General features: G+C 38.7%; 1 long non-coding RNA gene across 1 annotated transcript in view; it reads left to right on the top strand.

The window, feature by feature from the left end:
- LOC111773380 (uncharacterized) overlaps nucleotides 1-425 on the top strand; it is a 5,203-nt gene extending 4,778 nt beyond the window's left edge. Inside the window, exon 3 of the long non-coding RNA XR_002807748.2 lies at nucleotides 26-425. This is a non-coding gene — a long non-coding RNA (uncharacterized lncRNA). The remainder of the gene's footprint in view (nucleotides 1-25) is intronic.
- Nucleotides 426-72,089: the final 71,664 nt, after the last annotated feature.

Raw genomic sequence — 72,089 nt, forward strand, 5'->3', positions numbered from 1 at the left:
CCACTTCTCTCTTTATGTTTTTTAGTTTTGGCTCCTGATCTATAGTGGGCGACTGTGAAGACGAGAACACACATGTACTACAAGGAACTTCTGCATGCACACGAAGTCCTCCGACTTCTAGAATATGAAAATCCCCCACCTCCGTCAGCTTGCAATAAGCTAGAAATGAAGAGAACTGTAGCCTCCCAAGCACAACTGTAAAATTCTAATTAAAAAATTGATTGATGAAGAAACAAAGATAGTGTCATTTAACACTGGCCAGCTGTTTGCCAAACCCATTTACTTTTCCTCCTGGGCATGTGGTTAAAGGACGTTTTCCAGTCTGCAATAAACTGATGTCTTGACAGTCTTTTAACCAGTGGAATCTGAGTGGAAATGACGTATACTACCTCAATGCCTGGCAATAAACATTTTTGGTGCCTCAATCTCCATGATTTTTCCCTTGCATAGCTTGATGCAGATGTACATAGTCACTTGGAAGCCACATGTTGATGACAGAGCCATAAGACCAAAGGATCCTGGGTCCTTGAATCACTACTTGCAGAAGAACTGGCGAGTGCTTAAGAACACCTCTTTTAGACTTTATATGGTAAATTTCTATCACTTTGGGGGTTATAGAAGCTTATGTCATCTGAAATAAAAAGAGGAGTAGTCAAGGGAGGTGTTAAGAAATAGAAGGGTGGAATAAATGGTGTAAAGATTATAATACAAGGTGATATATATTCAATCTTATTCTGCATTAGTTGACATAGTTGGAGTAGCTGCTGATGCTAGGTTCTTCCAGAAAGCAAGACAGCTTACTGGTAATGAAGTGTAAGTTGATTTTTTATTAATTGGTTTTAGGCTTAGTCGCTCATGGCCAGCAATGTGAGAAAGACAATTCAACAACAAAAACATTCATGAGTCTAAGACTAAGCTGTGTAATCTAAATAATTACCTAGGAAATAAATATCCCTCTAAAGGAAACAATTTCCAGAAATACATTGTTGTCTGCACTAATTCCAACCTTTTTCATTATTGTCAAAAGAATTTTAACTCCTTCAGAGTCACGTTGACTCAGACATATCCATTCCAGGAAAGGTATTTGCTTAAGTAAATCTTTTTTTGGAAAGTTATCCTAGGTCAAAGGGATGCACTGCCTCAAACTTTATCTCAATTTTCCACTTTCCAAGAGGTGGAAAAATGCTTACAACTTTTAGACAGTAGATTTTTCCATACTCTATGCAGAAAGGATTCCAAAACATTTATGGTTGGATCTGAGTTGCGTACAGTACCCAGCATTCTTTTAGGCTAATTTTTCCTCCAAAGTGATGAGATTTAATTTTGGACATGACACTCATCCAAGTTGTCATTATTCTCTTCACAAAGATATCTAGACTTCACTATTGCAAAAAATTGGCAGAGAGATATTCTGGTTGCACCAGAATATGTGAAATAAAAGTGGGAAATTCACAAAGTATTTTGAGATGAATTCTACTGAAATCAATATCAACCATGAAATAAAATGTAAAAATCATTATGGATTGTTATTGGCCAAGGTTTTTGGTCTTGCCTTTTGGAACAATAGGTGCAATTGCTGAGTTATGTTGAGTAGCCTGGCGTGTACAATATTGGTTTATAAACCTTCCAATATCAGAAACAGTTCCAGGCCACTGGACAAAGCTACGTGCCAGGGCTTTCATGTGAGCAATCCCCAAGTGTGCTGTGTGTGGCATGGCCAAGAAAATGTGGTGACCACTTTCTGGAGGGTCAGCAAAATTTCTCCATCAAAGGCCTTCTTTATGATAAAATAACTCATAGTGATGAGTTTTGAGCAGCTTGAATTTATTTACTAACTTCCTTCTATATACCTAATTGAAGATATGGGCCAATCTGGTAACAAGTCTAGAGTTGTGCCAAGACATGTAATGATAAAGAAAAGAAGGACACTGACATGTGCCCACAAAGTACCGGGTGCCATTCTCAGTGTTTACCCTTTGTATTAATTAATTTAAACACTAAAAAATATCCCAGAATTATGTACATAATGATTTAGGGGTTTTGCTTAGGCTTAGAAAGAATGCTTAAACAGGGAGTTTGATATTCTTATTCCTCACCATGACAGCCAAGATTTCTGTAGAAATGTGGAAAATTTGGTGCCGTAAAAGATCTGTTCCTGGAATAAACTGTAGTTAGTGCTTCATGATCACCTGGAATTAGGTGACTAAGTACGGCTTCAATATTATTATTATTATTATTATCATTATCATTATCATTTACTTTTACTCAGTGCTTTCTATGACCAGGCACTGGACTAAGTATAATACTTTCTTACTTCACTTATCTCTTTCAGTAACCCTTTGGGATAGATATGATTTTTGTTCCCATATTAAGTTACTTGTCCAAGATTACATAACTTCTAAGTAGAATGTCTTAAATTTCAACCTGGGCAGTCTTGGGATATCAACATAGAGTGAGATTCAGTGACTTTTTGATATTCTAGAAAGTATCTTCTACTGGTAAATTCAAAGCTTCAGAAATTCTTTTAACAGTGGGAAATATAATGGCTTAGCTATGTCTGCTTGACTTTTATGAAAAATAATATAGTTAGAAACAAGCAATATGGGGAAGTTTGATGCTTTTGCTTTTTTAATAATAAACACAAAATGGAATTGATGCATGGTTCTCTTTTCTTAACTTAAAATATAGGTTTTTAAAATATTGAATAATAAATTTACAGTTCTAGTAAGTTGATAGATTATATAATCTGTAAACCCATCTATACAAAAATTTAGAAATGCTAGATAAAATATAGCAAATATTCTTTTGAGGTCATAGCTGAGAATGGACAATTCACAGATGCGAGAATCACAGGGGAGAGTGAAAACCAATGATGAAGGGAAAAATGATAGATTGTGTTTGTATGGAGTGTGTCTCTAATTAAACTAGGGACATAGTTTCTATTGGCCTTACAGACATAGTTGATGATGCCTTGGGATCATGTAAGGCAGGGAGTTAAAACAAAGACCAGATATACAGATCCAAGATCTCAAATAGTTGCATCTTTAACTGAAAAATGGACTGGGGAAAAAAGATCTACTATAGATACACAGACATGTCAAGCAAGCTTGTATGTCACTATCTGGGCTTTTGGAGGAGAACAGAGTCTCTCCTGATAATATATAATTACGGTACTTTCGCTGGCAGGTGTTTGAGATTTGAAATCGCATGACCTACTTGATCTAGAAAACCCTAAGCCTAGAAAATAATAGTAAAATGAACCCATGGCTGGTGATATTCCTGAGACACTTGGCAAATACAAACATAAAACTACTCTGGAATTCCATCCATATGTACGAAAGATTCTCATAGGAAAAAAAAACTACCCCATTTAAAGATACATTCTCATTAAAAGTTACAAAACATTCAAAGAAACAATCTGCCATAACCAAAGTTAGCAATATGACAAACAACAAACTTGGAATCTCTGAGAACTTGAGATAATTGGATAATAATATGAATTATAAAAGGATTATGCTAAAAGCATACAGAAATAAATAAAAGTCAAATAAATGAATAAGACATTATGAAAACAAACTGATGTATTTGAAAAAATATGGTGCATTTCAAAAAATATTTTTAAAAATTGTGAAAATTAAATGCTCAGCAAGCAGTTTAAACAGTAGATAAGAAGTATCTGAAGAGAAATTGGTAAACGTAAGAAATAAGAATATTTCTGAAATGTAACACAGATTGATAATTCATGAGACAAAAACCATATGAAAAAGAATTCAAGAGATATGGAAGACAGAATGAGAAGGCCCGGCTAGAAGTAACAAATAAGAGAATGGTGGAGAGAAAATATACAAGAGATAGCATTTCAAAATTTTCCAGAATTAATAAATAAAATGAATCCTCATATGTACATTTCGCAATAACTTTCAACAGATAAATAAAAATTAATCACACTTGTACATACTGTAGCGAATTTAAAGAATACTCAAGACAAAGATCAAATCTTTGAAGGAACCAGATAGAAAAGACAGATTACCTACAAAGCAATAGCCAATGAGGTGGGAAAAAACTATTCAATAGCACCAATAGAGGTCAAAAGAAAAGGCAATAATATTTTTAAAGTGCTGATGGAAAATAACTGCTTGTAACAATAGCTCCAAAATTCCAGTGGCTTTAAAACGATAATGGTTTATGTCTTGGTCATGTTACATATCCACTGTGCGTCAGCAGGGAGTGCTCCTCATTGTTATTACACAGAGATCCAGGCTGACGGAGCACCCACACATTGACCATTGCCAAGAGCCATGCCAGAGAGAGAGAAAACTCTGGAGGTTCACACTGGCAGTTAAATGCTCTAACAGAGAGATGACCCACATCACTCTTATTCACAATTCATTTGGCAGAACTAGTTGATGGCTCCACCCAGTCCCAAGGAGGGCAGGAAATTCAATTTTCCATGTGCCCAGAAAGAAGGGGGAACTGGATGTCAGTAAGTAGCTCTACTGACTATGGCACCAACAAAGATTTGTATGCACGATATGTAAATAGCTAATATAGATTAAAAAGGAAAAGATAAAAATTGAACAGAAAAATGAGCAAAAGTTATGAAAAAACACTTCCCAAGAGGAAGAAACTCAAATGGCCATTAAACCTATAAAAAATGCTCAACCTGAGTGGAAATCAGGGAAATTCCAATTACAAATAAATATATAATATTTAATGTTCATTAGAATGGCAACATTGAAGGTCTGGTAACACCAAATGATGTTGAAGATGTGGGAAAATGTGAACTCCAGCACATTCCGTGGGACTCCACTTTGGCACAGCTACTTTGTGGAGTAATTGCAACATTTATTTAGGTTAAACGTGTCAACACTCAGAAAGCCTACTTCTTGAAGTCTATGCCAGAGAAGCTCTCACACACACAGGCAAGGAGACATGCTCAGGGATTATTGTTTTAGCTAGGTTTGCATAATCAACAAAGTGAACACAGCCTAACTGCTCCACGTTAGGGAAATGTGAGCTATGAAACTCACCTATGATACTTAACTTAAAACTCAAGTCACAATGAGTTTTAATTTTTATAGAGTAACTTGTTCATGCAAAATTTTAAACATGAAACACTAGAAACAGTAGGATATGTTTGTTAAACATACACAGACATATGTGTTTACATATAGGAATGCTTGTTACATACATGGATCTTAAATATACATGTCAAGTGTAAAACAGTGGTTACCTTTGGGAGAAAAGGGGAAAAGGACGAGAGGATTTCAGCATCATCTGAAATGGTTTACATTTTAAAAAATAAGAAAAGGGGGCCAGCCTCATGGCTGAGTGGTTAAGTTTGTGCGCTCTGCTTTTGAGGCCCGGATCTTGAGCTCCTTGGGTTCGGATCCTAACTGCAGACCTAGCACCACTCATCAGGCCATGCTGAGGCGGCGTCCCACATGCCACCACTAGAAGGACCCACAACTAAAATACACAACTATGTACTTGGGGGCTTTGGGGAGAAGAAGGAAAAATAAATAAATAAATAGATAAAATCTTTAAAAAAAAATAAAGTAAAAAAATTAAAAAAGGATCTGAGGCAAATATGGCAAAAAAATTCAGATCTGTTTTATCTCAGTGGCGACACACAGGTGAATATAATATTTTCTGAACCTTTATGTATTTCTTAAATGTCTCATTATTAGAAACTAAAATCAAAAGAAGAAAAAAATAATAGATGCACTTCTAATCAAAGTGGAACTTCACTTTAAACTTCTCCTCTGCTACAAAGACACAGCAATGGTAGATTTGCGTGTGTGCATTTACAAGCACAGCCATGCTTAAAACAATAAAACAGTGTTAAATATATTTGCTCATCTGATAGGTGATAAGAAGCGAAGCAACAATCAAGGGAAGCAGACAAGGACCTGCCAGACTCTGGGACTAGAAACAGGCCAAAAGAAACTTGAGTCCTATGAGCTAACGAGGTAAAGTGTCCCACACGCGGCAACGTATGAGAGCCAGGCCCACTCTGAGAAATAAGCAGCTTATTTCCATCTAAGATGAACTTAAAAACAAAATTCTGAAGCACATTATGAAACTAATGTTTAGCAGTCAACATATTCAGTAGTCACGTGATAAATTCTCTCCACTAAATGAATATAATAGAGCAATCTAAAAATGACTTTTAATAATATATTTAAGATTCTCAGACAGCAAAAGTAGTAATAAACTTGTAAGACAGAGTAATTAATCATGAAATAAAGACCAACAGATACGACTCAAGGGCAGATGGACATAAAAAAGCTAAAAGTTGAGTTTTTGGAATTAAAAATAAAATAATTAGAACAAATATCAAAACACTGAGTGAATAACATAGGGTATAAAAGAAAATCAGTGAAATGGAAGATAGTACTAAGGAAATCCTCCAAATATGGCACAAGAATATCGTGAGACAAAATTTGAAAGAGAAGTTAGGAGAAATAAAGGATAGATTTATATGCCTTGTTGATGACACTTCCAAGAGTAGAGAATAGAGGAAATATGGAGAAACAACATTCAAAGTGATATTTGTAGAGAACTTTCCAGCTTTAAAGAAAACATGAGTCCCCAGATTTAAAGTGAACACCAAATGCTAGATAAGATAAATAGGAATAAATTCATTCCTAGACATACTGTAGTAAAACTTCAGACCATCAGAACTTAAGAAAAAAATCTAACAGAGAGAAAAGGCAATTTATCCACAGAGATATGAAAGAAAATCTAATAAGTTTCTCATTTGCAACAATAGATGCAGAAGGCAAAAGAGTACTAGCTTTGAAGTACTGCATTAAAATAACCATCATCTTCCAAATTATGTACTTATCTAAATTTTATTCTTGAATGAAGAGGAAAATAAAGATGTTTGGACGTGTAAAGATAAAACCTGTTTGACCACTCACAGATCCTTACTGAAAGAACTTTAAAGTGTAAACCTCGGTAAAAAGAAAAGTAAAACAAAGAGGGAAAAAGAAAAATGCAAGAAAGAGCAATGAGAAGCAACATCAATGAAATGTTGGTGAAAGTTAATACATGCTTATCACAGAAAACTTGGAAAATAGAGAAAAGTAGAAGAAAATAAGTATCTGTTAGTCTTAACATCCCAAGACATTCACATTTCGTTATATTTCCTTTCACTTTTTAAAATCTATCATTAGTTTTTATATTCTTGTATACAATTATAGTAATATTGCATATTACATATTGCTTTTTTCACCCAGCACTATAACAATCATTTTTCTCTATTATACCATCCTTGTAAACATAATTTTTGAAGCATTCATAATCTTTCCAATTGTTTTTTGAACACTAACTTTCAAATAACTTTTTATTTTTATATAATTTCAAACAGAAAACTTAAAGACTAGTAAAAGGAACCCCCATAAATATAACCTGCCCTTAATCACTAAAGTATATTTGTTCAATCTGTAGGCACTCAAACGTGTTCAGTAGCTAATCTTAAGAAAACACCAGTATACTTAAAGTAAAAATCCAAAATAAAGATTAATCTTTGCCAAAAGTCCTAAAGATGAAGGGAAAATAAAGTAAGTCTAATATTTTCTGCACAATTCTTGCTCATTTCTGTACTTGTCTTTCCTGAGGTTTACTTGCAACAATAAATGAATAAAAACCCAGAACTTAGAGAAATCTTAGCGACATTTTAGTGCATCTCCCCAGTTCGTCTGACAAATGGGTAAACCGTTCTGAAAGAGAGGCGGACTCAGTGAGGTCCGCTGCTTCAGGGAGGTGCGATCTTCCTCCAGGAAAGCAACCACGGCCGCTGACAGCCAGTGGCTTTGGAACCGTATCCTCTGAGATCAGAGCCCAACTCTATCTCTTGCGAGCTGTGTGAGCTTGGACAGGGGCCCTAATTTCACAGAACCTCAGTTTTCTTGTCTATAAATGAAATGAATAAAACGCAATTAATGAGGTTATTGAGAGAATTAAATGACATAAGATGTGTAAAGAACTTTGTCATCTAGTAAAGATCCAATAAATATTTCTTTTCTCTACTTTCTCAAATGGCTTTTCCATACTTCAAATTATTTCTTTAGGATGGAGTACCAAAAGTAGAATTATTAGGTCAACTGGTATGAATATTTTCACAGCCCTTGATATATATTTCCAAATTGCTTTTAAAAAGGGTGCCAGTTTAACTGACATCAGCTGCATATGAGATTGCCAATTTCACCACACCCTTGCCAGCACAGGGTGTTAGAATTCAAACTTTCTGCTTGATTATTAAAAAGGAAAAGTGCTTTAGTGCTGCTTTAAGTTATATCTCTTTGATTAACAGTAATGGTGAACTTACGTATGTTTCTTATTTTCTGACTTAGTAGTTCACGACTTTTGTCTGTTTAAATTGGTGCTTTGGCATTTTTTCCTATCAATATGTGTGAATTATTATTTTTCTTTTTTTCTTCTCCTGCAGAGGCCATGTCATATTTATTTTTGCACCCCTAACATTGTGACTTGCTCAGAGCAGAGTATCCTCAATAAATTTTTTTTCAGTTCAGTGGTTTTTAGTATATTCACAAAGATGTGCAATTACCACTGCAATCTCATTTTGGAATATATTCTACACTCTCACTCCCTTCCTCCACTACAGCCCCAGCAACCACTAATCTATTTTCTGTCTCTATGAATTTGGCTATTCTGAATATTTTTCATAAATGTATCCAAGCAATATGTGGTCTTTTCTAATTGGCTTCTTTCTCTTAGTGTAGTGTTTTCAAGGTTCATCAATGTTGTAGCACGTATTAGTATTTCACTTGTTTTTATTGATGAATAATGGTATGGATATATATGTCTATATATTCATATTATTCATATGGATATTAATAATGGTATGGTATGGATACGCCACAATCTGTTTATTCACCAGGCGATGGACATTTATGTTGTTTCCATTCTTTGGCTAGCATAAGTCATACTGCTGTAAACATTCATGTACAAGTTTTTGTATGTACATAAGTTTTATTTCTCTTGGGTATATACCTAGGAGAGAAAGTGCTGGATCAAGTGGTAACTCTCTGTTTAGCATTTTGAGGAACTACAAACTATTTTCCAAAGTGACTGCACCATTTTACATTCCTACCAGCAATGCATGAAGATCCTAATATTTGCACATCCTCACCAATGATTGTGATTGCTGCTATAATAAATGGCATTGTCTTATTAATTTCGTTTTCAGATTGTTCATAGTGTATAGAAATAAAAGTGATTTTTGTATATTAATCTTGTATTCTGCCACATTCCTGAACTGATTTATTTGCTCAAAGTTTCTTTTGTGGAATCCTTATTATTTTCTACATACAAGATCATGTCATTTGCAAATATAGTTTTACTTTTTTCCTTTCCAATCAAGAAATCTTTTATTTCTTTTTCTTGCCTAATTGCCTTGGCTAGAACCTCTATTATAATGTTGAGTAGAAGTGTTGAGAGAGATATTCTCCGCATGTTCCTGATCTTATGGGGAAAGCATTGTCTTTTACCATTAAGTATGATATTAGCTATGGGTTCTTTGTAGACACCCCTTACCAGTTGAAAAAGTTCTCATCTATTCCTAGTTTGTTGAATGTTTTTATCATGAAACTTTCTTGGATTTTGTCAAATACATTTTCTGCATCCAATGAAATGGTGATGAAATGTTTATTCTTTATTATTACAGTATATTACATTGATTTCAGTTGTTAAACCAACCTTGTATTCTTGGCATGGATATTTACTTTAAAAATTTAAATAATGCTATTATAATTATCTTTGTGCATATAGCTTTTTCTGTATTGGGGATTATATCCTTAAGAAAGAGATTCTCAAGTAGAATTACTGAATTATAATCAATTTATAAACATTTTAAAGTTCTTAATGAATAGATGTTCTTAATGAATATATATTTTCCTGGGGATAAATAGCAGTAATATTTATGTTGTTGCCAAAGGAGATAGCATAATTTCCCCCTTTTTCACATGGGTACTCAAATATATTTAAAAATATAGGAATTCTTAAAGTTTTTTCAAGTACGTGCTTTGCTGACCTATGATCATTGACATATTTTACCATACCTCTGATGCTACCAAGCAGGATTCTAATGTAATAACGGGAAATTCTAGAGATCAGAAGCTCACACTGAAAGAAATTAGCTTAGAGAATTGGGCAGGCAGTAGCATGCTTTGGAAGCAGACAGAACTATCTTCAAGCAGGAATTTTATGACTTATCAGGCATGAGACATTAGTCAATTCCTGTAGCTTCACTAAACCTTGGTTTTATCACTTTTATAATGGGAATCATAACATCTACTTCACAGGGTCGTTTTAAATGCATATAAAGCATCTAATATAGTTTCAAACACATAAAAATTGTATAATACATGGTACTAATCTTCATTATTTCTTATGGTAGCAGCTACATTTGGCTTATTACAATTGAAAAATATCATTACCCTATGAAGAATAATAGGATAATGATCATGTTTAAATCTTATTTCCCTGAGCACAAAAGGCACCACCCAACACTCAAGAGACTCAGTGCAAAGACTTATTGAAGATGTAAAGACCTTGTCTTCCCTGTTCTATGACAAACCCTTGAGAAATTTGATGGCAAGCTTGCAAGTCTTGCTGTTCTAACAATGTACATATTTTGGGCATGAATTCACATTAGTGGGCATCGATTTCTTTAAAACTTACAGAAACTCTGAGGAGTTAGTGAAAACAAGCACAGGAATAATAAGATAGCACTATTTACTTATTGAATGTTTACTATATGTCAGTTCCCTTATTAAATGTCATATATATAAGATATATATATATATATAACACTATGTGTAATGAAATATATACACAATTTCACTTACTCTTCCCAAGAACCCTGTGAAACATTATTAAGATCTTCATTTACAGATGAGGAAAATGAATTCCAGGAAAACTGAAGAACTTGCCCAATGTCACAGAACAATTAAGAAGTAGTGCTGGGCTTTGATATCAGACTTCTCTGACTTCAGAGCCACTGGACCATGATATCAGTATGTAATAATACCTCCCTGAAAACACATGTTTCTTAGTTTTCTGGAAAGAACCAGAAGGAAACCATTCTCTAGGAATAAAGACTTCTAGATGACAGCTTAAATGAAGAAAAACAAGAAAACAAAATGATTAGCAAAAGTTATTATAATGTAAACTTTTTAAACATTAATCTATTTTAAGACATTGGATAAAATTTTTAAACAAAAGTGGACAACAAACTTGAACATTTTAAAAATCATCTTTGATGAATGAATTTAATGATTAACACTTACAGTTAAAGGTAAGAATTTCCTGCTTCATGACATCCCATAACAAAGTGTGTGGGGTTGTGCTGAGACTTTGAGGGGACCGTCCAAAGTACTGTCCATTTAGTGTCATTAATATTTTGGAGTTTTGTCCCCGTGTGTCAATATCACCCTTCTATAGTGTTTATTCTACAGTATGTCTTAAAAGACCTTCAAAATGGCTAGAATATAGTTTATATTGTAGATTAAATAATAAAACAAGCACTTTTTGAGCGCTTACTCTATGACAGATACTGTGTCAAATGCTTTACTTATGTTATCTCATTAAATCTTCACAACATTCTTAGAAGTAGGTACTACTATCATGTACATTTTACATATAAGGCAGAGGGAGGGAGATAGCTTACCAGGGAGCATTAACTAAAAGTGATAGAATTTGGAGTTGAATCCAAATTTAGTTTGACTCCAAGACCATGTATATATATATTTGAGGAAGATTAGCCCTGAGCTAACATCCACTGCCAATTCTCCTCTTTTTGCTGAGGAAGAGTGGCTCTGAGCTAACATCTGTGCCCATTTTCCTCTATTTTATACGTAGGATGCCTGTCACAGCATGGCTTGATAAGCGGTGCAGACCAGGATCTGAACCACTGAACCCAGGCCGCCGAAGCAGAGCACATGAACTTAACCACTGTGCCACTGGGCCGGCCCCTCCAAAGCCATATTTTTAACCACTAGTCAATACTGCTTCCAATCTGATGAACACAGAACTTGACCTCAAGATACATAAGACCTAATTGTTGTTTTCTTTGTATTTCTTTCAAAAGCAAAACTTGGGTAGGTGAACTTAGAGTCTTTGAGGGGCTCTGTCTCTGCCAGAAACCTGAACCATTGAGAAATAAGACAAAATGGCAGGTCAACTGGGAGTCAAACTATCACCTTTATTAATGATGAAATCAACATTAAAGTAGTAACTTGTAATGATGGGCAAAGGAACTTCCTACTAGTCAGACCTAGACAAGGCTGGTTTCATGGATACGCAATCAGTACAGTGCTACTGGGTCTTATGCTAAGAAGAGCCCCACACTTGGGACTTTGTTCTGTGGTCACTTTCCTGAAATTCTTAACAATTTTATCTTTGAATGTGGGTTTGCGAGTAAAGTGTGATGTGACAATGAACCATAGACCAGGGACTTGGAGCCTTGGCTCATGCGCAGCCCTGACTCCTGCCTCCTCCCCAGAATGAGTTCTCAGCTGACTACTCTCTCCGCTTTGGCCCCCTGACCATACCTGGCTTCTCCTTCTCTACTCTGTGACCACTGCTACCCTCTTCCCAGGCAGAGGCCTAGTTGTGGGCTTGAGAAAAGTCAGGAATGAGCACATCCATCCATGGCATTTCTGGGAGAAGCCTCACAGTGGCTGTCCTTCTCTGGGCTGGCAGTGGCATGGTGTGTATGGTGGGTGACTGGCAGGAGGCCACATCTTGGCTGGATCAAGCCTCTTACCCTTCTCCTTCCATCAATCAAAGTACTGAACATGACCTAGTATGGAGTTTTAAAGATCTTTAGGGGTCACCTGTCTGTTGTCGATTGGGGCAGTAAAATCATGGGAAGGGGAGGTGCCTGGATCAATTTCCTCAGACCCCACCTGGAATCTGGGACCCAATGCATCAGTCCAGCAGTTGGTAGGAAGGGAAAACATTAGGCTCAAGTGATTGTGCAAGAGCCCCTTGTTTTTCCATTTACTTAGATCTTCTTTAATGTCTTTCAACAACGTTTTATAGTTTTCAGTATGTAGGGTACAAGTCTCCTATTTTTTTTGTTAAATTTATTCTTAAACATTTTATTCTTTTTTATGCTATTATAAATAGAGTTGTTTTGTTAATTTCATTTTCAGTTTGCTCATTGCTCCTATATGGAAATACAATTGATTTCTGTGTTTTAATCATGTATCTTGCAACCTTGCTGAACTCATTTATCAATTCTGATTGTTTTTTGGTGAATTTCTTAGGATTTTCTCTGTACCAAATCATGTCATCTGCAAATAGAGATATTTTACTTCTTCCTTTCCAATCTATATACTTTTTCTTTTTTTCTTGCCTAATTGCCTTGGCTAGAACCCCCATTACAATTTTGAATAGAAGTGGAGAGAGCAGACATTCTTTTCTTGTTCCTGATCTTAGGGGAAAAGTATTCAGTTTATCACCATTAAGAATGATCTTAGCTGGGAGCTTTTCACTGATGGCTTTTATCAGGTTGAGAAGCATTCTCTACTGCTAGTTATTGAGTGTTTATCTCTTCTGGCCAGCTTGAGGTACCCTCCAAGAACAAGCCACAGTATACAAGTTGAGAATTCTGGTGATTTTGTGCAGGAGTTAAATGCTCTAATATTTGCATTTAAAACTGTCCTTGCACAATATAAAGATGAGTGGCAAAATTTATACTAATAATTTAAATTTTGTTTACTTAAAATGACATTAAATATCAAACAAAAAGCACAGTGACAAGCTGAGAAAGGGCAGAAGAAAGAAAAAAGATTTATGTGTACCTTTAACATCACTTTTTTTCAGCTTTCTAAACAAAAAGATCCACATTTTCACATTTCAATGGGCCCTGTCCATTAAATAGCTGTCCCTGAGCCTGGAGGAAGAGGCAGGGCTAAGATTCTATAATTCTCTTCAAGACCGCCAATCAAATGAGTCACTACTTCCTGCCACCCTCCCCACCTTGCCCCCAGGAGTGAACAAGGGGATGAAGAGAGGCCAGAAGTGTTGCATTAATGAATACTTCTCACATGGGAAGATATCAGGAAAGGAGAATATGCATTTCCCCATAGTAGTCCGGGGAATTCTCATGGATGATTCAATTAAAATGGGCCACGAATAAATTATATTGCATTAAATAGAACCTCTAAAATGAACCGCCCTTTGTTTAGCTGACCTTGGTGAAACTAGCAAAAAAGATTCAGAGCCAAATTAAGATATATAAATTGATATATGAAATAAATTTATCATTATTTCATTCATATTCAGTTCACCCACCAAAATAATAAATAAATATTTAAAATCTATTTAGGAAACCTGAATTTCATTTTTCTATTCAGTTCTCCTTAGCAGCATTGAAATCATAGAACATAACTTGCTTCAAGCTAGGAAGGAAACTAAATTTATCATTCAGTTTTTGCAAAATATCATGTTATAAAAGGCAAAGTCATCACCAAATCTGTATGAGTCAAGCTATTATCAACACAACTTTTCTAAAAGGAGGTGGAGTGGATAATTCCTTGATTAGATGTTTTTGTCTCTGCCTGAAACCCTCAGGGTGGAAATGAAGAAGATTCCTGAAGTATTTCCTTGACCTGAGATTTCACCTTTGCTACAATGTTTGACCTGATGCCTTTAAACTTGAAGTGGTCATTATTTTTCATCTATTTAAGGCATAAAATGCTAGTTGGTTCTCGTGCAATGTCTCACTTGAATTTGTGGCAATAAAATGCTTTTCAGAGATAGTCATAATGCTTGTGTTTTACATGTGGGCTATTTTTTTAAAATGAGTATTTTCCTAATGAAAAAGTATTTTCATTTTTAGTGAGTTACATCCAAAGGGTAAAAGAAAAATCCTGTGATAAAAACAAACTGCACTTAAAGAATGAAAAGTTATCTAAATGAGTAGTAATTGATAAAACAGAAACTAACGAATTCTTTCCTACCCTTACTCTCCCGTTCACCTCGGCACACGCTTGCCAAAACCATACCCAAAAGAAGCTTGAGCCCAGGTATCAAGTTCTCAAGCCTCAGGAATTCATACCTTAAACTGAAAAATCCAGGTCCCTCAGGGGCCTCAGACCTTCAGGCCTGAGTCATCAGGGGAATGGAGAATGGAGGTCTGATCTGTAAAGACAACATGGACTGGGGCAGAATGAGCTGGAATCCTGATCTACTGACTCAGGGAAAACACTCGATCCCTCTTAGAATAGTAAGAGAATCACTTACCTTGTAGGATTCCAGTTATGATTAAATGACATAATTTAAAGGGCTCAATATTATATTTAGCAGATATCCAGCACTCACTGAATAATAGCTATATTTATCCTCCCTGGAAAAGAAGTAGAGGAAATTAAAGAGGCAGAAAAAGAGGAAAAACAATGAAGATGAAGAGCGAAACGAAAAGCAAAGGAAAGGTGAGCGCTCAGGTGGCAGCTGTTCACTTTAGTGACAGAGGCTTGACATGACCCTTCTCTTCTACAGAGTGCATCATCTCCCACTGGTCTCCTGCCCTGCTTCACACCTGAAGGCCACAATATTGAGTGACGAAAAAGTCAGCGGATATAAAGAGTGAAAGATATGAGTCAGCGAACTTGGGAAAATATGAAGCAAGAGGAAGAAAGAGAAGACAAGTAGAAAAGCGTAGAGAAAAATGAAGGACAATAAAAAAAATAAAGACAAAGTTAAATATCTTGGTAGTAATACAGACCAGCAGGCAAAGACCACCAACCGTCTTTCTTAACTTAAAAAACAAGCACATCTTAGTCCTGTTAGTTTTGACCTTTAAGTTTTGGGGGGTTTTTTTTAGGTTTATGAGTAGGCTGAATCATGACAAATGTCTAATTTAAAATTGATTTAGCTGCCAATCGCCTCTCCTGTGAGAATCAGCTGCCAACTCAGCTCTAAAACAAATAAAAACACTTGGAATAATCCATTCAGCAACAGAAAAACATCTCTCTCTCTTTCTGGTACACTGGAGACAAAATAAATTAGCTCTGTTAAGGAGAGCGAGCCATATAAAGAAAGAAACCCTGTAAGGGGATGACTGCACTGGGGTCTCCACTATCACAGGCATAGAGGGAACTCAAAGCAGCAATTCTTGATTGAAAAGATGGTTCAAGCATTGGGCCAAGTGGGTTTTTTAAAGGTCACATGTCTTGGACACTGTCCCACGTTAAACATTTTATTTCCAGGACATAACAACTGGAAAGGTCTCTCATTCCGACTAACGTAAAAATAAAACACGGCATACTCCTCCCCTAATCCCACAGCCAGCAGCCCTCCTGGGAACAACTTACAAGATAAGACATCTTTGCAACAAAACACTGATAACTTTCTCCTTTTGGTCACTTCATTCTTCTCACTTCAGTATGGCTCTTCACAGGAGTGCAAATGCCCTATTTATTAGGAAAGACCTTGATCCTGTCCGTGCACAGCAAATACAAACAGCAAAGTTATCCTAACAAACTACATAAGTCAGTGTTTTCCTCTTCAATCTACTTTCTTTGTGCCTAATCATTGGCAGACTAGCAAAGCTTAGAGTCTGTGGCTTAGGAAGAAAGAGGTGTAGGAAGACTATGGGTTTTTGCTATCTGGGAGGGATTTCTGGACAGAGAAAGGAGGATTCTTGGCTCCAAAAGATTTGAGTCCCCTGGCTGCTTTGGGAAAGTGTCCTGTTTGTGTTGGGGATATCCCAGGGCAGGCTTTCATTACAGAAATTGAGAGAGATTGCCTTAGGCTTCAGTGCCTTTCCCAGGCTCGTTAAGTGTTGTTCACTCATTCCTTCATTCACTAGGTATTTATGAAACACTCCTGACTCAGAGCTGCGGAAACTGTGGGTTAAAGGCAGGCAACATCCTAGGAGATGTCACAGGAGATGAAAAGGTCACTGACTCTGACCTTGAATAGGCAGAATTGTGCTACAGAGGTTAATAACACAGATATTAATTGGAGTGAGGAAGTTTTGGGTCCATGTCTCAGATCCTCCATTTTCTAATATGACCTTGGGCACATTATTAATTTCTCTAAGTTTCAGATGAAGATAATAGTACTTACTCATAGGGTTATTATGAGCTTTAAATAAGATAATGCTTTACCTGGCATATTATTGCTTGACACATTGTAACTGTTAGTAGTATTTTAATAGTCTAATATTAAGGCATGTCTCTTTCTTTCTTTAGATCCCTAAATTAAAATAAGGAAGCACAGCTATTATTGCAGGGGATAGTTCTATATATAATCAATACCTCCAGAGACCCTTCTAGGTGGTGGAGTAAAGCCCGAGGCATCCTTCCCAAAAGGTCTCAATCTTTGAGTACTTGAAAATGACTTGATTATTAAAAACTCTTTTGTTCCTGTTGGATAGCCAAGTGCTTTGTGAATATGAACTGATCATAAGAGACTCTGATGCCCATTGTCTCTGAGAGGAGCCCTCTGTCTCCATCTAGCCCATCCTGCCAAATCCAAGACCTTTCCAGGCCAGCTGAGAGTTGAGCATTGCTGAACCTCCGAGTTGAAAGGAGAGTTAGAGGTCATCAATCTTAGCCCTGCTCTGTTGCATGTGCCAAACCATGTAGGTAAGTAAGACACTTAGGGCAGCCGATAATATTTCCTCTCAAAGCCTTATATGTGTTTTTTCTTCTTTTTCAGGGTTTCAGGTCCCCAGACTTTTACGGAATAGGCCAAGTGACTTTTGAAGGGCCACCTGTGAGTTATCATTTAGTAAAGTGAAAAAATAACGGCTCCATTTGTGGGCTCCCCGCTGTTGGAGGTGGCTGAGCATCTCTGAATTGGCTCTGGGTTGGTAGGAAAGTGTCAAGAACCCCATTGCTTTTACCATCTGTGCCGAATTAAGATGTATGCCCTTGCTTTGTGTGTACTCTTTGGAAATACATTTTTATACATAAGTTCATGCAGAGTGGTAGCAAAAATAGCCACAAAAAGGTTCCAATAAAGGGTGGCCAGAAGGCAAGGAGAGAGGCCTCCAGAGCATCTTAAAGCCGAGATGTAGGAGGAGGATGAAGTGCCTTTTCAAACAATAATAGTAATAATAGAAGTACCCATAACCAGCTACACCAAGAAGTAAAGGGTTAAGCGGTGTTGTTCATTGTCACATGATGCTGGGAAAGAGCTGGGCAGGAACCTCAGGGATGGGGAGGAGGCACATCTTGCCTGCACATGTGGCCTCTACCACAAACACTTCAAAGTGCCTCCTCAGACCGACATAACATTCTGACGCCGACTGTAAATGCCCTTGACACGCAGAGTGGAAAATATCAAACACTCCACCAGTCCCCAAAATGTAGTGTTTCTGCACTGGGAAAGGCCTTAATGAGCCTGCACTGAAGGGGGAAGTTGGGGGGAGGACTCAGGGCCAGGGAGAGGGGAGGGGGTGGAATAGGTGGTTCTGATTTAAGGCTCGTACTGATACACACAGAGCATGCAACTGCGCTCAGACCGCTGTGAATCTAAATGCCCCAGGTCCTTGCAGAACAGTCCCAAACATCAATTCCAGGCCTTGCTGAGTCAAGACCCTACTGAGACTATTTCCCCTTGCACATTCCAGGGCATGACTCTTGAGTGGAAGAATTTCCCAGCCCGCAGAGCTGTGATTTTTCTGCAAAGGAATCTCTGTGCCCTGTTTTCTCCCACACGGTTCCCCTCCGTTCTCACTGAGGATAACTTGTGATGCTGACCTCTCTTTGGTTTTCCATGATGGAAAAAGTTGGCAACCTGGAAGGTCTCTTTTGTCCTGGCAAGGGTCACCTGCATTTCTGGGAACAGAGGGTGTTTCCCTGGGGATCTGTTATCTGTTCCCAGTAAACGCTCTACAAAATAACTCAGCCAGTAGAATAGTCCAGACAATGTGGAGGAAAAGGGTGTGTCCCTCCTTAATCTTCCAACTTCTCTTGGATCTATCATTGGACCTTTGTGTTGAGTTGGTTCAGCCATTCATTCTTTAATTCATTCGCCATTTTTTTTTTTTTTTGAGGAAGATAGGCCCTGAGCTGACATCCACAGCCAATCCTCCTCCTTTGCTGAGGAAGATTGGCCCTGAGCTAACATCTGTGCCCATCTTCCTCTATTTTATATGTGGGATGCCTGCCAAAGCATGCCTTGATAAGCGGTGTGTAGGTCCAAGCCGGGGATCCGAACTGGGGAAGCCCGGGCCGCTGAAGAAGAGCGTGTTTAGAACTTAACCACTCTGCCACTGGCCAGCCCCAATTCATTCACTATTTTTGAAACACTAGGTTACGTAAGATTTACAAAACATGTTTCTTACCCTTTGAAAATATCCCTATACAGTCATGTGTCACTTAACAACAGAGATACATTCTGAGAAATGTGTTGTTAGGTGATTTCATTGTTGTGTGAACATCATAAAGTGTACTCACACAAACCTAGACAGTATAGCCTGCTACACACCTAGGCCATATGGTACTAATCTTATGGGACCACTGTGGTATATGTGGCCCCTTGTTGACCGAAATGTCATTATGTGACATGAGACTGTACAATAAGGGACAGGAATATTCAGTGAAGTAATTACAAATGAGTGCATCCAGTGCTATAAAAGAGACCTGTTACAAAATGCCCAGGAACCCAGGGGAGAAAGTGGCCACGTCAGCTTTAGCCTTCCCTGAGGAGACCATATTTAAGCTGGGCTTTGAGAAATGGGTGGGATTTTACCAGGAAAAAGAAACAGGCAGCGCAAAGACATGGGAGAAAGCAAATCACAGTGAATATGGGGAAGTCGATGTTCAGTGTGGGTGAAGTACAGGGCATGAGGAGCAGCAGTGGTCGACGAGGCTGGGAAGGCACAATGTTAAGGGCTCGTGTGCCAGGCTAATGCTTTTGTTACAACGTCTAAAGGATGTTCTACGGAGCTCTGATCTGATCACAGCTGTGTTTAGAAGGCCAAATGTGGTGGTGGAGTGAAAGATGAACTGAAAAGGTTTCCCCTAGCCTGGAGTCTTCCCTGTGGGTGTGGCATGCTCTGTTGGTCTGAAAAACCGCACTTGCTGATCAGAACAGAGCTAATTTCTATTTCTTTGCAGGTCTGCTAAACTTTCTTGGTTCTGCTACTCCCGACTCCTTAGAAACTTAGCACTAAAGACACCAGCGCTCTCAAGGCCTTCTTCTCCTGTTGCCCCTTGCTTCAGTCTCTTCAGATCATGTGTTCTAGGAGCAAGAACTTCAGGAAGTCATCAAAATCACTGGTCCGTTATAGAACTACACCCTAGAGGAAACAGGGAGGACGAAGTCTGGTCCCTGGGAGAGAGCAAACACATTCTTATATAAACACGGAGCAAATGTGAAATTTTAGCCAGAAAAATAGACTCACTTAAAATACATTCTGTTACTAAGCTTATACCAAACAGGCCCAAAGGGACTTGTCAGGACTTTTCTTGCAAATTACATTTACATGGTTTTAGATGGTGTTTGGGTGGTTAAAATTCCTCTAGTATAATAACATGGGAACATAAGATAAGTGAATAATAAAAAAGGTAACTGAATCTCCTGTGTTAAATCCTAAAGTTTTTACAGGTATAATCTTCAGGGAATAAGGAAGAATTACCCCACGAACAAGAAGGGTTCTGGAAAGATAGCAGCAGTGGTCACTGGTTTCTTGCAAAGATTTAATTGTTACTGCTGGATTCAAGCCCCCAGAACGAATGAACTTATTTGCCTGATGAGAACATCAGATTTTATGCATTTTAAAAGCAATTAGTGGGAAACTGCTGTAAAAATAATTATGTCTTGTTTCTCCCTTCACAGAACGACTGGAGATGGCCAAAGTCATTGCTTTGTTTGGAACATTGGCTCTGATTAAAAGTTTTTGGTTAAGACTCAGCTACTTATTGTTGGAAACTTGTATGGCCTGGCCTGGATGCACTGACCGTATTGAATGTGCACTTTTGATGGATCCATCTGTCTCACCAGCTGCACCGTGGAGAGCCTGCCCTACCAGCTACAGAATACCAAGTAGTGTGCTGCGACTTTTCTATGCCTCGTGTTACGTTATTCAATCTTACAACAACCCTAGGAGATAAGTCCTACTCCTAGCCCCATTTTACATGTGAGGAAACTGAAGGCTCAGAGGGAACAAGTTTACCTGGAGCGTCCAAGGGTCAGAAGTGAGGTTCCAACCCAGATGTGACTCACTCTACTACACAGCACGCCAGTAGGGCTAAAGGACACCAAAAGCTGCTACCTGAGCACGGGGTTGGGGAAAGGGGAGTGGATAGGGTTTAGCATAATCAAGTAGCCAGGACGAGGGGCAGAATCACAGAGGTACCAAAACATTTCTCTCCCTTCTCTCTGGTGTGGGCTCCACTTTTGACCCTCTCAGGTGCTAGAGGAAGTGGGCACCATCACCCCCGGGCCTGCGCTTGTGTCTCAATGAACAGTTCAAGCGGCAGAGCCAAACAGATCACCAGCTCAGCAGACTCAAGGTCTGAAAGCAATTATGTTGGGCCTAAAACTAAATGGGCTGCAAGTAAAACAGAATTTAATAATATGTATTTAATTTCTAAATGCCCCCTGCTTTGACAAAATACCTAGTGGATACAAACATAAAATTTGTGTTTTAGTGATGAAGGCACATTACCAGAATTTTATTTCTCAGAGAAGCTGCTCCTGTCAGACAACTCCTCTGTGAGGTAGTCACACAGGCAGGCTGTCCTTGAGCACTTGGCACCTCTCTCGTCTGTTACTTTAAATGGTCCACAGGGGCACACGGGGCTCCTTACGGCCCAGCTGGCTCCCCACCACTGAAGCTGAGGAAGATCCCGCCCTGCTTCCTACTCTCTCGCCTTCTATTCCTTGAAAAGAGCAGAAGAAAAATGAAAGCATATACTTGGCTTTGATGAGCATCTTTACATGACAGCCAGCCTTGAAAGGAGCCCAAGCAAATGTCCTGCTGCCTCTCGTGCATTAGCTAAGAAGTCTCAAAGCCAGCAAGAAATAAGACCCAGTTTGCAAGAAAAGAGTGAAGCGGCAAGTGATCTTGTTCCCCATGTTGTTCCAACAGAAATACTGAATCCCCGCAGGTCCCTTGAAATGGCACGACATCGGTGTTTTAGATTGGAATAGAAAATTGGGACCCAAGAGGACATGATTACCTGGATGTCCTCAAGGCACCTCATCTTTCCCCTGCAAATGTACTCTCTTGCCCATATGTCCTCACTCAGCGAATGGTCCCACCATACACCAAGGCACACACGTTGGAATCCTAGATTCTTCCTCCTACCTTATCCCTCAGTAAGTCCTACTGTCTCCTCTGAATATCTCTTTTCTCTTCTCTTCACAACCATTGCCAACTGTCCAAATCCTCTTTATTAACCTTGTCCCCCTCTGCCCATCCTCCACACTGCTGCCAGGGTGATGCTTGTAATCAAGGATTAATGATAATCATCATTGTAGTTAGCATTTTAATACATGGTGCCAGGCACTGTGCTAAGAGCTTTGCCTCTATCCTTTTATTTGCTTTGATAACATCTTGCCCTTCTCTGAGGTTTTTAATGATTCCCGTTACCAACAGGACGAAGGTGCAGCTCTTTTATACAGTGTCAAGATCAGGACCCCTCCTTACCACTATTCACCTCCTGCTGCTGTTAGCCTGTCACTTGCCCCACATCACCATGCAGCCCTCACAGCTCCCTCCGCGCTCTCCTATCTTCTTGCTTTCAGAAATGCTGCCCCTTTCCTCCACATGCACCCCACACACTTTTAACATCTTGTACCTCATTAACTAGATCACTCTCTTAGATGAGATAGTTTCACTGCAGTCTTCCTTCCCCCATCCCTAAACACATGTGCACCTTGGAGAATAGTGAGATAATTATTCTACTATGTGCTGACATATGCTGGCAAGATTACTATTGTCACAAATTCTCAGTGCCGTCAACAGACTAGACTCTATATTTAAACAATCTATGTCAAAAGGAATGCTTCAGATCAACCATTCCAAAATCCAAATGACAATTTTTGTCAACAAACATCAATAATGAACTAGCCAACCCTAAGAATTCCATATAAAAGATAACACAGTCCCTCTTATGACACATTTTGCAACCAGCTTCTCTTAAGAGAAAGGATCTTTGCATGTTTTGTCCCATGTTTCCTTCCTAGTCTCTAGGACAGAACCTGGCATATTTTAGGTACTTAAATAATTGTTGAAAAATTTTATTGATACAAAGAGACAATTTTATGGCTATAGTTAAACATTTGGATATGCACATTTAATTTTTTCCCTGTGTTATATTTTTCATTTTCTATGACAACGAGAGTATAAACTTTTCTGAAGAGCCATTTAACAACATATGAAGAGCTCTGAACAATTCATACTCTTTGTGGCAGAGACTGCAAACTGACTACCCAACATCCATTTTCCTTGTCTTCTTTACTAACAGAAATCTTTTATGATTGAGTTGGAAATGTGTCCAGCTGCACCTCTACCTATCCCAGCCTTCTTTGAAACTCCGTGTGACCACGTCACTAAGTTTTTATGACTAATGAGATATAAGTCAAATTTTTTTGTGAGGGATTTCCAGGAAGTCTTCTTGGAATTGGGGCAGAACACTGATGAAATCTCTCTTGCTTCCCCCTCCTTCCTGAAGCCTAAAACCAAGATTAGATGGCTGCATCTCCGGCAGCCACCCGGACTCATTCAATCAGAAAGGATTTGTTACAGGGTATTGGAAGCTTACAGAGTTTGTAAGAGGGCCGAAGAACCAAGCTTGAGGGCACTATCTAAGGACAGTGGATCCAGGAGAAATGATGGCATACCTCTCTGCCACTGCCTTACTGCTCAGCACTCGACACCCGTGACAGTAAAATGTAGCTCACCCCAAAGAATACATGGCTTCTCCCACCGTGCTTTCCAGAAGAGATTTTCTTTCTCGCTTGCGCCCCACTTCCCCTTGCTCATTCTGCCTCCAAGTCTTGCAGTAGTGTGTCTGCTACTTGGAACTCAGGTCACCTTAGAAACTGTAGCTAAAGGGAGGTCTGGAAAATATCATTCTATTTTCCAATTTTCCAGCCTCTGAAGTACAGGAAGACACATGAGAAGGGGACTGGAGTGGGTGTTGAGAGAACCAGAATGAAATATTTTCTACTCTGCCAACTCAGTCTTACCTGTGGTTCTTTGTGTTCAGAATGATGGGAGACACGCAGCAGTGGGAGTATACAGTGGAGTATGTTTCATGCGCATGGTGCCGAGGGAGGAAAATTTATAGAGCATGGGAAAGAGATGTTACTGAACAATCATTAGCACTTAGAGGATCTCAAAAATAACAGCAAATACCAGCTAGTCACAGTCAATTCAAGGACTGGGTAATCACACAGCTGCCAGACTGGCCTCCTGCCACTACCCCTGTCCCCTTCAGTCTCGTCTCTCCACGATGATCAGAGTGACCCTGTTATAACTGAAGGCACATCAAGGTGCTCTTCTGCTCAATACTCTCTAATAACATCCCTTTTCCCTCAGAGAAAAGCCACAATCCCCCTCTCAGTCACTCTGCCCATTTGTTCCTCCAATGTTCCAGGTACGGTTCACCACAGGCTTTGCCCTGCTGCTCTCTTTCCGTGGAATACTCTTTCCCCAGGTACCTGTGTGGCCTCTTCCCAAATGTCGTCTTCTCAGGGAGGCTCTCACTGGCTACCCTATCCCAAATTGCATGCCCCCTTCCTGTCAACTTCCTATCTTGCTTCCTCTTTATCTTCTCCTTAGCACTCTTTTCCAATGGACCAAATTTTCAACAAATTTATCTTGTTTATAGGTTGTCACTTCCCACCCCCTACAATGTAAGCTCAGTGCAGGTAGAGGTTGTCATCACCTTGCTTCACTGCTGTCTCCACAGAAACCAGAGCAGTGCCTGGAGCATGATGGGTGATTCGTAAATATTTGTTGAATGAATGAATAAATGAACGAAATGGTTGTGTTAAAGAGCTATTGGATGGATGAAAAAATGAAAGAGCTTTTCCTACAGAGGGATAGAATGTAACGAGATTTCTCAGGAGACAGAAAAGGAAACTTTCTACAGCACCTTTCCTTCAGGGGTTCCCTTGGGGGCAGGACTGTCGAGGCGCTCTCTGTCAGCCAACCCTCCATGGGGAAACCTTGGGCCTGACCGTGTTGTGGCTGGGAAGCAGCCCTGGCCTGGGAGCAGCAGCAGCAGGCCCCAGCTCTGCCTTGCTGCCTCAAGTTATGTGAGTTTGGGGAAGCCCTTTCCACTCGATTGGACCCTGATTTTACCGGTGGAGAAACTTAGGCTTCTGCAGACTCGGACTTTCTTCCATGATGGATTGGCACTGAAGGAACAATTCACTGATGAGAGATTTAAGCTCTGTGGGTGTAACTCCAAGGAGCTCAGGAGCTACATTTCTTGCCTATGAATTTCCTCCAGAAAGGCTTGTGGCGGCAGAAATTCCTCCACTCCGCCCCATGGAGCAGCGCCATGTCCAGTGGGCTGTGGCCTTTGCAGGCTCATGTGGACGCTCAGAGCTCATGAGGATGTCTGTGGCCTGCCTCCTTAGGACATCGTGTTCCATCCACTGCAGTAATCTTGTGGTCCAATCTTCATTTCTACTCTAAATACACAAGCTTTCTCTGCACATTTCACGTGAGAATCTTGAAGGAATCCAGAGACATTTTTCTTGAACCTGCCTGAAATTTGTTTTGGCAGAAGTTCTGAAGGCTGAAGTCTTGAGAGATTTGGGTTTTGTTAAATTATAGATATAATTTCGATGAGGTTAAATAACTCAGGCAAAAACTGGAGTACCCTCCCATCAAGTCTGCCCTTGAAACTGGACTCATCCTACAAGGCCCGACTCTACTGCTGTCTTGTCCACAAAGCTTTCCCAGATCATCAGAGCTAAGAGGGCCTTCTCCTCTCCCCGAGGGTGTGTGACTGCACAGCATGTAAAGGGAGCCAGACAGATAAGGGTTCAAAGCCCAGATCTTGCTGGTGGGTAACCTTGACCAAGCTCCCTAATTTCCATGAGCCTCAAATTTCTCAACCATAAATGGTGATTGTGAAAATAATAGTAGGTAATATTTATTGAACGCTTACTGCCAACTACCATATTCAATATTTTACATTGTCTATTTTATTCAATCCTTTTCAGAACCCTATGGGACAAGGCATATCACTGTGTCTTCTTTATGTATGAAGAAACTGAAGGTAAAAGGGAATGATACTTTATATCTCACTGGGTGGTAAAGACTAAATTTTAAAAATATATTCATTGTGGCATTCAGTAAGCACTGAATAAATGTAAGCTCCTTCTCCATCGCACCCATGAAATCAGCTTGGGTGTGTCGTTCTCACAACACTTACTATTGTGTTGCCTTATATTGTGATTTATGTAGAAGTAGTAAGATAGGACAGGACAGGAAATAAACGCCAGGCTGTGGAGTGAGCCAGGCCTGGGCTCCTGCCCTTGGACATGTTATTTAATCTTTATGAACCTTGGTCTCCTCAGCTGTGAAATGGGAGTAGTAATATTGTAAGGATTCATTGAACTGATCTGTAGCATAATCTAGAATAATGCCTGGCATATAATAGCTAATGCTATTACCATTTATCATTAATGTTTAAATCTACATTCCTTTTCAATTTGAAGTTTCCTGAGGAATAGAACTGACCTTTTCCATCTGTGAACCCCTGTTTGTGGCCTCACCCTATGCCCTGTATGTAACAAAATTGCTTCTCAAAGTGCATCCAAAGGGCCACCTGCATTAGAATGTCCTGAAAGCCTGTTAAAGAGAAGATTCCTGGACACTTCCCCAAACTCAATGGATCAAGATCACTGGCAGTGGCCCAGGATTTTGTGTTTTAACAACCTGCTGAAGTAAGTCCCATGGACACTGATGTTTGAGGTCCACTCTACTAGTGGCACTAAATATCTATGCATAAAATAAACAAATGGATAGTTGACCAAAGCAATTTGTTTAAGTGTGCAGTTTTTAAAAGTAATGGAAAGAAAAAATACCAATAGTCCTAATAATTTTAGGTTAAAAAGACTCTGGTCTTGCTCTTTGGCGTGGAATTTTGGACCTCACTTGCTCGTTTGGCTTATCCTTGCACCAAATTCTCCTTCAGTCCATATCCTTGAGTAGGTGGGAGCAGTTATCTATTTAGGCACAAGTCTTTATCAGGCTCTGAAGATATCCTGAGAACTGTTAGTCTGCAGCTAATTCAGCAGCAGCATAGACTTATGCACACTCTGGGTGACTGCCTGTAAATAGCATCCCAAAACTCTGGGGAGATGAGTTATATTGATGGAGTCTACAAGAAAACAAATCTCTTTCAACTTCCAAAAATACTTCAATAATTTTTAATTGGCATATAAATCTTTTTGGCCTCAACATTTTAGCAAAGAATAAAATTCTTGAGTCACATGAATCATATATATAAATATTTTGGATTTATTTTTATACCAGCTAGTTTCTTTTTCAAGGACATTTCTTAAAACACCATTAAATGAAAGATCATTTTCCTATAAAGACTTGTCACACCAACATTTCAATGGAAATGACACCCCTTTAAAAATATAAAGGGAAGGAAGACATGATAGTGATGTGGTCAGCAGAGTAATAAATTAAATTCACCTGGCAGTGTTTGTTCTCCACGTCTGAGGAATGTAAAAGAACACATTTGTAGTGAATGAAAAAAAAATCCACAGAGGGAGAAACCCGTTCTGAAACATGAAAAGAGAGGTTACAGTTCCAAAACCCTGACTCCAGCATAAACGGCATGTCCGGGTTAAGAGTCACACTCCCTGGGTAATTTCCATACCAAATGTGCGGCATTTTACAAGCCAAAACAAAAGCTGTCAAGCCCAACCAAGCCTAAGCCAGTTTAATTTCTCTCCCAGAAAAGAAAGACAATAACAACCTAGAATTGAATACTTTCTTCATTAAAAGTCTCTGTATTTTTAATTTTTAGGTGAGCTGAGTGGTAAAAACTACATACCGAAATGGCTTCTTCCAGGAGGTAGTAATTGCAATATGCTAAAAAGCTCAAAGTCAAGAGTTCTACAGGGTTTGTGGAGTCTCAGCTCTAGCATATTTCTTGGCCCTTTAGGCCTCAATTTCTTCTCCTGCATAACAAGAAACAGAGTTGTGCCTTTTCAAAGGAGTGGATGTGGGGATTATGTGTTATAATGCCTGTAAAGCTCTTAGCACGGTCCACTGCACATGGAAAGACCTTAATAAATGCTAGTTGTTATAATGACACAAGCTTCAGCTTGGAGACAAAGATTTCTGCCTTATTGAAATGAATAACCAATGCTTGTGACCTCAGTAAAAATGAAGTATGATGTTGTGTAACTCTGGCACGGGAACTAAAGTGAAGTAGAAACTGAAGAACACGCAAGTAAAGCCAATTATCTGAGCAGCAGGGGGTGTTTGATGTACGCTGGCTGGATGTGTCTTAAAGGAGATGGCACTTCTAGACATGCCTTATGTCATCAAAAAGCTTCTACGCCAACAATAAATTGCTGTTGTGTATTTAGGCAATAGTGCCAAATGCAATGCCAGATTTATCTGAGTTCTAGTTCTAGGAATAATGGCCGTCTGTTAACTCCTTTTGCTCCAGGGAATACAAACCACTGAGTATGAGTTTTTATGTTTTCACAAATTATACTATGATAGTGAGGGAGTGGGAATAAAAATTTCTGTTTTCTGTTGGGAGAAGGAAGTCCAAGCAGAGAAATCTGCTTTCATAGGGTCACACAATTGAAACAGAACCTCAATCTCAACACTAAACTTCAAACTCAGCTCAGTAAAGCTCACTATGCTTCACGTGGGCTTTGAGTGCACAGTAGCTCTGCTTCCCTTTGGTTTCATTTTCAAGAGTAATAATTCATAGATTTCAACCAATTTCATGGTTTTTCCAATCACTGGCTCTGTGAACGTGGCTCAGGGTGTTATTCTTTTTGACTTCCATGTAAATGTGATGCAGGTGTGAGTCTCGTGCTGGGCAGAATTAGGAAGCGGTGCAGTCCTGAGGGCTCTGGGGAACCACACCTTTGGTTTTCCATTACAAGTAGGTGAACAAAGCTGGGAGCAAATCAGAGATCTGAGGGAGAAGAGCCCGCATTCCAGGAAGTGGCCTCAGCATCCAAGCAGGAGGCATCAGGAGTAGTCGGGAGAAACTTGAGGATCACAGAGATGTCTGTCCTGAACGAGCCCAGTCCGTGGGGAAAGTTTTATGTGCGGTGAACGGGTTTGGGGGTTTGAATAATGACCAGCTGGGATGAGAGAGTTGAGCTCAAAGAATCTTCTAGAAGCTGAAAGATGATTGACACCACACCCATTATTTTAAAACAAACAAAAAAATACAATCTGTAAAGAAATGATAGTCCAATAACACACAGGCAGAAAGTAAATGAAATAAGAGAAAAGTAAGCATTTTGGCTCCAGCTTTAGTCATCCAGTTTCCTTTTCTCAGAAATGATAAATATATATTTTTAGAAAAATGTACTTTAGGGAAATAAATGGAACTGCAGCCAAGATTCTGTTAGAAGATGTTTATCATTATGTTACTCATATTAGTGAACTAATGGAAGCAAATTGAACGTTCAACAATGGGAGAATTTTAAATAATTTAGCACATATTGATACAATGGTATATTAGAAACCCATTAAATAAGTTTCTAAAGACTGTTTTACGACATAAAAATGTTGACAATGTATTTAAGTGAAAAGTAAGACCTAAAACTGTGTATACAATATGGCTTTAATCATGTAAAAGAAACACAAGGACATAAAAAAAAGATTGGAAGTAAATATATGATCAAGGAAACATTGATACCCCATCACTGGGTGATAAGCTTGTGGGATATTTTTACGTTCTCCTTTGTTTATATTTTTAAGCAGTAATTAAGAATACTTTTCAGTAATATGAAGAAATATTATTTGAAGAACGATGATGTGACAAACCCACATAGAAAGATGGCCAATGTGCCTGGAAACCAGTTTTTCTACTAAAAACTACCTGTGCCTGCTATACCTGGAGAAGAACAACTCCAAATCAACCTTACACAGTACCACCCCCGTGGCTACCTTGATTCAAACTTACAGAAATTCGCCAACACCAAGCCACTCAGCTGGCCTCAGGAATGCACACGTCTGAGCCATTTCCCCTTGGCCATGTGGGGAACATCATTCCCATATATCCAGAGTTGTAAGCAGTCCAAGTCCTGTCATTTTCTGTGGGTAAAAGGGAGGGAAGGAGGTACGTGATGGCATGCATAGAATCCAATATCATCTCCTGTGCCATTCCATCTCACCAGCTTTCTTACGGCACAAACTCTTCAACTCATTCTTTATTTTTTCCTCTCAAGAATTTGCACAGAATTTGACACGTGTGGAAGATGTCTTCCCAGCCTCCCTTCCTTCAGCATGCTCCCCAGTCATTCGAATACGTGGTAGGAAGATAAAACTTTTGCGTTTTATTTTCTGGATTGAATTCTCTCTAGTTATTGTTTATTTGGCTTTGAAATGCTCTCCTCCTGGGAAATGAGCATTTGCGCATGCTGCAGGTAGGAATACGAATTGGTATAACATGTTTGGGGATCTGTTAATCATAAACAAACACATATCCACATATGTACATATATATATGTACTGTACCTATATATATTAAGACTCTTGAAAGTGTGCAAACCCTTTAACCCTAAAATGCCACTTCTAAGAATTTATTCAAACTAAATAATCAGCAATGATTTTTGAATAATAGTTTTTATCAAATTATTATTTATAATTGAGAAAACCTGGGAATAACCTATATGTTTAAATGTTGGAGATTAGCTAAATGAATAATATATTCACAAATTGGTAGACTATGCAATTGTTAAAAATAAGAATATTTAATGACCTGAAAATAATTATGATATATTAGTCAGTACAAAAACCGGGGTGTAGAACATCGTGACCTCAATTTTGTAAAAAAAAAAGAAAAAAAGGAAAAGAAAAGAAAGAAAAAAAGATTAAAAATGGCAACAGAAAGCCTGTACAACAATGTGTCAACTATAGTGTCGCTGGTGACATGTATGTCTCTTTTTACACTTTCCCAGGTTTCCCAAGCATTATACACTGAACATATTACTTTTACAGTCAGATAAAAAAGCTATTTAAAAGTTTCTTTCCATTTAAATACTACTGCTCTCTACATGAAATTTGGTTTAAATAACAACATTGAACATCACGTGTCATTGGCATCTTTTGAATAAGACTCCAAAGCTCTGAGAAAAGGTAAGGAAACCAGCATTTGTTGAGAATTTACTATGTGCCAGACATTTTCCCAAGCTTATGTTATTTAATTCTCAAGTGAACCATCTGAGAGAGATGACGGACAGCCTCTCTTTAATCCCTCTTTGTACTGAAATCCCTTTATACTGAAATATAATTCATCCAGAACATTTTCTCACAAGATTCTTGTACAAATTGATTGAAACTACCCTATATTCTTCAAAATTATGAGGATCAACTGATTTCTGAGGTTGGGACTGGAAACTGTTCTGTGATGGTGGGGTGTAGCTCTTTGAAGTTGTCTCAAGCAGCAAAACAGTGAGGAAGCACAAAGACTTCTGGGAAAGAACTAGCTAATGTATCAATGTCTAGGACGTCCATAACTTTCATCCAACCTAGCCTTAGCAGTTGTAAACAGATATTTCTATGAAGAACCAGAAGCTCCCTTGGGGGCATTGTGTTCATTCTCCTTCCTTTTGGATCTAATCATTGTGCCAAATTACTCAAGAAAATGCGCCAAATTATACTGCAAATATAACTTTTCCTCTAATGGGTTAAATAACCAGAAAGTTTACTAAATGGAATAAATAAGCACCAATTCCACTTTCCCTAAGATCAGGAAATTTAATCTTTTTAAACAGACTTGATAGTTTGGTTTTGGCTTTTAAAATCCTTTGCTCTGTGTCTAAGCTATTACTTATAAGGAAAGGAAGACTTGATTTTTATAAATTCCTTCTTCCATCAACTAAAAATACCCTAATTCTTCCCAGTGATTGAGATAAAAAATAAGATTTCATGTGAATGTCTTTCTTCTAGTGACTACAGAAGTGAAGTTTAATTTTTAGGGAATGTGTACCTCATCTTCTCTGGAGTTTTATTTATTAAGAATGTGTCATTAGTCAATTTATGGAGGATGCTTCCAAGACAGTGTGGCTCAATAATATCTTAACTCCAGTTGGAGAGAGTAAAAAAGCCTTTACAAATATAGAGTGGAAAAGTAATGCAAGCTTCATTTAGGCAAAGCTGCTTGGCCTAGACAACTTCTAGAACTAAGTGACGCAGGAAAGGTCTGGAACTTTACTTAAGTGAACAGGGAGGCTGCCATTATACTTGACACCTGGATTTGGCGTCTAACTGCTGCAAGAAAAGAACACAATTACAGAGCACAATAGGACAAGATAGATTCCCTCTGTATATTGCTCTTCACCCAACACTTTTATCATTGCCAAGAAGAGTGTTATAAATCACTCCCTGATCATTCGTCATATGTTCCCCAGATTGTAGTTCATTTTCCTGAGCCTCAACTCATTGCAGTTCACTGGACCAGAGTGTGATATTGAAACCAGGCCCATCTCCTTCAGAGCTCTACTATTCATATTACTCAACCTCTGTGGTTGTGCTGGGTGCCAAATCTATGGATGGATCCTTCCACCCCCATTAGAAGCTCCCTGGATCTTTAAGCAAGAGATATCCTTTGTTACCTCTGAGTGGCTCATGTACAATTTAGGGGAACCTCAAGAAATCTGCTGACCTTGCTTAGTTCTGCCTACTTCAGAATCCACACAATTTAACATCTGCAGTGGCTCTGCGACAGGAAGAGCCTGAAGTTGGGTGGGACCAGGAATATACATTGTCCTGACAACTGAAGGATGCTTTTGCCTCTCAGTGCAAGTGCTAAAGGGAATTGAATGTGGCTGAGTATACATGGATCATTAGGTTTTTTTCCTCTGGGGAGAAACAATCACTAATTGTGACCTTTCCTCCAAGATTAACTTGAATGGCAGGCAGTAGGAACACTTCTAAAAACAAAAGCACTCTTTGGCCTGGAGAAGAGAATGGTGGGGAAAAGAGATAACATTTTTAAAAGTCTCTCATTTTAAGTGGAGGCACAAAGGAAGGCAGGATCAAAGAGATCTTTTCATAACACTGGTTATAATTATCATTGGTGATAATTTAAATACTTGATCGCTCCAATATATTGAAAGGAGACTTGCGGCTTGCTCATGTCTCCAGAAATTACAGAATATAAAACAAAGTTGGAAAGTTGCAAATGGACCTGACTTTGTAAAAGGAAGCAAAAGTATTTGAAATTTAAATAGCAGTCATGGAAATTATTTTCCAAAAATAATTTATTAGGGGAAGCAGAAAGAAATCTGACTGAAAAAGAATAAGGTATCACACATGTGTTTTTTACAAAACAACATAAAAGGGAGATTTAAGGTTGCTTTCCAGGATTTAGTAATAAGTATCAGCAATATAATGCAGGGTTTGGGCATGATGGATGGAAGCTGGAAATAGGTAAACAATTATTCATTGGACCAGAGTCCATCGTAAGAGTGAATAGGCAGGAGCCAAGTGCCAGTGTTTGCAGAGAGACCACCATGTTCTCAAAACTCCTTGCCTCCTCCAAAAAACCATGTTCATTTGGGGAAAGATTCTAGCCAGGACTTGGTCCTTCAAGGATTTCATGTCTGGCAAGAAGCTCTGAAAAGCACTCCTGCCAAACTTTACATCCTTCACATCCTGAACTTTCTGGGAATTCCAGCCCTCCTTGGGAGAATGAGATGTTTATTTTCATTCCCCCCTGCCAGGTCCAGAGAAGAAGTTGAGCACTGCTAAGGGCTGGTGCCAACTATACAATCTTGATGTAGCATGTAAAGATCCAATACGGGTCACTAAGTTTGAGGTTGCTAATTATCACTAATGCATTAACAAGTCAACAAAAATATTTATCAAGCACCCTGTATGTGTAAGGCATAATGGTCGAGGTGTATAAATGAATTTAAGATACAGCTGCAATCAAGGAATCTATAATGTTGTTGTAGAGGAGACATTGGACATTAGCTCTTGGTGGCTATTGTTAATTAATTTTTCATGGAGATAAAAATGAATGGTCAGTGTGATGATCAATAAGAACCATCAAGTTCAGATAAAGGAGTGATAGATCACCAGGGACGAGAGTGGTCACCACGCCTTCAGGAAATAAGGAGCCCTGAGGAAGGAAGGCAGCAAACAAACACACATTCACTGATAACCTACTGTGCGTCAGGCTCCTCGCATTTACTCTCTCACCTCACTTACTCGTTTAATCCTCTCACCAAGTGTCTGAAGTAAATTTTATTCTTCTTTTTATAGATGAGAGCATAGAAGCCTAGAGATGCTTAGAAACTTGCTAAGATCACAAAACTAGTAAACAGAAGAGTCAACATTTGAACCCATGTCCAACTGAGATAACAATCTTATAGTCTTCACTTCATGATGAGGGATGGCTAGATGTGATAGGCTAAGAGGAAGCCAGAAAGCAACTTCCACACAGCATTTGCTATGTATTTTCTAAATATGTACCTACCTAGATAGTTGAAATTATTTCAGAGGTTAAAAGCTTTCTTAGTGAAATGACAAGGAGAGAAAAATGATGGCCTAACACATAGAGGTAAATGCTACAATTGAGTTTTTAGCTCAACATTGACTGGTTTGGCATTTCCCCAGAAACAGACCCAGAGGCAAGGATTCAAGAGTAAATAGTGTAAAAGGGCAAGCAGGAAATATTGGTTGAAAAGCAAGAGAGTGACGCAAGGAAGAGAAGGTAGCAAATAAAGGATGACAAATTAAGCCAGCTGCCATGACAGATGACTGGAACTTAATCTTGTGGGGGATCTCTGCAAAACAATGTAGAACGCAAGCCTCAGAATCACCCACCCAAGGGGTCAGAGAGCTGGAGGATTTATCCACCAGCTCCAACCACTCATTGGTCAAGAGCTTTGGCAGAGGGGTGATGGAGTAGGGGTAGTTAATTTCCTGGTACTTCTTGTCTGCCGTGTGCACAAGCGGAGCCCCATCCAAGGCTTGGGGGTAAACCCCAAGGGAAAATCATGCAGTCTTGGTTGAAACTGGCTGTCTTGAGTGACATGAGTAAGGCCCAAGAGATATGGGCAGGGCACTGACAGCACCTGCTATAAACATCAGTATCTTTGGTACAGGTTTTGTGATATTCTCTATGACATTGTCTCTCAAACTTCAGATGCATAAAAAGCACTTGGGGAGCTTGTTAACAGATCCTGGAACCTCACCCATTGAAATTCTGACCTATTGTTCAAGGATGGAGTCCGGGAATTTCCACCATTAATAAATATCCCAGGTGATTCTTACACACACGATCTGTAGATCATACAGGAAGAAACAATGCCTGGAATCTCCAAGTGTTACATGGACAACAGATGAACAATGGGGAGAACATGTGGTACAGTGAAAAGAGGATGGTATTTGGATCAAGATATCCTTGAATATGTATGCTGGCTCCTTTAGTGCCCTTAGAAAAATTACATAAGCTCTTTGTTTCAGTTTCTTTACCTATAAAATTGAGATAAAACCACACAACTGGACTGTTTCCTATGAGAATTAAATAAGAACATATAGAAGAGTCCAGAGGACTATGTGACACATGGTAAGTGCCCAGTGTTAATTCTCTTTTTTTCTCTCCGAAGATTGAAATCTGTTGACAAAGTGATGCCAATGGCATTTGATAGCTAATGCTGTTTGGCAAATTATTCCTGACTACAAGAAAACTTGATGATAGAATAATGCATGCATCAGCTTTAAATTTATCCCACACTTTTTCAGCACAGCTTCAAATTGGGTTAATTTTTGCCTTCCACTTATAACTGCATTATATAATAATTACCCTGGGGCTATAAATGGAAGTGTCCATGTGCCAAGAGACATAGCAGGTTGATCTGGCTCCAGATCTGGCCCAAAGACCTGGACTCCAGGCTCTTACCCTCAGATACTGACTTTCTATTGAGAAACTGTTTGGTTTATTGGCCCTTTGTGTTTCCAGGAAAGATATTTCCAAATATATACTGAGAAAAAAAGGAAAAATGCCAAGAAAAAAATTAGAGACAAAATAGACCATGATTTTTAATAGATAATACTTATTTATTTTTATTATCTCATCATGCCCAAACTGATAGGCAATCAGAAGGAATTTGGGGTTATAATGGTATTACCATAATATAATATAACCTCAAGAGATAAATAGTAGAGCACAAAGCAATGTGATTCACGCTTACAGATCCTTGAGTGTTCATTGAATGTAACGGCATCATTTAGGACCCAGTCACTTTTATGCTTCTCCAAGATCTCTAGGTACTTCTCTACCTGTGAGAACTACCTGTGTCTCATCTTTCACTTACTCACCTTGTTTGGCTGAAGTGTTAGCCAAATCTCTCTTGCCTTAGTTTAAAGTGCGTGACTTCTGCTTGGTCGTCAGGAATATAGAGGAAAATGTACCAAAGAATGAAGCTTTGTTAGCTGTTCCCAAGATCAGTTGACTTACTCTCATAAGCAAAACATGCCTAGAATAATACTAAAGACTTTAAAAGAAAATTTTTTTCTATAAACGTTCATGTCATTTATTCCTGATATGGGTCACCAAGATCTTTTGCCAGAGCACAACGCTGCCCACAAATGTGGTGCCGGATCAGCTGTTTCTTCAAGTGCAGGTATGTGAGATATGCAGTCCACCATATTAATGTCACCAGAGGAATAGACACTCTTGGACGTGAGGCCTACAGCACAAGCCATGCGGGAAACCATTCTGTTATCTCACCCCACTGAACTGCACCTCCCACAGCAGTCACTTCCCTCATACTTACACAGGAAAACCGGTGTGGTCTGAGGGTAGAAAGACGGGCTCGAAGGTTGGGGTGACTACTTCTAGTCCAGGTTCTTCCTGACTCTTACTTAGGGACTAAGACAAGTTACATCTTTACATTCTCATTCTCTCTAAAGTAAAGTTATGGAGTTGGATTAAATGATCACTAAGCTCTTCTTCATCACTGAAGGTGGTTTTTCTAAGGAAAAGAATCAGGATAACCAATAATAAATGCATCTGATCCTCATTATTTACAGTAATTATGTCCTATAAAGTAGCCACATCACTGATTTAGCAAATGCTGAACCATTGCTCTTAGGGGAAATACAGGGTTAGGTTCCTGCAGGGCTCTGAGAACATTGTCATCAACTAATGAACACATCACCTTGTTTTTTGTGTGTTTCTGTTTAAAGAGATCTTATTTAATATATATTGCTGATTTATTAACATTGAGCTCAAGGCAACAGCACTATAACTCATGCCTGAACAAAACTTATCTAACATGATTACTTTCTCCTTAAGGTATATCACAGCCTTCTTGTGCTTAGGAACACTACACAACGTTTCAGCACTACACTTGGAGGTCATTTTAAACAAATGAAATCATTGACAAAAAGTACAAAATGCCAAAAACATCACAGTGAATAGACCATGAAAAGGGCACTTATTTATAGGTTGAGAGTTGAAACAAGAAGACAGAACATGGCCTTGTCCGACCTCAGCTGGGGATGTGTGTATTGGACTACTCAAATTTTTTGCCACTCCTTGTGTGTCTGAAAATGAAACAATCATGAATATTAATTTAGAAGTTACAAATAAATTTTAGTGAGCAGCCAAATTTGTAAATACGGCATTGGTGAATAATGAGAATCAACTATAGATTACAAATAAAAATGATTTATTTTGTTATTCCATAGTCTCTTTCTTCTAAAACCTTCTTCAAAACCCTAACTCCAAGCAATGTAGTAATATCCTAAATTCCCCTATGTGTTGGGTAAAATTACAACTCTGTCTCACAGATGGTGAAACGTGGAGATGAAGCAGCTTCCCAAATGTCCCCAAGCAATGTGACAGCAGAGCCAGGACAACTCAGGAGTGTGAAACTAATCCTGTGTTTGGCCCTCTGTGCTGTCCTGTTCCTGCTCGGTTACAAGAGGAAAGATGTTCTCCCTCTCTCCCTGGTAGCCCAGCCCTGTGCTTAAGGCTCTGCGGCGGAAGTCTGCAAATCGTTCTGGGACACACCTTCTGGAACTGTAGCGAGGGATTATAACTACCCCTGTAATTTTGTCCTGTAATAGTGTTACCTGAACCGGCTGTTTTTTTTACCATAAGTTTTTGTTTCGGAGATGGCATTGCTGACATTTTACCCCCACTTCCTGTATACGTGAAGTCTTAACTCCATAGCCTCATACATGGAACATTCCAGCCTCATCTACGACTACATGCATGTACTGAAGAACCAACCTGGGCTATTCACTGTTCCTTCTCCAGAGAGTAAGAACAAATTTCTATTCATTTTTAGAATTTCTCTTCCTCACTGTACCTGTAGCAGAGCCCAGGGCATCAAGTACTCAAAACACGTTGATGAAATTGAATCCTACTCCACAGTGAAAATTTCCCCAACATTTCCAGGACTTGTAGTTCGGGGAAACAGCACTGTGGAGTGCTTCAAGACCTACGAAGCACTTTACATACATTATCTCCCTTAATCCTCAACAACCCTGCAAATTATTATTATTCCCACATATGAATGGAGAAACATGTCCAAAAGAATTTACATAATTTCTCTAAAGTCACAAAGCTAGTAAATGCAGAGATATGATTGCCATTTAGAGCCTGTTTCTCCTATGAGCTATGGCCTAATTTATTTGTCGCAATAATGCCTCATGTTTCACTGGCTGCAGTTTCAACTGAATAGGTCAATCCATTTAAAAAAAGAAAAAAGAATTCTATTCTACTGCTTATTACCTAGGCCTTCACAAGTAGACAGAAAGAACTGCAGAAGATAATAGGACTGGGGAGTATTTGGGTTCAAAAGAGCTGCCATTTACCAGTTGTTCCATGAAGTTTACATAAAAGTTTCTCTGCCAAGAGACAAGAATGTAGTCACACACTGGGAGAATCATTTTATGATGTTTATCTTTCAAGAAAATGCAGATCAATGAGAGCAATATATCACAAGTGAAATACAAAAACAGTCTCAGAAATCTCTAAACATAGTACACAAAATGGCCTTCATTTCACATTCACTCATCTTTCAATTAATTACACAACTTCTATATTATCTCACAAGAAGACAAGTAACTGACAGTCTCTGTTCTCCATTATTAGCAGTTGGACGTTGCTGGTCCGTTTGGAATTGAGCAGATCCTACACCCCCCATTATATATACGATGTTAAGAAAGCTTAATTGTTCCAGAAGATTCTTGCGAATCAGTTATGTGCCAAGCATTGCATCTAACAGCAAACTCTAGATTTGGTGACCTCTTAAGATCCCTTTTAATCAATAGTCTATCCTTTTCTGTGGCTACTCTAAGGATGATCAGATTCTCCCAATATATATGAACCCATTAAAGGTCTTTGGAAGAATATATGAACCCATGAAAGAGATTTTTTTCTTTCTTTGACATTTGCTGAAACCATTCCAAAATTCTCAGAGCTAAGATTCTTTCCCTTGAAGATCTACTTATAACAGCACATTGATCAAAAATCCTGAAACCCTCAGAAGGGGCTCTGGAGCTCATCTTGTCCCACTGCAGTCCTCTCCGTAACATCCACGCTCAGAGTTCACACTTCCGAGACCAAAGATTTCTCTGCTGCCTGTGCCATTTTGAGAAACTCTCCCTGGTATTTATTTAAAATCCATCTTCCAGTGACATTTACTTATAAGCCATAACTTTTTCGTCTTGAACCAGAAAAAATAAGTCCAGATAGTTTTGAAATTACTATGTGGTATGATCATAAGCCCAGGACAAAACTAGTTTATGAGTATTGCCCAAGTTTCCCATCTGGATTAGTATCTGTCCCAGATTTTTCATTGTATAATGAAATTGTACTGTAACGGTTTCTTTAGAATAAGCTGTAAATAGTTGGGCAGGCCTCCTCTTTGTTCTTCCAGCTTCAACCATGGTCTCATCTAGTAGTGGGTGAGAGGTAAGTGCAGTGCACAGGGTTCTCATTCTCATATATGGCTAAATCTGAAAGATGAGCAATGTATCTCTCCTTGACCCTTTCCTCATCCTTAGTGCTTCTCTTTCCAAAGCAGCTTGCTGATCATATGAAGAGCATTCAGACATGAGTTGCGAGGGACCGCTGATTCCTTCCAATCTCACGTAGTTCTGGGAATATTCAACACTCTACCATTTCTGGCCATGCAGTGTAGCAATCAGCTATACTATGACCAGTGGCAAAGGCTGAAAAGTACATGATGCCACCAGGTCACAGTCAGCAGGGTGACTATGAAAGAGAAATGTGGAAAAATTACATTTTAGGTACATGTGAAATGAGTGGAGGAAATAAAGGCAGAGCGGTTGTGTCTGTGAAGCAGGAAGAGAGCAGTTTGAACAGTTTTAATATTGTTTTATCATTTATCGTACAGTATAAAATCTACAACTATAATGACAATGATGGTTCATTTTTCAATAAACACTTTTGGCAGCAATAAATTTAAGAAAAAGGAAGCGTGTGTTTAGTTGAAAAATAAGAAGTGAATTTTGATTGCTCAAGAAAGTTAATGAAGAACATGTAACTTGCATAAAATGTTTCTTGATGTTTACCAACCCCCATGGGGTCATAACGATATAGGTGATAACATGAAAACCAGAAGACACAGATTTGCTGGAGAAGCAGCAGCAATTACTTCAAAAGTTAGCAACTAGTTTACAAAGACTGTGCCCTATTTACAGCCCTAGCAGCACACTTCATATCATTCCTTGAGATATGACTTTTCATTTAGATCAAATGACTATTCTAAATCACTTTCGCTCATCTTTTATTCCAAGATTTTTTTGTGCAAGAATTCAAAATAAAGCAATAGCTGTTAGTGTGTGACTCCATGAGCAGCAGAAGAAATGCACAGTTAAATAATGAGAATTTTATGACAGTGTCATCAAACACTCCAAGTAAAAAATTACCTCATCCCAATTGTGTTTCTTTTTTCATCAATTTCCTAGAATCAAAGCCAACCGTTTGGGAATTCTTTCTTTTGACAGTGAAACATCCAACATTATTATGAGTTTAGTAAATTCAGTTAAAATGTTTGACACTGAAAATAGAATTATGTTTTTGCAATGGCAAAGCAGCACAAATTTTGGTAAAACATAATGTTCTCAATAAATTAAGAAGCTTATGGCACAGAGATGTACTTGAAATGGAATGTGACACATACATACTTCATACTTATGTACAAATAAATTGTGATGTTCTACCAATCGATATAGAAACTGTAGTGATCAAACTGTATAGCCATGTTTTTAAATACTCAGAGTACCTGAACTCCAAAATTTTGTGCCAAGGCTGAGTTTAAATTTTAATGAAATACTTTGGCATAGCAGTATGTGTTTTCTCTCTTTGTTATTTGAAATCAGCTTTAAAAAATGTTTGAGCTTTTGAAGAACTACTTTGTAAAGCAACCCAAGTGTCCCACAATGAAAATAAATATTTTTATAAAGAATTTCTGTAAATTGGGATTGAATTTTTTTCAAAATCAGTTAGAAATATTTAATCAAAATATTTGATGAATGGAACAGAAAAGCACTTTAGCATCTGGAGCTTTGTATATATCGTATATACTAAAATACATTGAATACATATATATATATCTCAAACAGACGTGCAAAAAGAAAGGCATTGACATATATCCCTACCAAAGCAAGGAAGAAGCTGATCAAATTAAATGGTGAGAGTTCAAACAGTGTACATAGTAACGTTCAGATCTACAGGGACTAGTAATATTGATGATGATCAGTTCTGTGCCAGCTACTACTAAGCAAAGCACCTCGTATGCTTTGTCTTTGATGTGCCCAATATGAAGGAGATCCTGTTTTATCTTGGGGTTTTATTTTGTTTTATTTTCCAGATTACGAATCTTTAGTGGAAAAGAGCAAGGTGAGTTTACCTAGGATCATGGAGCAGGAGGCAGAACCTGGGTTCCCCCAAGCGAGGAACCACGGAGCTGATGCAGCTCCTTCAGACTTCAGATGTGTGCGTGGAGCTGTGACATTCCAGCAGCATGGTTAGCTAGTAACCGCTCAACCTTTTTTTTTTTTTTGAGGAAGATTAGCCCTGAGCTAACTACTGCCAATCCTCCTCTTTTTGCTGAGGAAGGTTGGCCCTGAGCTAACGTCCGTGCCCATCTTCCTCTGCTTTATAGTGGGACGCCTACCACAGCATGGCGTGCCAAGCGGTGCCACGTCCGCACCCGGGATCCCAACCGGCAGACCCTGGGCCGCCGAGAAGCGGAACAGCACGCTTAACTGCTGCGCCACCGGGCTGGCTGCTCAACCTTTTAAAACCTATGCTTCACCACCAAAATCATGCTACCAAACTCTATTTTGCGTAGATTATACTATAAAAAAGTACCCAAATTTTCCCAGTGTTGTGTTCCAAATACAAAACATATTGCCACATTAAACTTTTTTTTTAATTAAATGTACTACCCATCCTGGTTAAAATCATAATTCATCCTTGGGGAGATATGAAAATTCCTGATAACTTTAATTCTTTCATTTTACAAATGAGGAATCTGAAACCTAAAAATGCTTTAAGACGTCCTCCAAGATGCAATGCAAGCTGAAGGCAGAGCTAGGTCAGAAGCCACGAAGCTTCGCTCCCTCCCCTAATGCACTTCCCGACCTCAGAAAAACCGTCAAATCTCCACAGGAACGTTAGCCTGGGCCTGAATCTTCACTCTCAGCCACAAAGGGGTCAACAGTGCTTCTCCAGAGGTAGAAAGGTCCTGTGGCTCAGAGTGCTCACCCCGGAAATTGTACAGAAGTGAGGAAGTCTGCTCTAGTAAGAAAAAAGCAATCTTGGGACAGCATGGGTTGAGGGAAAGCAGGCATCTTGGAGTTGCTTATGTTTTTATTAAAATCCATTGTTTCTGAGAGAACATTTTCATCTGCAGGAAGCAAGGAGTGCAGGTCTGACAGTCCTGTCTCCCCTAACTCACTTCCAGAGAAATGAAGAATGGACCAGTGTGGCTCCCTGCCACCCGTGCTAACAAGGGGCCCCAAGTGGCCCTTTCCCTCGGTGTTCAGATGATCTCATAGCTTAAAGTGTCTCCAAGTGGGACTGGCTTCTCCCAGAAACCTGTCAGCTGAGTATTTGGAAGAAACTGAGAAATCCTTGAAAAACATGGAGGGATCAAAGGTACTTATTAAAGTATTTTCAAAAGACCTCTGGGTTTAATAAGAAGCAAATGAGATCAGATAGAGAGGAATCCAGAGACTGGTTCTAGTGTGGAAAACTCTTTGTGGTAAAGACCAGCAGAAAGGAACATACAGCTGGGAACGGTGCTTATTTGGAGCAGAGTGTTAAACAGTGTGCCGTTGAGTTGCTCTGCCCTTGAACCTGGAGAAGTGTGCAGAAGTAAGCAATTACTTAAACAGACACATCTTTCCTAAGAGATCTGATCCAAGAAAAATAATAGACTACAACAACCAAAAAATTTAAGAAAAAGAGAGGAAACACCCAGCTTTTTCTCTTACCAGGAGAGATTGTTTTGTCTCCGGAGGACTTTTGACACAGAGTACTGACTTTCCTCGTGCGTTAGTCGGTCATCTAGCAGTCTGATTAAAAGATTGCTCTTGAGAAATTACGGATTTTCTTCTCTCTCCAATCAACCAACTGACCAACCAACCAAACAAACTTCTACACGTTTTGTTTTAGAGTGAAACATAATTTAAATGCATGCTATTATGCAGAACAATTGTCCATGTCAAAGAAAATCCATTCACTTAATAAACTCCTAATCTTTGAATAGAGCAGAACTAGCCAAGACTCAGGCCCACACAAATATTTGAGGCATCGGAACAAGCAGAAGATTTCTTCCACAGGAAATTGGGAACCCTGTGAGCCTTGTAATCTCAGTGAAACTTGCAAAGAGGTTGAAGATACACAAACAAACACGTAGATAAGGAAAACAGATTAGAGGTTGCCAGAAGAAGAGGGAATGAGGGGAGGACGAAAGGGGTGAAGGGGTGTATGCATATGGTGATGGTGGTGGACACAATGGAATCTATACAAAAACTGAAATATAATAATGTACGCCTGAAATTTATACAACGCTGAAAGCCAATATGACCTCAATGAAAAAAACTGACATTTGGGGAAAAAAAAGACTGATTTGTAGTGAGTTATTTCCCCCTTAGGGATCCCCCAAACTGATCGCAGCAATCTTCCCTCTTAAACGTCAGGTGTGTAATTATTGAAATGGAATAAGTTGTAACAGAAAAAATGAAAAATAAAGACATAATACCTGACGTTCATAGGGTATAATGAAAGAGATAATTCTCACATAGCTTGTAAGATCTTAAACTGGCATAACTATTTCTGTAAAAATGGCAGCATTTGCGACAACTTTAGTAAAAGAGTTTAGTAAAAGAGGACAAAGTGGGACATGGAAAAGAGTCCAGAGTCTAGTGCATCCCTTGTCCCAGGTACAAAGACACCAGTCTGAGCCCCGTGGGAAAAGGAGCCACCAACAAAAGCTGAAAGGGCCTTTTTCCTGAGACCTTAGTGACATGGAACCGTTCAAGCAGTGTAGCTTTAGAGCACAAGAGATGCAACGTGGTATATACGCTTTAATTGGGTCCTCCTTTGGTGAGCAGTAGAGCATAGCTTTTTCACAGACAGGATCCGTGAGCTGCAGTTCCATCCTGAGGTGTGGCTGCTTTGAAGGCACTGGGAGGTGGTACCCTCAGCACAGGTATCAGTGTCCTCATAGTGAACACTGGCAGAGATGACAGTGGTAGGTATTCAAGGAGTTTTGAGGACATCAACCATTCATAAGTGGGTTCCAGAGTAGAAGAACACAGCAGATGTAGCATGATTACCGTGGCTGACGGATATCAAACCTTTTATTTATACGCTGAGTTAATATGGTACTTAAGATAGATCAAACTTCTTCCTCCACTCTACAGAAAAATATTACTTAGAAAAATGACAAGAATGGGATTTAGACATGGACCTGAATTCAAATCTCTTTTGATTATAAGTTGTGCCTCTTTGAACAGGTCATTTGATCCTTTGGAGACTCAGTTTCCTCATCTGTAATCTGTGGAAAATGTTGACTTCATAGAGGTCGTATGAAGATTAAATGCGCCATGTGTCTGCTACATCTTTTGTGTTACCTGTCACCTGGTCATTCTTTTCCGAGGGCCAACAGCCATCATTGTGTCCTTCTGTGGGTACATGTGAGGGTACAGTATCCTGGTTCTTCAAAAGTATGGGCTTCTTTGCTGGATCCTCCCCGTGATTGACAGTTATAGTGGTGAGTAATTATGTGCAAATGCATGTTCTCCACCAAAACTTGTAAGAGACAGAAAACTTATTTCTTCAGTGCCCTTGAAAAGCTGCACGACACGAATGCACGTCTGTGTGCCAGCAGTTTAGAAATGAAAATCTCCACATCTTTGTGCCTGTCTCATTAATTCTCTCCACCCCATTGGTGTTAAGGTTTTATAAATAAGCAAGACAGGATTGATTTGTTCCATTTCAGCAAACTGTGAAAGAAAACAGTCAAAAAATCATTCCCATCATCATTCCCCCAACCATGACATTACTCTTTAAAATTGGGTGAAAGCCTGTGTAGCCTTTCCCAATTAGGTGAAAGATGATTTCATTTCAGTTAATCTTTAGGGAAGTTACTTCTGGTTTGTGCAAACATGCCAAAATAATGCAGCAACCTTCATAAAGAGTCCAGTTTGATTTCTCTCTGGCTAAAGGGAAACTCAAGATTCAGGAAGACCTGACCACCTGTATTATTAAGATTTATGGTGTTCAGTCGGACCTACATGGACATAGTCTAGGGGAGTGGAAGGAAATTGAAGGAAGAATCAGAACACCCGGGGGGCCTTAAAGGTGCCAGGTACTGGGGTTTGCAAATCTTTTCAGCAAAAGCCCTGGAGATTCCAGGCAAGGGTTGCCTTTTAGATATGGATAAGGAATGGGGCAAGAATCTTGAGCCAGAGCAGACCTATTTTTCTAGATTTTATATATTAGGCTTCCATATACGATCAGTTTCATCCACCAGCATAATCTAAAAGCTCTTCTGTTGTTTGAATTCCCTTTACAACTTCACAGCTGATTTGTCCTCTTGCTGATGCTTAAACAGCTCCAATGACAGGGTTCCTGAGGCAGCCGTCTTTGGACAGATGTCCCCTAAATTCCTTTAGAGCTCTATAAACCCATACCAATGTATACATATAAACAGGAAATACAATGGTGTGATGACAAAGATTGAAGGCATTTGTCTGATGCCCCATCTGTCCATACATAACACCCTGTGCAGTGGCTTTTCTGTCTGTAGCTAATGGGGATAACAACAATTTCAAATTTACTTTATTTTAATATATTTTAAAAACATGTGAAACTAACCCCCCCCCCCCCCCCGCCTTGACACAGGCTGTTGCTTTTTCTCTTCAAGAGAGAAAACATTCACATCAGGATTGATTTAATTTTTTCCCCCTTTTAAATCATAAACAGTCCTGGTACAAGAAACAGTAGCTGTTATTGATTAAAAGTTCATTTGCCTTGCCTGGGCTGATGATTGATACTTGGAGGGCAGGAGGGGTGTTGGAGTTTGGCTGGGAGATTGGAAGTGGGGCAATTTTGTCACATTACCTGTTCTTTATAAGAGTGTTAGTCTTGGAGGAAATTTAGATTTGGGGAGAGAACTTTTTTCCTCCTTAAATTTTAGTAGATGTTCGTCCAACTTTTTGTTTTGTTTTGTTTCTTGTTATGCTGGCTTCACCCACTTTAAGTAACTTCCAGGGCACATGAGCTTGTGAGAGGCCCCTAAATGGGCTTTTAATGGTCTGTTGAATAAAGCAGCTACCAGTTCAGGAAATGCACACATTTTATAGGTGCCTATTTTCAAAGCTTCTATTTGTGAGTGCCAGTTGAGAGATGCCTTTGTATGTGTTCTTCACAGACCTAGTACAGCCATAAAGACTGCCTCCGGAAGCATTAAAAAACAAGGAATAAATTTCCTCATCCTATTTCTACTCTAATGTCAAGAAGAATAACTTTTGGTTAAAAAAGTATCTTTCCTTTAGGAAAGTTATTTGAGCCCATCAGAAAATTATAATTTCACAAGAGTGTGTCAATCACCTTCATTGAGTGCATTTGTCAGTGATATTTGCAATCAAGGCATGGGATTTTAAAGAAAGTAAGAAGTGATTGGCAGTATAACAGGATTCTTAGTCTTCAGTTTTCTAATTTTTATGCATTGTGAACATTCTCTCTCTTTTAGTCTTTAACTGTACCAAATATGTGCCATACACGGATCCTTGAACTTATCAGTCAGTAGAACATCTGGAAGTAATAGCAATCTTTGCACAACCCCATTTAATATTGACACATTAAATTTAAAATAACAGAAAATATAATATGACACAAGGTTTTATTAGATAGTAATAAAGGCAACAAGTAGCAGCACCAAACATTTAAGAAAAGATATGCTGGGAAATCTTACAGTAGAAAGATATTCCATTAAATTAATTTTTCTGAAAAATTAGAAAAACTGCTATTATTCATTTTTAATAGCACAACACCTTGGCTGAAATTAGGGGAAAATAGTGTTCCATGGAAGCATAGTTTGAGAACCAGTGTCATAAACAGAGATGCATGGAAATTCTGAATGAATTCCTAGAGAGCTTACATATCATAAGTCAGATTTTTTCAAAGTTGATTTAAAGTCCTCAGGATGCTGTAAGCCTGAAACCAAAGGGAAAAATAAAATAAAGAAATGCTGATAGATTTGACTACCATGAAATATAAAACTGCAGTTCGTTACATAAAACACCATAAGAAAAATTAAAAGGCAAACTGGAAAAAATATTTTCGGGGCCAGCCCAGTGGCTCAGCGGTTGAGTTTGTACATTCCGCTTTGGCGGCCCAGGTTCGCCAGCTCAGATCCCGGGTGCAGACTTATGCACCGCTTGTCGAGCCATGCTGTTGCAGTCATCCCACATATAAAGCAGAGGAAGGTGGGCACCGATGTCAGCTCAGGGCCAGTCTTCCTCAACAAAAAAAAAGAGGAGGATTGGCGACAGATGTTAGCTCAAGGCTAACCTTCCTCAAAAAATAAATTGCAACAGGGGCTGGCCCCGTGGCTGAGTGGTTGCGTTCGCGCGCTCCGCTGCAGGCGGCCCAGTGTTTCGTTGGTTCGAGTCCTGGGCGCGGATATGGCACTGCTCATCGGGCCACGCTGGGGCAGCGTCCCACATGCCACAACTAGAGGGACCCACAACGAAGAATGTGCAACTATGTACTGGGGGGCTTTGGGGAGAAAAAGGAAAAATAAAATCTTTAAAAAATAAAAAGAAAATAAAAATAAATAAATAAATAAATTGCAACATATATTATAATGTATTACTATATTTACAGTAATAAGAGTTTGTACAACTCAGTAAGTGAATATCTAACACTAGGATAGAAAATAGTGGGTAAAGGAAACTGATAAGCAATTTACAAAATGAGAACTACGTAGAGTCAATATGCACAGCAAAAATTATTCAACATTATTGCTAATCAAAGAAATGCATATTAAAATGATGAAATGACATTTATTTCTATCAATCTGTGGATTTAGGGAAATGGACGCCCTCCTGCACTGCTACATATGTTAGTGTAATTTTCAAAAAAATAATTTGGGAACATTTATCAAAAGCCTTAAAACTTTTTTAGACCTTTAATTGGATGAACGATTCCACTTTCATTTTTCCTCTTGCATAAAGGCTTTTGTATGGCAGTCATCGTGTCACTGGAAACAGTCTTATTGTTTAATCCTAAAGGACAGGTTAAGTCAGTTACGGTACAGCACACGCTATCATACTGTAAGGTCTTTAATTATTGTGTTATAAATGTTTCCTTACTGATATCAATAGGTATTCACAATATTAAATGAAAAAAGCAAGTTACAAAGATATATTATGCTATGATTCTATTTCTGTTAAATTACGTGTGCAGAGAAAAGGGCTAGAATTTCATATATCATAGTCTCTGTTGTTGTGTCTGGGTGAGAGGGATTATGAGTGTTTATTTTTTAGCCTACGTGTATTTTTGTCTGTAATGATTACGTGTGTTAGATTGAGAAAAAAATTATTTTTAATTTCCATCCTGCAGAAGCTACTAAGGAGACCAAATGACATATCTAGCCTAAGACATGTTATTACCACCAACAATCATTTTTTGTCTCTGAAAATAATCTCTCTTACGGATTCTTTCTCTCTAGAATGCTTTTCACCTATTTTCTTCATGGGTCATCTCAGCTGGTGATGACTTTCGTATTTCTCCAAGGGAGCATATAGTTTGTTTCCATGCAATAAACTCCCAATCACCAGTAAAGAAATCAAACCACTCTAAATTAAGGTCTTTGGGAGGGAAAGGTCAAGTGAATGAATAGTTTTGTATGATTTGAATGAATCCCTCAAGAAATAAATCAGACCCTTAGCTTTCATCTTATTCCCAGCCTCTGGAATAAGAATGTTAACTCAGCCAATTTAATACTTAGGAAAACCAGAAAAGAAAAGAAAACAAAACTTTAAAACCTCAGTGTCCACAACAAAGATAAAGATACTTGTAGATCCCAGTTTTTGAGCATCTATCCAAAGGAGATTAGTATGGCCTAAATATGTTTAAAATGAACATGAAGAACAAATTTGGGGAAAAAAAGGCAGAAACCACATATAGCTTTTGCATTTGGTGAGGTCTTGGGGGTTCACAGCTCAGCCCTGCATCTTGCAAACTGTGAGAGTATAAGAAGGCACTTAACCTTTCTGGGGGAGACAACACCAAAGTGAGTTTGTTATAAACACTAAATGAAATAAAGTGCCCTGCACACCAGACAATTAATAAATATCGGTTTCCTTCATTCCCAGGAGAAAAGTTTGAGGGCAGAGGAGGAGAAAGCAGGAAATTCCCTGTCTCCTCCAACCTCCATGTTCAGAATTTAAGGTACAGTCCTAGCAGTCTGGTGAGGGAAATGCGCATGTTTTTGGAAGGGGGGAGATGGACACGTGATCAGGAGCAGGGAGTGTTTTTAAATAATTTTAACATCCATCTGAGAATAAGGACAAAGAAAAATCCATGGTCATAAAGAGGAGTAACAAAACTGAGACACTGTAGAGTCCAGGGAAGCTTTGAGTCCGGAACACATAGGTCATTATTTTTGAGAATCAGTAGGTTCTCTTCCTGCCCTACCTCCTCTTGGATCCCACTGAGTGATCTTAGGTATGCCAATTAATGCCTGCCCCAGTTTTGCTGTTTGCCAAATGAGTAAACAACCCCTTCCTCTTTTTATCTAGTAGAATGCTATGATAACACAAGATGATGTTCTTTAAAAATGCCTTGAGCTCTAAAGAAGGTAACACTTACACCCAAAATATTGTAGTTGTTGTCATTTGCAGTGTGGTTAAAGGTGTGAGTTTTATCTTGGAACTCTGAAGCTGGAGAAAATTCCATCTCACTTCCAGTTTAAGTGGGAAATGGTTTGGAAGAGATTTGAAATTTTAGGAGCCCTTGAAGCGTGGTGAATGAGGAGGAAGTTTGATTTAAAAAAAAAAAAAAAAAAGAGTTTATGATGTGCATGGTTGGGGCTGGGGTTGGTGGCTGGGAAAATGGGAATGGATGTGTGGTATGTACCTCGTACTGAATGTGGTTTGAGAGAGTTGGTGTGAATTAGGAATATCACGAATGTGAAATGTATCTACCACAAAGTCTGCTATTGTGGGTTCAAGTTTGAAATACTGAAGTGTTTCTTTAGGATCAAAGCTTTGGCAGGGTGAGGTGGGCATGGGGACAGGTTCCAGTCTGGCCAGAAGCAAAAACTCCACATTTTCCTCAGGAGACATGCAGTCTGAGAAAACGCTTTTGGTTGCTCAGAGTGTACGTGTTTGCATTTATTTTGGAGCACTTTTTGAAATTTCTTGAGTAGAAATGCCTTTACTCTGAAACAGGGCAATTGTGATAGCTGCTAATTCTCTGTCTCTCTGTCTCTGCCTCAGTCTCTGTCTCTGTCTCTCTCTCTCTCTTTCTTTCTCTCTCTTTCTCTCTCTCTCTCTCTCTCTCTCTCTCACACACACACACACACATACACACACACCTCCTCACACACTAACTAGTATTTACTCTTCGGAGCTTTATTGTCACGGCTTTTGGGTGCATGCACTGAATTGGAAAGAGTCCTTCTGAGGTCCATGTGGAACTCCCTGCCTGAACTCTCTGGAGGAAAGGAAGAGAAAGGCCCTACCGACTTTTGGCAGCTTTCTTTTACCATAAGTCTGGTTAGTGTTACCTCAAATCAAAATGGTAAGTGAAGTATATATGCTCCCAGTATTTAGAGAAAAAGAAGGGGACCTACAGAGACACAGGCCACTTCTGGGCCCTGTGCCTCACTGTATCTCAGGGCAAAGATGGAGCTGCCACTCGACTGCGTTGCATGAGGAACACTCAATTGGGAAGGACAGTCCTGAGCATTTGGGCCAGATGTTCACGGCATCTTGCACCTTCCCAGGAAATTAATTTTGGGTTAAAGGCAAAGCAGATGACTAGCAAAGACTCCCGTGATGGAAATTGAAGATGTCAAGGAACAAAAAAAGTAGGAAATAAGAGTTCCCTTTGGATGCAGCTCTCTCAGCTGTGTCTGAGTGGAGTGAGGCAGAATCCCACTCCCGGCGGCAAACCCACCCCTCAGAGCGATTTGGCTCCATTTCCTCTGCACCTCCTGAAGTGGCAGTGGACAGGGATTGCTTCCCACCCCAGTCTCCTTTTCTCCCTCCAGATAGAAGACTGTAGGTGCAGCACAGTCTCCTCCACTACACAGTGCACTGGAAGATAAATTCTGTGAGGCAGGGATGGGATGCTATTTCTCTTTCTATCCCTACTTTCCAGCAATGAGACTCTCATGTAGTAGGTACTCAATAAATGTTTGCTTATTGAATGCTCAAACTGAGTGAAGCGTATGTGTGTCGGGTGGTGGCGGGGAATGAACGTATTTGGAGCACCTCCTCTGGGTCAGGGTGCCCGACACAGGACTACACATTCTACAGGAGCTATTTGATTCACTCTTCCCACCAGTCCTACAAGGTAGGTTATCAGAAGTCCTAAGAAATGGAGGTACATGGAGATTAAAGCCACATTTGAGCTATTGGGGGTTGGTATTTGAATCAAGGTCTGTCCACCTCAAAGCATTAGCTCTTCCATGCCATGATGATGGAGATCCTCACTGATTGCATCCTCTCAGACAATGATCCAGGCAGTGCCACACTTACAAGGCGTGAAGCTGGGCAATCCCTTTTATTGTATTGTTTTAGAGAAGGATCCGCAAAGTTCAAATTGTTCCTGCCTGCTGGCTGATAGACCAAATTCATTCTAAGTTCCTTTCTGAAGGAATCCCCGGGACTCAGAATCAGAGTGGAGTAATGTAAAGATCGCTGAAATTGACTCCTTGGATGTACTCCCAGAATTTCCTCTAACTGGACATGACACTATGTGAGGCAGGTTGCCTTTCTGAGCTTCAGTTTGTTCAACTGTCAAACAGGAATATGTCTCATGGCCTGTGCTGTCATCACAGGGAGTGGTCTTGACTCAAGGATTAAATGAGATGAACTTCATGAAAGAATTTGAAATCTTGCTGGATTGTTTAGGTCAGAGACACTGTCTTTTATCTCTGTAAACCCCAAAACACCTGGGAAAGTGCTCGATAAATTTGTGAAATGGAGGAACTAGTACAACTTCATATTCAAATACAAGGTTTCCATTTTTCTAAATTCAATTTAGACAACTGTTGCCACAATTAGTGGCCTTTTCCTTTCCAGTGGTCGGAGGAGGTGGTAGTAACTTAGAAGACGTTGGTTGTCTGGTATACTTGAGGAGAGGGTTTGAGATATGTGGGTTTGAGGCATATGGAGGTGCCCAGCTTCAGGAAAAACCCTAGAACCTAAGGCTGACATGGAAGTAGCAGGCTTGCCCAAATTCAAGGTCACAAGTGTGCTTGGGCAATAAACATATCGATGATGACCAATGTTGACCAATGACAAAAATACACTCTGAATGTTCTGGACTGCCTAATATTCTCATAGTTCTTGAATGATACTAGAGAGGTGGGGTATTTCTGCTCTTGCTATCCCTTACCAACATTGCAAATGCCTGGATTTTAATTTTCCACTCTCCTGATCAGAGACAATTAAATTAGATTTAGAGGAAAAAATGTATGTATCATTTATTGCACCCTGGCATTACGAACTAAAGTTCATACTTGTTAGAAAAGCAAACTTTTGACCTAGGAATGGGTTATATAACTCATATAAAATGTGTGTAAGAGATTTACCAAGACATGAAGAAGCTTTCTAATTAATAAATGTGGCTATCTGAAGCCCTTTGAGAAGCTCTGGTAGAGACAACTCGCATATATCACTCAGAAACTTCTTTAATTCCTGATTATATTCACATTATTGTTTATTATTTCCTAAGAGCTTTATGCATATTAATTAACCTGAGCCAAACAACAACCCCATGAAGGAAATGATAATAGTATTATTTTACAGTTCATGGAACACGAGTGAGAAAGACAAGATAAGAATCCAGCACTTTTGCCTCCTCAAACTTCTGTCCTTAAGAATGGTCCAGAAAAGCTGTGTGTGTTCCCACAGACTAGCAATTATTGATTCTGAATGCGAAACTCACATGACAGGTGTCTTGGCAAACAGGAAATGGATGACAGAGCCTTCTAATAACTGTGTAATTTTAAGAGGCAGATCAAGAAGACATGCTTATTGGATGGGGAACAGATGGCTTTCATCTCCTGCTACCACAGCACACAGTGAGGAGAATGCAGAGCCACTTGGGTGCTGGAAAACAAATATTTCCTCGCATGTCTAGCACTTAATACTCTCCTGCTTAGGGGAAACAAATAAACACATCACAATAATTGAACAAGCACATGAGGTTCTATCATCAGATTCCCTTAAAAAGGTTATAAAGAGAGAGAGATGATGAAGAAAAAAAGAGATATAAGAAGAAGCAAAAACAAACACCAGTCATATTATTTTGCTCTTTGTTCCCATTGTCTCATCATAGCTGAATCACCAATTGCATGCAGATATTCACTCTGAAAGACGTGTGGAAGTGTGAAGGGTAACATTTATGGTTCTGTCACTTGGTGATACACAGCAGCTGGGATCACAGATTCCACAGCCTTTGTGAATATATTGTCAAAATGTTTTGATTGAGGGGAATAAAACTTAACCACTCTTCCTTCAAGCTTTGCCCATCCTAAAATATTTTCCAATAAAATGAAGTAATATATCCATCAAGTCATATGATTTTCAGTCGGTGAACCCCTGTTTCTCCCATCCGTTCTGCACACTTTTCTTTCCTTGACTTGCAAAAGCATACCCCCACCCACCCTTCCAGTCCCTAAGCTGAGCAGCATACTCAGCCCCACCACAGCCCCACTGGGCCTAGGTATTTTCATTCCAACCAGATTGACTGACCTCCTGTCCTCCCATTTTCCTTCCGGGGATACCTGTGGTTTAAGCCAAACACTATGCAGCTCTAACTGCTGAAAACAGAGCCACTGATTAAGACACAGACAGCTGTAACAATTGCATGCAGAGCTCCTGTTCTGAGAGTGACCAACACACCAACACCCCGTGCCCTGACAAACAGCCAGTCCAAACACATTGGAGACTAAACGGAGCTTTGGTGGAAGGCTGGTTAATTGTGTGTTGATTCCAATGGGCAGAGTCAGTGTTTCCATGTGTCATTTACAGAATATCCAAGAGGAATTACAGGAGAAGCCAGATGAAAGGCTTGGTATGAGTGATAAATAGGAGCAAGAGAAGCAGAGACTGGTTAGGTTCTATGAACTTGTCAGAAGGTTGCTTGTGCACATTAAAGCCGGGCAACGTGCCCTCCATGGCGAACATAGGCTATCCTTGCTTAGATTCCTGAAGCCCTATCTTCACAGGCTCAACATTAGAATCCAGTTACTCAAACAGGGCTTTATTTGACCCATTTTGGTTTCTATTTGTCTACGCAAATTTATTGAGTACCTTCTGTGTGCCAGGCACCAAGTGCCAGAAAAAAAGCAATGAACAAGACAGACAAGGCCTCCGCCTTCAACATGGTTTGAGTCCAATTGGTGGAAACAGAAAACTGACAAATAAGCAAGGTTACTTTGGGTCATAATAAGTGTTAAAAAAAAATAAAAGAATTAAACAGGAAGAGATGCTAGAGAGTGACTAGCATAATAGAAAGCCCCTTAAATTGGGTGCTCAGGAAAGGCCTCCCATAGTGGAAAGTGGAGGAAAATGTGGCTAAGACGTTAAAGATGAGATGGTGCCAGTCGCAGGAAGATCTGAGGGAGACTGGAGGGTCACAGAGAGCGTTTGGAGGGAGAGGGAGCACCACCCGAGGCAGTCCTGAGGAGGACCTTAGGATCTGTATGGCTGAAAGGAGGCCATGTGGCTGGAGCCACGTGAAGAGGGTAGAGAGTGGACCAGAGGAAGCTGGGGAGGCAACAGAAGCTACATCGTGTAGGGCTGCAGGCCACAGTAAATAATTAAGATTTTATTCTAAACGCAATAGGAAACTTCTGAACAGTATGGCCACAAAAAACCACATTCTTCACTTCCTCTCAGTCGTCCATTCTCCTAAATTGGCATTTGACAGTTTGATAGCTAGATTAGGGATTCAAATCCTAATCTCTGGCCAGTAGTAAATTGAGTTATAAGCATATACGATTGAACTATAAGTATATAGGATTGCAAATCACTCACTAATGGCTCTTGATAGGAAGTTTTTTGTGGCGAGGATCTATTCTTCTCTCATTTGGTATATCTGACCTAATAACTTCTTATAATTTGCCATTCTACTTTGACAGACAATAGGCATTAGTTCAAATTTCTGGAGACAGATTTTGACTTTGGCTTTAATCCCTGATGAGAAGGCTTAAAGGGTGTCTTGCTGATAAAGGGGCAGGTAATCCTTCTCTTGGTTCACTGTTAGGTCCAAATAGTTTTATGTGAGAGAAACAAACCGAGATTCCAACCCAGACTCTCCAGTGTTAATAAGAAACTGTGTGTTAAGTACAGCAATGGATCTGCAACTAAACACTGAACAATGTCAGAGACTCAAACCTGGAACTGGTTTTCCCCAAAATGTACATTGAACAGTTTCCGCTATGCAATTTTACAGGAGTATCTGTAATCTGACATTTCCTGGGCATCTGTGTTCATGAATATTCAGATAGAGGGAGTGCTGAATACTTTATTGAATTATGACATCTGGCATTCCTAGATTAAGTGATGCTTTTAGTCCCAGGAGAAATAAAATAGATTACTACTAAGAATATTGGCTTTTATATAGAGTTCACTTATTAATGAAAAATTTTATTCTCTATCAGTCCAACAAGTTTTTTCTAGGTAATAACTTTGTGCAAGATGTTGTGCTAAGGTCTAGAGAAACATGAGGTTTCATATTTACCACATTGTACTTGATTTTAACCATTTTTTAAGGAAATTTTCTTGGTTTTTAAGCCCTAAGTACTATTCAAAATATTGAGTCTATGTGTATCTCTGAGAAATTTGATGATCTTATTTGATAGGCTGCAAAAAAATACTTTAATAAAAATCTGAAACTCTTGGATCTAGGTGTTAAATTGGCCCTAAGAAAATTTCTGGAAATATACGGGTTCACAGAGAACTATAGATCCCAGCTCAGGGCTATTTGGCCAAGGACCCTCAAGGATTGTCAATGTGTGTGAAAATCTTTTACACGTCTTGTCTCTCCATTTCTAAGACACAACGAGCATGGGTATGGATTGTAGGTAAGGCATGTTTACATTTCCTAAGCCCATGTTTCTCATTGCAAACTATCCAGCTCATGCCAGGCTGTTGGTGTCATAGGAATCCTTAGCCTTTGACATTCCACGCTTTAACGTGTAGTGATTGTAGATTTCCCCAATATTCGTACCTTACTGCTCCTTGGAGAACACAGGTTCTCTGCATTGATGCTTCATTTCTTCACTAGCAGCCCCCACCTTCATCCTGAATACATGAGCCACATCAGCTCAGGTCTTAATGATCACGGTACCTACTATACATAAGTCTTTTCTCTAAAAATACCAAATCGTCCAGAACTGATAGCTTTCATGGAAAGTCCATTACTTTGTTACTTCTGGCAGGCACACGTGTTTTTCTTTGGCCGGCCAGACTAGTGGCATTTCCAGCAGCGTGGATAACTGGCGACCCTGCGTACTTCCTTCTCTTAGGCCTGTCAAAGACTTGTCTGACACAGGTAAACTGGACATGACTATATAAACATACCAGGGCTTTCAGTGTTGCCTCTAAATTGTCACACCCTGCCAGAAAGTCTCCCTAGCATGTCAGTAACTGGTTAAAACTTTCTGAGACCAGCAGAGTGCTTCACCACAAGATAAGATTTCTGCAAGGAGAACTTTGTCTTCAAGGTCTATGTTTTGCTTAAAACGTAAGCTCCAAAGGCTTCAGGTCAAATTCTGTTGCCATTTATTTCCCCTTGCCATTTAGAGTTGGACAGTCCCCCATGGTCCCTTTCTGGAACCTTGGACCCATTACTTTCCAGTTGCGTTTCTGCCCTTTTCACTTCTCAGCCTTAAGTGTGTTTATAGTGATCCATACACTGCCTTTCTCTTCCAGAACACTTTTGAATAAAATTATAGCGATCCAAGCTGCTTTTTCATTTCCATTCCATGGTATTAGTGAGAGGGAGAGTGACTTCTATCCTGCCTGAACATCCTCCATACTCTTGCACAGAACTGCCCTCAGAGGACCAGTCATTGGTGTTCCACATTCTGCTGAAGCTGATTGACAAAGCATGGGAAATTCAGAAATCTGCTCTGTAAAATATTCCTACGGTACGTGCTGTGCTCTCTTCTAATTTCCATCATGCTAAGTAGCCCATTTGAAATACATCTTCATTTTCCTCTAGGCTAAAACTCTCCTAAAGTAATAGTGATTACAGTTTTCACTCAGCACTGTGCCTCTTGCACTTAGTACACTCTCAATATGTATCTGTTGAATTGAATTTAAAAGCAGCTTCATAAACTCATTAGATTTAATTTAGTCTTTTAACACAGCCTGAATAATTGGTGGCTCATCTCTTTAAAAAGTTTCTATTTGGGGGTACTCTTTGTATCTTTCAAGACTGAAACTTTTAAAAATAAGAAAAGTGAAGAATTCCATCCACAGCCAAAGTAGTTGAAGGGTTTTAATTCCAAGGTAAAAATGTACATTGCCTCATCTGTATCCTGAGTATAGATCTATGTTTGGCATTTCTGGATAAGCTTGCTTCTAAAAGATCACCTAGGGGGCCGGCCCCATGGCCAAGTGGTTAAGTTCACGTGCTCTGCTTCAACAGCCTAGGGTTCACCAGTTTGGATCCAGGGTACGGACCTAGCACCGCTCATCAAGCCATGCTGTGGTGGTGTCCCACATAGCACACCTAGAAGGACCAATAAGTACGTACTGGGTGGCTTTGGGGAGAAGGAAAAAAAAGAGGAAAATTGGCAGTAGATGTTAGCTCAAGGGCCAATCTTTAACAAAAAATGTAAAAAATTTAAAAACATTAAAAGACTACCTAGGATAATGAAGGAAACGTTTCTATCTATCCTTACTTAAAATAAAACCTCTGGGCTTAACGGAACACAAGATGTCTCCCTTGCACGAGATATAATGCAGCTGTGATAGATGCTCTGATGGGTTTTTATCAAAAAATGCCCCAGTCTCTTTCTCATTCCCTGAAGCTCTGGGTAGCTGCCAATTCATTCAGAATCTGTGGACATCTGGTAAAGCTCTGGTTTGATTGCCTTAGGCTGGATAGAAGTAGGCCCAGGCATTCCTCTTCTCAGCATAGTTTCTCTATCGCTACCTTGAAGTTTATCCACTCTGTAAGTTCAATCACCTTGAAAATTACCCTCTAGTTTTCCGTCATTCCTACTACCTTAGCTAGTCAGTTTCTTAGCTATTTGGATTTTGTGTGGAATATTTATTAAATTAAATCACACCAATGGGTCTCGCTATCCATGAACTATAAATACATTTGCAGTCAATCATCTGACTAAATTCTTTCCTGAGAGGAAAACAGTCAAAAAGCTATCTTCCAGGAGTTTCCAAATTGTGAAAATGCAGATCTCGTCAGCATTCCATGACATTTACTTAATAGGACTCTGTCTGTCCTTGAATGGGATGAAGAGCCCTAGAGAAAAGTGTTAGTCCCTAGTTACCAAAACGTTGTCTAACCAGGGCCTTTTTTTTTTTTTTGGCAAGACTAAGCTTAAGCAGAGGTAATGATGGAGTTAATCATATTTCAAGTCATATAGAATTTTTAAGCCTACATTTGTATATAACAGACAATGCTTTGTTAATAAGAGATTGTTGACCGTACCAGTTGTTAGTGGAAGTTTCTTCACAGATAAGTGGACTGCCCCGGGTAGATGACAATTTATTTGACCCAGTTTGTTTATCTGCAATAAGAGAAAGGTTTAGTGTTTTCTTATGTTTTATCTGTGGACAACTTTCAAACACTTAAAATGGGCTGTGAACATGTCTAACACAGCACCTTACAACTTAAAAACTGAAAAAATGTGTGAAAATTTATTAATGGGGACAAAACTCAAGTGAAGATTTTAAAAGAAGAAAATGAGGCATAAAATTATAAAATTGTAAAAACATTTTACAAGCAGACATATCACCTAAATACCATCCATCTACACATACTTCCCATACAAGCTCCTGCAGGCCTTTGTGAAGGAATAGAACAAGCTTTATGCTGTAGAAACACAAGAAACAAAGCGGGTGATGATGGTACCAGGTGGAGGTCCGAAAAGTGTATGAACTTCTCAGAACTTTCTTTAAAATGAGGCTCTCAGAACAACAGAAAACTATACAGCTTCCGGATATCCCCAATGGTTCACAGTGGGTTCTCACTTTCACAGTGGCCTGATACTGGTCACATTGAGAAGAAGCCCTAGCTTGAGAAGTGATATCGTAGAAGTAGAAAGGTACCACTTAGCAGCACGTTACATTGTCTTATTCTTTTATTATATGGTGTGTTATTATTCCTGTGTTATTGTGGCATCATCAACTAGAATATGTAGCTTGTGTGGAGGGATTTTTTAAAGCAAAAAATGACATATATTATCTCATATAACCAAACACTAAAGCCAGAGGTTTGAATTTTATCAATCTATCTCTCCTCCACCTTTTATTTTCTCCTTTTCTCTCTTTGTTTCCTTCCTGCATGCCAGTCCCGTTCTCTTGGGCTAGCTCTAAACATGACTGCTGCAGCTATCAGGCTCACATCTCAGCTTTGACACCAGAACAGAACTGAATCAAATATAAATTTTTGTATTTGTAATAAAAACGCAACACCATGCTCAACTGTCCCCCAACAGTGATTGCATTTTGAAAGACTTTAGTCCACAGATGAAATGTCAACATGGAAATCTTGAGTATTTAAAAATATATAAGGAAGAGATCTTCTCCATCAATATGTCCAAATAAAATATGCATTTCAGGAATGATATAGCAATAAGGCAAATAAAATCTCATATACTTCAGGTGGGAATGTAAAATGGTACAATCACTTTGGATAACAGGTTTGCAGTTCCTTAAAAAATTAAACATACATCTACCATATAATCCATCTTTTCCAGTCTTAGGTATTTATCCAAGAGAAATGAAAGCATGTATTCATAGAAATATATGTGCACAAATACTCATAGAAATGTTATATGTAATAGCTCAAAACAAGCAACAACCCAAATGTCCATCAACAGGTGAATGCATAAACAAATTGTGGTACATCCATGCAATGGAATACTGCTAAACAATAAAAAGGAATGAACCGTTGATATATACCTCAACATAGATGATTTCAAAATCATATACTGAGTGAAGGAAATCATACAGAAAAGAGTAGATATTGTATGATTCTTCCTACTTAAAAGTATAGAAAGTAAACTAATCTACAGTGACAGAAAGCAGATCAAGGATTACCTGGAGGAGCTGGGGCGGAGTGAGGAAGAATAGGAGGGAGAAATTATAAAGGGACACAAGAAAATGCTTGATAGTGATTGATATGTTCATTATCTTGACTGTAGTGATGGTTCACTTATATTTAAAAACATTTCAAATCATACATTTTAAATATACACATTTTAGTGTAGGTCAATTAAACCAAAATAAAACTGTTAAAAATTTTGTGAAATTCAACTAAAGTAATACTTAAGGAAAAAATTATAGTAATAAATGCTTATATTAGAAATGAAGAAAGGTCCCAAATCAATAACCAATGCTTTCACTATAAGAAGCTAGAAACAAGAAGAACAAATAAAACCCAAAGCATGTAGCAGAAAGGCCATAATTAAGAAAAGAACAAATTAATGAAATTGAAAAGATAAAAACACCAAGGTTGATGAAACCAAAAGCTTGCTCTTTGAAAATACCAAGAAAATTAACAAATCTCTCGCTAGACTGGTCAAAGAAAAAACAAAGAAGACATAAATGTCTAATTATTAAGGTAATTGAACTAGAGGTTAAAAGCCTTCCCCAAAATCTCCAAGCCCAGATGCCTTTACAATAGAGCTTTATTAAGTATATTTGTAAGAAATAATACAAATTCTACAAAAATTCTTCAAAAAAAATGGAAGAGGAAGGAACACTTCCTAACTCATTTCGTAAGTCAACATTACTCTGATATCAAAACTAGACAAAGACGTTTCAAAAAAAAGAAAACTACAGATCAATATCCTCCATGGGGTAGATGTAAAAATCTTTGACAAAGTTTTAGTAAATGGAATCTCATAATACATAAAATTAATATGTCATGATTAAAATGGTTTCCTCTCCGGAATTCAAGGTTGGTTCAACATTCAAAAACTAATCAATATGATTCGCTGTATCAACAGACCAAAAAGAAGAAAACAAGGAATTATCATCATTGATGCAGAAAAATTTTGTCAAAATTCAATATCTTTATTAATAAAAATTCTCAGCAAACTAGGAATGGAAGAGAATATCCTTAAAATAATAAGGGTTCTCTATGGAAAACCTTCAGCTAACATCATGCTTAATGATAAAAGCCTGAATGCTTTTTCTCTAAGATCAGGAACAGGACAAGGATATCTGCTCTCATCACTTGCATTCAACATTGTACTGTAGGTTCTAAATCAGGGTTTCTCAACACCAGCACTACTGACATTTTGGGCCTCAGAGCTCTTTGTTGGCCATGCTGGGCATTGTAGGATGTTTAGCAGCATCCCTTGCCTCTTCCCCAATACATTCCAGTAGCATGTTCTCCAGTTGTATGACTGTCTCCAGGCATTGCCAAATGTTATCTGAAGCAGGGAAAATATTCCCCCCATTTGAGAATCACTGTTCGAGACTATGTATATGGCCAAGAAGGAAAGAAAGAAAGAGAAAGAAAACAACTTGGAAAGAAAGAAGCAAAATTATCTTTATTAGCAGCCAGCACAATTGTCTATGAAGAAAACCCCAAGAAATCTCTTAAAAGGGGGTACAAGATATAGCAAGTGAGCTTAGCAAAGTTGTAGAATACAAAGTCAATATACAAAATCAATTTTATTTCTATATACTAGCAATAAATAATTTAAAAGCGATATTTAAAATTACCATCACAATAGCATAAAACCCTGAAATACTTAATAATAAATTTAACAGGATATGTGCAAGACCTATACATTGGAAACTACAACACATTATGAAGAGAAAGTTAAACAGATCTGAATAAATGGAGACATAAACCATTTTCACGTACTGGAAGACTCAATATTAAACTGTCAATTCTTTGACTTCCAGACGGCTGTGTAGAAAGACCCTGAACGCACCTCCTCCCACAGATACAACAAAATTACTGCTACATATGGAACAATTTTCCCCTAAAAAGGACCTGGGAACTGGATGAACAGTGCCTCTACAACAAAAGATAAAGGAGATGCATTGTGAAGGGTCGGAGAGGCAGGATTTGGTCTTGATTGGGACCCCACCCCAGGCATAGTGTCCCACAGATAAGAAAGGATCCCCAAAATACAGAACTTTCCCCCAAGGAGTGAAGGGACTGTGCCACACATCAGGCATTTCAGCCCTTGGGTTCAGCACCAGAAAGACAAGCCCCTAAAATGCCTCATTTTGAAAATCAACAGGAATTAAGTCCCAGGGAAACAGAACTGTGAGGAATGAAAGACCCACTCTCTAAGGCTCATGCACAGACCCACTTGCTAACTCTAAGAGGTTGCTGGAGAATCAGAAACCTGCAGTGAATTTCTCCAAGCATGGAAAGACTGCCACAAAAATGACAGGCACCATTTTTGGTGTCCTCCCTCTAGCCTGCTAGCACCAGTGACCACACTCCAGATCCCACCCACCCAGCACAGTAGCTGAGAATCCACTCTTAAAGGGCTGGCATGCAGACCCACTCGCCCTGAGATGCAGTGCAAACGTAAGTTTGAAAAGTGCCTAGACCATAAGTGAAGGAGACCCACTTACTAATCTTAAAGTGGCCACTGAAGAGGCAAGAACCTGTAGTGACTTTCTCCAGGAACAGAAACCCTGGAAGGCATCATTTTTGCAATCTCATTCTAACTTGTGGGTGACAGAGCTGGTGGGTGCCATTTTTGATGCTCTCCCTCTAGCCTGCTGTCACCTGTAGGTATGCTCTGTGCCCTGCCCACTCTGAACAGCAGCTGTGTTAAAACTGGGACAAGCGAGCACCCCGAGCCTCCCCTACCTCACTGCAGCAGCTGCACCACAGCAAGGCCAGGCAAGACCATGCCCCACCCTTCTTGAGCAGCAGCTACACCATGGCAGGGCAAGCACCCTGAGCCCTACCCACCCTGCACAATAGTCTCATTGCAACTGGTCTGGGTAAATGTCTTGTGCCAAGACCACTCTGCATAGCAGCCACAACATAAATAGGGTGAGGACCTCATGCACAGCTCACTCTATGTGGCAGCCTTGCCACAACTGCACCAGTTTTGAGCATGGTGCCCTGCCCTCATTGCACAGCAGCCACAGCCCTATCATAGCTGGCTGAGGCATGAAATCTGCATGAGGGATGCCCCTTCAGCACCTGGCTATGGAAGCCAGGGGAAATTGCATTTATGGGCCCCATGAATCATCTGCTACACTAGATTCCTCCTTTAAGACTAGGAGAGATAGCTGTTTTGCCTAATAAGTAGACAAAGACAGAGAGTCAGGCAAAATCAGGAGACAGAGGAATACGTTCCAGACCAAAGAATAAGACAAATCCCCAGAAAAAAGCCTTAATGAAACAGAGATAAGCAACCTACCCAACAAAGAGTGCAAAGTAATGGTCATAAAGATGTTCACTGATCTTGGGAGGAGAATAGATGTACACAGAGAGAATTCTAACAAAGAGATAGAAAATATAAGTACCAATCAGAAGTTATAACTGAACTGAAAAACATACTAGAGGGGATAGCAGAATGGTTGAAGTAGAAGCATGAATCAATGAACTGGAAGACAGAGCAATGGATCTCACACAGAAAGGGCAGCAAAATGGAAAAAGAATTTTAAAAAGTGAGGATGCTTTAGGGGCCTCTGGGAAAATATCAAGCATACTAACATTTGCATTATAGCGGTCCCAGAAGGAAAAGAGACAGAGAAAGGGCCACAAAAAGTATTTGAAGAAATAATGGCTGAAAATTTCCCTAATCTGGAAAAGGAAACACACATCTAGTTCCAAGAAGCACAGAGAGTTTCAAATAAGATGAACCCAAAGAGAACCACACCAAGACACATTGTAATCAAAGTGGTAAAAGTTAAGGATAATGAGAAAATCTTAAAAGCAGCTAGAGAAAAATAACTTATTACATACAAACCCCATAAGGCTATCAACATATTTTTCAGTAGAAACTTTACAGGCCAGAAGAGAGGGGCATGATATATTCAAAGTGCTGAAAGGAAAAAATTTCCAACCAATAATTCTCTACCCAGCAAGGTTATCATTCAGAATTGAAGGGGAGTTAAAGAGTTTCCCAGATAAGCAAAAGTTAAAGGAGTTCATCACCACTAAATTGGCCTTACAAGAAATGTTAAAGGGACTTCTCTATGCCTAAAAGAAAAGACATTAATTAATAACAGGAAAACATACAAAAGCAATAATCTCACTGGAGAAGGCAAATTTATAGTAAAGGTCATGAATCAATCACTTACAAAGTAAGTATGAAGGTCAAAAGACAAAAGTAGCAAAATTAACTAAAATTACAGTAATTAGTTAAGGGATTCATAAAACAAAAAGATGTAAAATATGTCATCAAAAATATAAAATGTGTATGGGGAGAAGTAAAAATGTTAAGCTTTGGAATGTATTCAAATTTAAGTTGCTATCAACTTAAAAGAGACTGTTACACACATAGGAAGTTATATGTGAACCTCACAGTAAATACAAATAAAAACTTATAGCAAATAAACAAAAGAAAATGAGACAGGAATCTAAACAGAACGCCAGAGAAAGCCATCAAACCACAAGGGAAGAGAGAAAGAGAAGAAGAAAGGAATAAAGAACTACAAAAATAGCCAAAAAACAATTAACAAAACGGCAATAAATATATACCTATCAATAATTACTTTAAATGTAAATGGAGTAAATTTGCCAATCAAAGGACAAAGAATGGCTGAACGGATAAAAAAACAAGATTCATCTATATGCTGCTTACAAGAGACTCACTTTAGAAGTAAGGACAGACACAGACTGAATGTGAAGGGATGGAAAAAAATATTCCATGCAAATGGAAATGAAAAGAAAGCTGGAGCAGCTATACTCATATCAGAAAGAAACAGACTTTAAAACAAAGACAATAATAAGAGACAAAGAAGGCACTACCTAATGATAAAGGAGTCAATCTAGCAAGAAGATATAACATTTATAAATATGTATAAATTCAACACAGGATCACCAACATATTTAAAACAAATATTAATGAACTTACGGGAAGAAATTGAAAATAATACAATAATAGTAGGGGACTTTAACACCCCTACTTATAGCAATGAATAGATCATCCAGACAAAAGATCAACGAGGAAATATTGGCCTTAAATGACACATTAGACCAGATGGACTTAATAAATATATACAGAATAGTCCACCCCCAAACAGCAGAATACACATTCTTTTCAAGAGTACATGGAACATTCTCAGAGATAGATCACATGTTAGGCCACATAACAAGTCTCAATGAATTTAAGAAGATTGATATTATATCCAACATCTTTTCTGACCACAATGGTGTGAAATTAAAATTCAATTACAAGAAGGAAACTGGAAAACATCCAAACATGTGGAGACTAAACACCATGCTAAATAACCAATAAGTCAATGAAGAAATCAAAGAAATAAAAAATACCTTGAGACAAATGAAAATGGAAATATTATGTTCCAAAATCTATGAGACACAGTGAAAGCAGTTCTAAGAGGGAAGTTGGTAGTGATACAGGTCTGCCTCAAGAAATAAGAAAAATCTCAAATAAACAAAATCTAACTTTACGCCTAACTTTACCACTAAAGGAACTAGAAAAACAAAAACAAAACCCAGAGTTAGTGAAAAAGAGGAATAATAAAGATCAGAGTGGAAATAATGATGCCCACTCTCACCTTGTAATTCAACATAATATTGAAAGTCCTAGCCACAGCAATTAGGCAAGAAAAAGAAATAAATGCCATTCAAATTGGAAAGAAAGAAGTACAACTATCACTATTTGCAAATGACGATACTATATGTAGTAAATCCTAAAAACTATTAGAACTAACAAATGAGTTTAGTAAAGTTACAGGATACAAAAGTAATATACCAAAATCAGTTGTGTTTCTATACATCAATAACAAAATATCAGAAGAGAAATAAGAAAACAGTTCCATTTACAATTGCATCAAAAAGAATAAAATACCTAGGAATAAATTTAACCAAGGAGGTGAAAGACCTGTGCTCTGAAAACTATAAGACATTGATGAAAGAAATTGAAGATAACACAAATAAATGGAAAGATATCCTGTGTTAGTGGATTGGAAGAATTAGTATTGTTAAAATGTCCATATCATCCAGTGAAACCTACAGATTCAATGCAATCCTTATCAAAATACCAATGGCATTTTTCACAGACTTAGAAAAAATAATTCTAAAATTTGTATGGAACCACAAAAGATCCAGAAGAGCCAAAGCAATCTTGAGAAAGAAGAACAAAGCTGGAGGTATCACACTCCCTGATTTCTAAGTATACTGCAAAGCTATAGTAATCAAAACAGTATGGTACTTGCACAAGAACAGATACGTAGATCAATAGAACAGAATAGAGACCCCAGAAATAAACCCACGTGTATATAGACAATTAATTTATGGCAAAGGAGGCAAGAATGTACAATGAGGAAGATAGTCTCGTCAATAAATAGTGTTGGGAAAACTGGATAGCTACATCCAAAAGAACGAAACTAGACCACCTCTTACACTATATACAAAAATAAACTCAAAGTGGATTAAAGGCTTAATCATAAGACCTGATACCATAAAACTCCTAAAAGAAAACGTAGGTAGTAAACTCTTTGACATAGGTCTCAGAAATATTTTTTTTTTGGATCTCTTTCCTCAGCAAGAGCAACAAAAGCAAAAATAAACAAATGAGACTACATCAAACTAAAACTCTTTTGCACAGGGAAGGAACCCAACAAAATGAAAGGACAATCTACTGAATGGGAGAAGATATTTGCAAATGATATATCCAATAAGGGGATAATATCCAAAATATATAAAGATCTCATACAACTCAGTATCAAAAAAACGAATAATCTGATTAAGAAATGGGCAGAGGATATGAATAAAAATTTTTCCAAAGAAGACATACAGATGACCAACAGGTACATGAAAAGATGCTCAACATCACTAATCATCAGAGAAATGTGAATCAAAACCGCAATATCACCTAACATCTGTCATAATGGCTATTATCAAAAAGACAAAAATCGTCCCATTTGCAACAACGTGGGTAGAACTTCAGGGTATTATGTTAAGCAAGATAAGCCAGATAAAGAAAGACAAACATCATATGAATTCACTCATATGTGGAAGATAAACAAACACATGGACAGAGACCAGACTAATAGTTACCAGAGGGGAAGGAGGTCGGGGGTGGGCATAAGGGGTAAAGGGGCACATATATATGGTGACGGACAAATAACAACAGACAACTGAAATTTCATAATGTTATAAATTCTTATGATCTCAATAAGAAAAAGACAAGAAATAAGTTTTGGCGAGGATGTGAAGAAAAGGAAACCCATGTGCACTGTTGGTGGGAATGTAAAGTGGTACAGCCACTATGGGAAACAGCATGGAGGTTCCTCAAAAAATTAAAAATAGAACTACTATGCCATGCAGCAATTCCACTTCTGGGTACATATCTGAAGAAAAAGAAAATACTTATCCAAAAAGATATATGCACCCCTATGTTCATTGCAGCATTATTTACAATAGCCAAGATATGGAAACACCCTAACAGTCTATCAATAGGTGAATGGATAAAGAAGAGGTGGTATAGATATACACAATGGAATATTATTCAGCCATAAAAAAGAATAAAATCTTGCCATTTACAACATGGATGGATCTAGAGGGTATTAGCTAAGTGAAATAAATCAGACAGAGAAAGACAAATGCAAAGCATAATTTCACTTATTTGTGGAATCTAAAAAAACAAAACAAATGAACAAACAAAACAAAACACAAATAGACTCATAGATACAAAGAACAAACTGGTAGTTGCCAGAGGTGGGGGAATGGGCAAAATAGGTGCAGAGGATTAAGAGATACAAACTTCCAGTTATAAAATAAATAAGTCACGGAGATGTAACATACAGCTTAGGGAATATAGTCAATAGTATTATAATAACTTTGGTGACAGACTGTGACTAGACTTATTGTGGTGATCATTTGGTAATGTATAAAAATATCAAATCACTACACTGTACACCTGAAACTAATATAATATTGTATATCAATTATGCTTCAATTAAAAGGAAAAAAAGGTCAACTCTTCCCAAATTGATCTATAGCATCAATGCAAACCCAGTCAAAATAGCTTTTTGTTGTAGAAACTGAAATGCTAATTCTAGAATTTATACGGAAATTCAAAGGACCTAAAATAACCCTCCAAAAAAAGCTGAAATAGAAAACTCAAGTTGGAGGACTTTCACTACCTTTTTTCAAGCCTATAAGTCTATATTAATCAAGATAGAATGATTGGCTAAAAGATATATAGATCTATGGGATAGAACTGAGAGTCTGGAAACAGATAGACACATATTTGGTCAATGTTCGATGACAAAGGTGCCAAGGTATTTCAAAGGAGAAAGGATATTTTTATCAAGAAAGGGTACTGGAACAATTAGATATTCACAATTAAAAGGATGAATCTTGACACTTAGCTTCACCATATAGAAAAATTAACTCAAAATGGGTTGTAGACCTAAATGTAAGTGTTAAAACTAAAACTCTTCTGGAAGAACATATATGAAAATCTTTGAGACCTTCAGCTAAACAAAGATATCCTAAATTGGACAAAAAAAACCCCATACAAACGAGAAAAAAACAATTGATACACTGGAGTCCATCAAAATTAAAAAGCTTTACTCAAAAAACAGTATTAAGAAAATGAAAAGGCAGGCCACAGATTAGAGGAATATATTGCCAAAAGATGTATCTGACAAAGAACCTATACAAAATACATGAAGAACATTTACATCTCAATAACGAAAAGACAAACGACACAAAAACTAAGCAAAATATTTTAATAGACATGTCCCCAAAGCAGATATATAGATGATATATAATCACCGAAAAAAGATGCTTAAGATCAGTAGTCATCACGGCAATGCAAATAAAACTACACTAAGGTGATAATACACACCCATTAGAATGGGAAAAATTTAAAAAGCAGACATACCAAATGTTGGCAAGGATATGGAGCAACTGGAGCTCATATACATTGCTGAAAACAAATTGTACAATCACTTCTGTATGTTCACCATACAAATAACTTATATGGTTAAACATATATACACTTCTCAATATCCCACGTATTCTACTCTTTATTTTCACTCAAGAGAAATAAAAACATAAGTCCGTCCAAAGACTTGTACTCAAATGTTTATAGTAGATTTATCTATAATAGCCTCAAAGTGGAAACAACCCAAATTTCCATCAACTGGAAATATTTTTAATCAGACCTAATTTTGAAAAACAAACAAACATGTTCAGATCTGGTTGGAAAGCCTATAATTGCACGTTTTTCTCTGAGTTTACAGTCATAGCCAAATGTCTTAATTGTAAATTAAAAAGTTTTGATTTTTACTAAAATTTAGAAGATACTCCTCTAGGGCCCATTAGTACCACTCTATAGAGGGGAGGATAATGAGGCTGCCACCATGGGTTTTACTCTCCTCGGTAATTGCCATACACATCACATAATGCTTAAAGCAATTTTAAGAACAGCATCCAAACAAATTCAATCTCCATTTAGCTTTTATAACCAGGCTTCCCCGTGTTTCTCTCTGCATGTCTTGATAGGAAGGAATCTTTTCAAGTAGACACCCACTCCCTGGGGTCTGCAAAGAAACCTCAGCTTATTTGACAAGGTCAGAGTCACCAGTACCCCATGTCCTTGTTTGTGCACCACAGTTCAACAGCATTTTCTGAATCATCTTGATGAGAAGCCAACTAGAAGAAAACATGAGAACCAGTTGGTAAGCAAGTTTTCCTTTGATGTGTGTTAGTATAAAAACCCAGTATCTGACATAGGCAAATTTCTATCTTCTAACACACACACACACACACACACACACACACACACAAACTGCTTTTAAGAGAAAGTTGTCACTTGAGCAAAAACTTTCATCTTTAGCTGATCCAATGACGGGAAGCTATTTGGCATAGACTTAGTAAAACCTTCACGCAAAACCAGCAGAGGAACTGCCAGAGCTTCCATATAGGGTGTAACTTGAGGAGTCATCCTGATGCTGGAAGAGCCGTCCAGCTTTCCAGAAGGAGGCCAGTAAAAAGCGGGGAGAGGTAAGGCTAAATTGGGAATGCTGAAGGGGAAACTGGTGCTTGTAAATATGCCTTCAAATTTTATCTTAGACTTCAATCTTCACATACGCCCACTCTAGATTGGGCTGCTCGGTGTCATGGTGATTTCTTGAGATATCCAGAAATCCTGCTTTTTTTCAGAAGTAGGTATATTTGGACTAGAAGAGAGTGAAAACCAGTAACACATGAAAAAGTGACAGAGCATATTAACTTAGTAATTTGTATTAACTAAATCTGATGAATATATGGATAATTCGTCTTTCAATAATCCAAAATTTTCATTTTATCATCAAAATTCCCGCCATTTTCCACGTGGTCTTTTAGAGGAAAATGTTGTAAATGTTTTCTCCTTAAGTTCCAAAGTGTCCACCAGAAGGGGGAGAGAAAAAAACCAAATTTCTGGGAAAATCTACTCACTTGGAAATTTGCTTTTGAACAATTGAGAATTGGATCCTCGTCCATGAAAGTGAAACAAGAATATCAGCAAATCCAGTGTGGGTTGACATGCCTAAAGTTTTCTCTAAACAGCAACATACAGTCCTTGCCGTTCTCTTTGTGCCCTGTATCCAGTCTAGAGGGGGACCGATGTATCCTACTTTGGAAAAGTTGTTTGCATTCCACACACTTGTTCTATCTCTCTTTAATGAAGACAAAGCACCACCGGTGGAAGAAATCCTTGTCATAGCCTCACCCCAAAGGGACCGGCAGGGTTTGACAAAGCCAACGCCCCAGTTATTTAGC

The sequence above is a fragment of the Equus caballus genome, chromosome 5 (assembly GCF_041296265.1).
Source record: "Equus caballus isolate H_3958 breed thoroughbred chromosome 5, TB-T2T, whole genome shotgun sequence".
NCBI lineage: Eukaryota > Metazoa > Chordata > Mammalia > Perissodactyla > Equidae > Equus > Equus caballus.